At 42.2% G+C, this 57685-nt stretch overlaps 1 protein-coding gene across 5 annotated transcripts; it reads left to right on the plus strand.

The window, feature by feature from the left end:
- Positions 1 to 4141: 4141 nt before the first annotated feature.
- Positions 4142 to 23472, plus strand: tle3a (TLE family member 3, transcriptional corepressor a). 5 transcript variants are annotated; one of them, XM_035951415.2, is made up of 22 exons: positions 4142 to 4696; positions 5259 to 5426; positions 5959 to 6059; positions 6261 to 6324; positions 7642 to 7686; positions 11872 to 11934; positions 12177 to 12281; positions 13957 to 13986; positions 15779 to 15983; positions 16405 to 16412; positions 17923 to 18045; positions 18489 to 18539; positions 18636 to 18788; positions 19259 to 19391; positions 19501 to 19676; positions 19798 to 19871; positions 19962 to 20211; positions 20725 to 20972; positions 21097 to 21244; positions 21352 to 21502; positions 21724 to 21800; positions 22097 to 23472. In XM_035951415.2, exons 2-22 carry the CDS (start codon positions 5403 to 5405, stop codon positions 22202 to 22204), a joined length of 2337 nt encoding a protein of 778 aa, XP_035807308.2. In that variant the 5' UTR covers positions 4142 to 4696; positions 5259 to 5402; the 3' UTR covers positions 22205 to 23472. The 5 variants fall into 5 exon arrangements, with proteins under 5 accessions (XP_035807308.2, XP_054865288.1, XP_054865289.1 ...); XM_055009313.1 differs by having other exon boundaries at positions 12177 to 12251; XM_055009314.1 differs by having other exon boundaries at positions 12177 to 12251; positions 13960 to 13986.
- The last annotated feature ends 34213 nt before the right edge of the window (positions 23473 to 57685 follow it).

Genomic DNA, 57685 nt, shown 5'->3' on the forward strand with positions numbered 1-57685 from the left:
CGGAGGAATAATTCAATGCACAGACTAGCTGCCTACAACTAGCTGTAATCTGCAGTAAGTTATGAAAATAGAAATGATGCATCTACAAATTTCCTGAGCTAAGAGTCTGTTGAACAAGCACTCGCTACAGCAATCCTGATTCTTGATTATACAGTGTGAAGAGTGTGAGTGAAAAAATGAGTTTAGAAGGGCTACTGTCTGCCACCATCACCCCTCTGTAAATAGGCTGCTGAATTTAAGTGGATATAGCTGGCAGCCCTCCAGCTCTGCTGCGTGTGGTGGACACACAACAATAATAAAACAGTATTACGTCCGTGAATGAGGCTGTGAGAGGAAGAGAAGTTCATGTATCAGCTGCTTGTTCAGTACAGAGACGGGGTACAGATTGCAGAACTTCTAGAGGCTTTAGCTGCAGTGTGTTTAACTCAGTGGACTCGGGTCATGTGCAGATATGAATGACTTTGTGATTTATATGACTAAAGTGAAACATGAGAGCTGCTGCTAATATGAACAGATTAGCAAAAAGCAGTAAATGTTTAAGACAGTTTCACTGCTACCCTCAGCCCTTTCTGAAATTACCATGTGGGCTTTCTGGGTGTTAACAGCATGCTATCAGTTCAGTCAGCTAGTTTTCCCACAGTCTCACAGTCAAATGAATACAGAAAGTTGTGGTTTGCTTTCACTTATCATCATCGTTGTTGTATATTTAGTATGTACGTTAGCAAGTTAAAGGACAGACAGAGGCGTTTTTCTAGAAACCGAATGTTTTCACTGAATAAAATTTGAATGTGACACTAAAACTCAGAGCTTATACTTTCATAGAATAATCCTAGCAGATGAACTGCATACAAATGGTTTAATAATAATAATAATCATCATCATTTTCAAGACTCAGCAGTATATCTAATTTTAAAGTGTTATGATCTGGCAGAATGTAATCAACTGTGAATTTTAAACATGATTAGCATTGAGTTGTGGAAAGAAAAAACTTTCCAACTGTGAAATATTTTGGCAGCTTCCTTTGAGCCGTAATATAATTTTCTGCTATAATAAGAAATGAAGCTGATCCACCAGGAAAAGATCGGTTGTGTTGATGCTGTTTGAGAAGTGGTTTGATTGACTTAAATGTTGGGAAAATGGAAAAAAAGTGAATAATTTGCATCTATATTTAACAGCTAACTTCATTTTGTTGTTTGTTGTTTCCAGATTTTAGGTTAAATGTTGTTTTTTTTTTTATAAGAGTCTGTTCTTTGTGTAGATGTTTCAATAAGAGTGGATCCACAGGTTAAAAGATCTGCACAGAGAATTGATTTTTTTTAAACTAACACTTGTTCGTGTATTGTTATTTCTGTCTGTACCTATCAGTGGGAGTTGCTGATTGCGGCAAATAATAATATCAGAGTTGGCAGTGTCCTCCTCAGCCGAGGGCTACACAACTCCAGTTTCCTGCCAAAGGCCTCTTTTTGTTTAGAGACACTCTTCATGTCTGCATTTTTCTCCTTTGATAAGGACTTCATCCTGTTTTCATTGATTACTGTCCGATGAGTCATCCTGATAATACAGTACTGGCAATTCATCTCCCCATCGCACACTGTGGGCCCTTTGTTGCAAGGAATGTGTGTGTGCATGTTGTTGTGAATTTCTGCCTTCTGCCTGTGAATGACGTGTCTGCGACACACAGCGTGTTTGTTTGTGAATGTGCGGTATGTAAGTCTGCGTATCTCCATACAAACAGCATGCCAGCACCCTGAAGTGTAAGTCGTCGCAATATCAACCCAGGCTTTGCAGTAACAGGGCCCTCATTTTCTGCTTCATGAACAGGAAAGCAAGCCTGCACCAGAGAGAAAAATGGCCGAGCCATTTATTAACTGCAAGTCACATTAATGAGCCAGCACTGTGTAATCTACAAATACATCCAACATGATAAATAGCGCCACCATATCGTTGATCTTAGCCTCGTTCTGGGGCTGCAAAAGCCTGATTTCAGACTGGATACTCACATATTTTTCCACGCGCAGACTGTGACAGTCATACCTACCTTTGAACATCGTGACCCCGAGGTAATTGTTCTGTGCAAGAAGCAAAATATTTGCTCACTTGCTATATCTGAGCTATGTGGAAAGTGAGTTGCTAGTCAGTTCAAAGAGGCAGCAGTGAGGACAATCCCTGCTCTGTCAAGAATTAGAGCCACCTCTGCAAACAGGCCTGTGTGTAATGCCTGAGGGTGGGAGTTTCACTGAGGCTGGGGTTTCTGTGTAAATAAACAGTGTGGGGGTCTCAGTGGGTGGAGGGCCCCCTTCTCCCTGGGGTTTGGCCCAGCCTTTTGTTGCCTTTAATCCAAGCACTCTCTATTGAAAAGCATGAGGGGGTGCCTGGCTGAGATTAGCCCGCCAGCTCTTCTGTGTGCTTGAGTTTCTCACAGACTGCCTCCATACTTTTGGAAATAACACAGTTATCCCACATCCTCGAGGTGGCTGACGAGAATGGCAAGTAAGACGACTGCTGGGCAATCTCAGACCTTAACGTGACATAATGACCTTAGCATTCCCCAAAAGCTTCTGCTACAGCCAGTGTGAAACAAGGCTACTTGTTTTTGCACTGAAGTTACTTTACAGAGCCTCAAACGGACAATGTTTAGCATTGTGCATGATTAATGCAAATATTAATAACTTTATTTGGATAGTACTTTTATAATGAAGGGTTTACCATGTGCTTGACAGACAAAGCATAAGCAGCACACCCAGAGAGCAAAATAACAACAGTAAGGCCAAACAAAAGCAAGGTATAATTAAGATAAAGACAAAAAAAACATGCAAAAATACAAAAAGAATTACATGTTACACATGAATCCCCATGTGTCTCTTGCTAATTTAGCAGCTCCGAATGAGTGTTACACATTAAAAGGCTGGAGATAATATAATTAATCTGCATCTTTATGCATGTGCTGTTGTCTTTTCATGCTTGTTATCGCAGCTGATAAATAACACACAACCGGTAGCCGCTTTTGTGTCACACACACAAGAGTTGTTATTTTGGGTCTTTTGTTTGTATAACATTAATGTGACGTTTAATGCTAGAAACATTGGCCTTTGTGATGAAAGCAAACAGGATCCTTTTTGTGTGGCTGGTTACATAGGGCCCATATGTAAAGGAAAACTACAGGTTGTAATGTTACAACTGTTTGCATGCTTCCTTTCTTCCTTTGTTTAATGTAGGCTCTCATTACCACGTGGTGGTAACAGATTGTTTGAACTGGAGAGAAAAGCCATTGGAAGCTAATTAAGCAGCCATTCCAGGCTCTATTCACAGGCAGAGGACCGAGGAGCGCAGGCATTTGTCAGCGCTTGACCCCGCGTGGTATTGATTGACAACAAGACTCGGTGAATGACAGGCTCGGCGGCGTCGGGCCAATGGGAGGCCGGCGAGTAAGTACGCCGCGTCGCCATTGGACGAGAGGCCTTAAAGCCGCAGCGGAGTCCCACGTGGGGGGGAGGAAGCCGGAGCCTTTGAAAACAAGGCGCAGAGGCAGCAGCGCTCAGACATGGCTGATGTTCATATCACACAAAGGCAATCATCTCCGCTCCCCCCGCCGAGCCACCGGCGGCCCCGACAGGCAGCGGCGGAGCCAGGAGCGGCCGCAGGAATCACGAGACACTTAAAACTCCAAATTTGTGTCCCTTCAATTTGGTGGATGTCGCCGATCGATTGGTCATTATTGTGCCCTTCACGGTGCATGTGTGTGTGCTGGAGGAGGGGAAGAGGGGGGGAGTTGAAGCAGAGCTTTGTATTTTTGCACTTGCTTCGTATTACTACAGCTTCAAACTCACCTTCCCTTTTCTTTTTTTGTTGCCTTGTATGGGGATAAAAAAAAATGAAGTATGCTTGTTGCACCGCTACACACCGCACACCTCCCTCCCTCCCAACCTCTCTCCCTCCCCCGTCCCGCTGGTGGTCTCACCCAAAAAAAAAAAAAAAAAAAAAGAAAAGAAATCATCAAGCAAACCCTGCTAATGAGGCGCGGATGTGGAATTTGTGCTGTCTCTGTCAATTTTGGGTTATGATCGTCGGCACATCACTGCCGCTGCTGTTGTTGTTGTTGTTGTTGTTGTACACGGTGGGACGGACGGATGATGCCTTGTGGATCCGCGAAGATGATGTCATGTATCGCTGCACCCCCACGTGGGGGCCGTCGCTCTCCGATAGGCAGATGTGGCCGTATTCCTTCCGCGTAATGCGATTGGACAGATAGGCGCTTTCACAGCAGTTCAGCCCTGCTGCCTGTGTGTGGCAACCGGGGTAAAGCTGGACAACTGGGGGAAATGCGAGCTTGTGGAGAGTACCATGTTACGCTTTTAAAGAATCTCTTCGAGTCCAGATTTTGGAAGCATATTTTATTTTTTTCTCCCACTCTCGTTCTCTTTTTTTTTACGTCGGTTGGGGAGGATTAACCAGCCACAGAAGGTTCCTCGGAGGTTCGCGGCTGAAGAATAAAGTAGTTTAATCGAGCCCGACCGCACCAAATTTTCTCCCAACTGCTCCCCCAGTCTGGCTGGGTGCGTTCTGGAGAGAGAGAGGATGCTTGTCGGGAGCTGCGTCCACCACGCTGACATTACGAGGGATTAAACGCTCGAATTGGAGCCTTCTCTGTTTTATTTTTCTTCAGGGGCACAAGTCGGGCGTTAGGACGCACGCACGGGTATGTATTCCCCGGAGCTGTTGATTTCTTTTTCAGGATTTCTTATTTATTTTTTATTAATTTTTTTAAATTTTTGGGCGTACGCTCCAAACAGCGCACCGCTTCCACACGGCTCAGCGCGGAGTCAAACAGTAGGTGGAAGCCAGCTGCTTGTCGGCCTGAACGTAGACGTCCTACAGAGAGGGAGTTTTTGTTTATTTTTTTAAAATTATTATTTATTTTTGGCTGTTTTGACAAACGTCAGTAAAGATTGGATTCGCAAACAAACAAAAAAAAAAACTCAATTTGGCGTTAAAATTGCGCAGCGTAAAAGTGGCGTCTCCACTCCCTCCTTCAGTTTAAATTATGAATTGAGATATTTTTTTGTGTGTCGCTGACCACTGACCGAATAAGGTCATCAAGAAGACAGAAGACTCCGGTGCTGCTTCTTGACATGGCTGCAAAAAAACTGGGACTAGTTTGTTGTTCTGGCTACTTATTAGCAAACTGTACTGAGTTTTTTTTTCTTATTTTATTTATTTATTTTTTAAATATAATTAAACCGCGTCATTTTTCAACACAGGATTTCCACGACCTCCTCCTCCTCCCCCCTACCCCCCACCACCACCACCCACGTCTGCTGAGACTGGTGTGGCTGTGAGCAATTTTCAACCGTTTTGCCAAAGGACCTGCACACTGGAGAGATAAACAAAGGATACATTTCAAGATGTATCCACAAGGCCGCCATCCGGTAAGACGCGCTTCCTTTCCATGCTCACGTATTTATCTCATTGAGTCCCTCTGAAATCTGTCCTGCAAAGCGTTTCCCACAGCAGACAATCAAATATTTCTATATGCATTTTTCTTATGCTGCATCAGAATGTGCACTTAATGGTAAAATGGGTGCAGATGGTTTCTGCATGCCTGGAGATATTTCCAGACATTCACATATGACCCTGCTGAACATGAGGACAGGTGGTGGAAGTGGTGTTTTGATTTATTAAAAAAAATAAAAAATTGATTTCATATTCAGTGTGAAAGTCTATTCATGTAGTGTTATTAGCTTCTGGAGGTGTGAAGTAGACCCACCTCTGGTGTGGTGATGTCTTACTGCAGAGGAGATATTATCCTGAAAGTAATATGAGGACTATTCAGCTCCTCTCAGCAGCAGCAGCAGCATGAGGCACAATGCAGAAAATGATGAATAAAACTTTCTTCTGTGTGACTGAACTGTTGTGATTTTTTTTTTTCTCCTCCCTTTCACAACCCTTCTTTTTTTTCAGGCACCACATCAGCCCGGCCAGCCTGGCTTCAAATTCACCGTAGCAGAGTCTTGTGACAGGATTAAAGATGAATTCCAGTTCCTGCAAGCCCAGTATCACAGGTAATGATTATTACCAAAGTATGACTGAGTCAACATTTGGCTCCGTTGGATTGTAAAAAGGTTTAGGCTAATATTTTGGTTGTTGACTTGTGCAGGAATGAAAAAAGACCATTTCTATCCTCTGCTGTCAAGTGGTTAAGTGTGAGGTAATTATTGAGGCGATAGAGACGCTTGAAAATGACACCTTGTCTTCTATTTTAGTCTTAAGGTGGAGTATGACAAACTGGCCAATGAGAAGACGGAGATGCAGCGCCACTATGTCATGGTAAGATTATGTTACAATAGGGAGCAATTATGGTTCCAAATTGCAAGGCTTGTTGGAGATCTAGTTGAGGTGGAGTGAGACAGGCTATTGTGATCACCTATGTGGTGGTTAGGGCGGGCTGAGTGTCAGGTACAGGCCTGTGAAAGCCCTCAGGGGGGTTCGGTGCAGTCGGTTGTTACGGAGGAGCTCTTCCTGACAGGCAGTGGGCCGAGGCTCCATTATAGCACGCCCCTGATCTCCAAGGGTCGACTGCAGTGTTGCCCTCTGTGTGTGCTGATCTGATTATTCTCCTAGGAGACTCCACGCTCAGACATATGCATGGCCATAAATTAGGTGTGAGCTGACGGTGGAGGCCCAGAGCTGCGTGTGGGAAAATGCGCCACAGTAAACAAAATGGAGGACGTGCTGCAGTTTGTTTTCTCTAATAATTTGCAAACCTTAATTGTTAGCTTTTATTTTAGCAGCCTTTTAGGAAAACATAGGTGTGCCCCTGATGCAAGAAATTAGCTCAGACATGACGCAATCACAGGCTTCTTCTGTGACAGTGTGCTCTGTTGGCCCAGGTAAACACAGCGGGATTTAAACCAATACATGCAGGTTTAAATTGAACTTCTTTTTTTTCTTCATGGGAAAACAACATGTCAGCCTGACAAGGAGGAGGTTAGGTAAACATGTAGGGAAGTATCCCACAGCCAGGACTGGGTGTCAAGTTACGCTATGGCTGCGGGGCTCTGATCTCAGACAGAATGGCTCTCTTGTTTGAGAGTAATTTTCGAAGAAGCTAATGGACTGAATAATGCATTGGCCTCATCAAATAGACGCTGACTGGAAAGCCATTTCTGCCCCGGCTGCCACTTGTGGGCTTCACGGATTACATTTCAGCCAGACAGACTGACCTGGCTGGAAATATCAAGAGTGTTGAGCAATCACGTTACACTAAGTAAACAGACATCATGGAGATCTGAGGGCTTAAGATGGTGATCAATAAATCTAACCCTCTCTTCCCTGCACGCACTACAAACAACCAAATATCGATTTATTGACTGTTCACTGTCAGCTGCTCCCTTCTTTTTTTGTCTGATCTCAGTTTATCACCTTTGCCCGTGGAAGCTGGATTGGATCTGGGTTTTAATCATACTGTTCAAAACATGTAATGATGTAGTTAGTGCAGTGATCAATAGCATTGCTTTGTGGCAGTTTAAACTATGTTAGTTGCACTGAAATCATGACTTTGAGTATAAGGACAGTTGTGCATGTTTTCTAAGTGTAACTTCACTGATGTCTTTAACCACAATGAAGTCTTTGCTTTGATTTCAGTATTACGAGATGTCCTACGGGTTGAACATAGAGATGCACAAACAGGTATGTATCATGTTCCTCATACTTTTCAGCTCACTGGTTTTCCACAGTGTCAGGGGATGTCAGATCCAGGAGGAGCCGCTTACAGGCTGTGAACTGAACTGAGCGCCAGTAATAGGTTGTAAACACAGATCTGCTGCACACACACAAGACAATGCAATTGCAAAGTTGTACAACTGCTTGTACAATTGTTGTGATCCATTTTTTTGGGGGGGGGAAATTTGCAAGTATAGTGTAAAGCCTGGATTTGACTCAGCCTTTTGATAAGATTAAAGGTAGACTTTGGCAAGCTTCGCCTTTGACTTAATGATTAAAAAGAGAGGACTGCTGATAGGTCAGTGTTTCTTTAAGACGAACAGTAATTACAAGAGCGGAGCAAAAGTCCTTTAGTCTCTTATTGTGCTCTTATCTCTATCAAAAGATCCTATCTTGTATTGCTCCACAGATCAATCACTCTGATGCCTGAAGCGATAGGGACTGTATGAATGAGTAATCCTGAGATTCCACCGCATGCAGCTCTTAAACCAGTGAGGTTGTCTGTTCCCCTGTGGCTGCCTGGCTTGGTTAATGACAGCGTGGCAGCATGGCGGATTGGCGTGGTAGGGTGATCCATCAGTGTCTGGGCCGAGTGTCACACTGCCACATGTCTGTCAGGGCTCGGGCCGCTCTGATAGCTTCTGTCAGGCACTTATCGCCAACCAGAGGAGAGAGAGAAGAGGAGGGGATGGGAGCCGGAGACAAGTTGGAGAATAGAGCTGGGGGAAGGGCAACAGCCCAGCTCTGTGTAAACAGGTTAATCGACTGATCCATTTTAGCGCCTGACTTTTATCAGGAACCTCAACAGAGCTGATGGAAGTGCTTGAATAATTCATCAGTGGGGCCCTAACCTGCTGAACGGCATGTTTGTGAGCAAACAGTGCGGGCCCCATCCATGCAGCTCCCCCAGCTTACTGCTCAGGCAGGGGAGGAGGAGAAGATGGGGAGTGGTTAACAGGCAGGGTTGGGATGGATTATTGGATGCACACAGGCATATTATTTTCCTGCCAGGAGATTTATTCCATAGTGAGGAAATTCATTCCTCTAACTGTGCCTTTTTCATTACTGTGCAGGGGCATAATTCAGATTTCAGAATGCGCACAACGGCAGGGATAAGATGGACTGATGTGGCGCTGTTATCTGATTCCTCTATCAGCCGTGACTGTATGTAGATATGAATGGCTAATTTCTGCTGCATGATGTCAGCCAGTAATTACCGTCATCTGGTGCGTGTTTCCAAGAGCAGCTTGGGGTTTGGTCTCTGGATGTTGGTGAGGTTCAGTCAGATTTGGCTGTTACCTGTAATTGTAACACGGACATGAGACCCATGCCTGCAGGAATCATTCGCTAAGTAGCAAAGTATCTGCCATAACCAGTGCCAAAGCAAACTTGGTCAGCCAGCGGTCTGTCTGCAGTGTTCATACAAAAGAGGCATGCAGTGAAAAGTGGTTGGAGAAACTGTGGCTCTCCAAACCATCAGTGCTTCCAGATCCCCCAATCTGTCATGTGGGACTGGACTGCAGTTTAATAATTCCAAGGTGTGAACTGTTGGGTGTCAGGTCCACTTACATAAACAGAGAGTTACTGTATTGTTTTTAAGACGTGGCATAGCAAAGCAGGTTATGGTCTTGTTTTTGTTAGCATAAGTTTATTGTTTTAAGACTGAGTCGCCCTTTGGACAGGAAAACACAACGGTCTGCTGCAGCTGACAAGGTTAATCAACATAATGACTCATGTATCTATTTAGGCAGGCTTTTGGCTTTACTCAGATCAATACAGATAACTTTAAATGCCAATTAGAAATTTATTCTGGCCTTCTTCACACTAACAAAGACCCTGAGGCTTTGTGCAACATCTCAGTTAAGTGGAAACATCATTTTCTGACTTAGACAAGCGGCTGGTGCTAGTTGGATTTTCTATTTTCGAGAAAAATCAGGAGTCAGTCAGTGCTGTCATCTTGGACAAATTGCCAGTCCTCTGAATATGACTTGTGAAGTATTGTTTATAGATGGATCATGTGACCAGAGCCACCAGTTGTTTTCCCTCTGCATTTAATCCTCATCAGTGTCTCGAGTCCATTTCCCCATTGCTGATAGCAACAGGCGAATACCTCTCTGCACACCATTGACAAGCCAGCCTGAGAGTGCTCTTAAAGTGGTGCTACACAGGTCCGAGTACCTGTAATTGTGTAGCAGCAGTGCAAAGCTGGCCTCTCAAGGACCAAGCTGTCATCTACTTAAAGTGACAACAGCCCCATTTTTATCTGCCAGCAGAACAAAAAAAACCAAACCTGCCAGCAATGCACTGTATCTGTTTTGACAGTGGCAGCGGGCGAGTCGATGCCTTTTCCATGTATTTGCATGTTGCACTGCGAGAGTGTAGAGAGTGCCAGTTGTTTAGGGCACAGTGGATCAGTCACCTCCTGACCTCTCCCAGCCAGCTGTCACCATGACACTAAGCTACAGAGGAATGGACTGTGCGCTCAAGGCCTTTTCACAAATCCTGTCAAATGTTCGACTGCTATTTACATGGCTTATCTCAACAAACATGGATTATGCAGGCCCTGTAGCTTTTCAACCATTTCTGAGGGTCTTCTTCAGCTCTTTCCAGAGCACTTACTATGGCGCATTAATACTAATGCCCATAAAACCTTTATCTAACCCTTTCAGTGCTTTATTAGTTGTAGGTTACATTTATTGTATCACAGGAGACCGCCGTTCAGTCTCCTTGTCTAAAAGCAATAATCAAGTTTTAATCAGTGTTATCTTATGGACTCTTGCACTCTCTCCAACACACGCTACCATATATTATTGCTTCTGATCCCCGGCTTCATTTTGTTTTTAACCTGATATTTCATCATCAGTTTGTTGTTTGTCCTGCTGGCTTGCCTGGCTAAGTGGCTATCCATGTTGCAGCTTGGGTCAGCAGGTCTTGTTCTGTTGGACATTACTCTCCAATCTCTCTGGCTCTGCTCGGAGGTAATATGTCTGGCTGCCAAAACTGCCTGGCATTTCTGCCATGTGTAATAAATAAGCTGGCGGTCTGCAAAGTACATTGTGTGTGCTGCTCCAAATGAAAAATCTGAGAAAATCCCTGTGATGTGTTTGTGTTCCGCAGTGGCCCTGGGTTGAACTGCAGCTCATAAATTCCATAGATGATGTAGCTTTGGCACTGTTATTTTTCTGCTCCCTGTGCAGAGTTTGAACCTGAGAGTCTCATCTCCCATCCCTGGAAGGAGAAGGAGGCAGAACAAGCCGGCTGTGCAGTGTTTTTACAGGAGAGGGGGTGGATCACACCCCCCTCTGCACACCTCCTCCCATTGCTCTTTTTATCCACCATTCATTTGGTACGTTCATGTGATCGACAGGCTGAAAATTCAATTTAATGACCTGCCTCCAAGCACGTAATATGATTTTAAAGCCTGTTACGGTCAAGCAGAGGTGCCATTTGCATAATGATCCCAGCAAGATAGGGCTGCAGCCGTTGCCATGGCAGTTGGTAGACAAGCAGAAGAATGGAGGCAGGAGGCTAGGAGGGTGGTGAGCTGGGCACTTGATTGCAGAAAGAAATGGCTTGGGCTTCATTCTTGGAAAGGCAGAGCCTTAGCAAACTGCACTCTTAACGCAGACTGGTCGTTGTCTTTTAATGGTATTGATTCTAAGTGTGAGGTGTGTTGCCCTCAAGGTTGTTATGGTTCATCGTCTTTGCTCTGTCTGCAGTTACAATTGTTAATGTAAATTGCCTACACTGTCACATGTAAGTAAACAGGGAAGTCTAGTTAGTGGGCCTCCCTTCCTGGGGTGTGGTTGTGTGGTTTAACTCTGAGGTTAACTGCAGGACAGAGCAGTTGCAGATGAGGGGAAGGAGGGCAGAGTGAGAGAGGATCCTCTCAACACAGCAGCACTCTGCCTGCTCATATCCGTTTAGCATGGAGTGCACTCTCAGCACAGCTGTGCTCCATCCCCCTGGGCTCTCCTAATGTTTTAAATATTTCAAATGTCAATATCACGCTGTTTAGAGGATGTTGAGTCAAGCAGTTCTGATTGCCGCAGTAATTGACTTAATCGGTGTAAACATTAAAGGCGGGGTTATATGAAGTCACTGTTTGTTTCATACTTTACCATCTCATTTTCCTCCCCTTTTGTTTTCCAGACGGAGATTGCCAAACGGCTCAACGCAATTTTAGCTCAAATTATGCCTTTCCTGTCACAAGAGGTGAGTTCTGAATGTGACTTCCAAACAGTGTCACAGTTTAGTACTAAGATAAAGTCATTTGTTTTTGTGTATATGTGGGGGAAAAAACTGGGATAGCAGTTTTTGAGTAATTGTATGTGATGGCACTTTCAGAATTCCAGTAATAGTATGAAAATTAAGTGTGAAATTCACAGATAAGTAAGTGTGGGTGTATGATAGATGCTGGCAAATCCCAATAATCTTTTGTAATTGTCTTCCCACAGCACCAACAGCAGGTTGCTCAGGCAGTGGAGAGGGCTAAGCAGGTTACTATGACAGAGCTGAATGCTATCATCGGGGTACGTGGACTTCCCAATCTGCCTCTCACCGTGTGTATACTCCCTTTTTTTTCCTTTATTTGACCTTGGGTTGGGACAAATCTGCACATAAAATGCTTTGAATAGTACTTGTTCATGCACCAAGTAGTCTTACCTGTTAAGTGTACAGAATGTGAAACAGTTATTGTGCAGATTTGCTTCTTCTTGAATCATATGTGCTAATATTAATATTTTTTTCCAACTTCCTACCATATTCTGCACCAATAAATTCTAACTATATATATATAATAAGTGTAGCTCTCCAGAGCCGGTCTGTTGCTTCAGCTTTGGTCTCAGTGGCATCTTCACTGCCTTGTTGTGTGTTTATAAATGCGAGTCTGAGAGCTCTTGAGATCCCCTTTGCAGCCCATATTGCTTTAATTGGCTAAGGTTTTAACGAGGAGCCTCATCCCTCACTGTTGACCTGGATAGCTATGGGAATTAAAAGGCTGAGGGTGAACAGAAGACAGCCAGCGCTGCGAGCTAGCAGAGACAATACAGACAGCAGTCAGCCATCACGGCTCTGCTGCACAGTTCTTTGCACACCACAGCAGTGAGGAGTAATGTATGGTGTTCATCACTGCTTCAAAGCACCATCTGCTCCTCATTGATCAGCCGTACTCACCCTGCCCTCCTCAAACAGAAGTGATTGCCTTCACCTACGGTACAAAGCTGTGGCTATCACTGATCTTATTACTACAGTTGAATGTTCAGCATGCATGAGAGGCAGGCCCAAAAGGCTGACTTGATGACTGGGGACACAGATTGGAATTCAATTAATGCCCCCTTGGTGACCTTTTGTTACGAGATAATTGCTCCCTGGAATTTGTCTGAGTCTGTGTCTTGAGGTGATGGAGAACTGTTTGTTTTTTTTCTGACGAACTGAAGCAGATGCTTTATTACACTTTCACCAAAGCAGAGCAGCTGCAAGCAGCAGTTGTTCCTAAGAATAGCAAATTTGATTTGTGGCTCCTTCCTGCGCAGGTGATTTTCCTATTTAGAACGATATAATACTGGCATATTGCCGTATGTTTGAATTTGTAGCTGTGATCCTGTCACTTTGGATCCTTGTTGGTGTATAATTTAAAATTGGCAGCATTAAAAATCTATGTTCTATAAAATATTGACAAGCCCATTCATGATTTTAGTGTACTGTCCTGTGTGGCATCAGGACTGTTTTATGAAACAGTGAGGCCTCATGTCAGAGGAGGTGGAAATGTAGCTACTGTATGTTTTACGAATACCTTTCCATTAGTTATTCATTAGGGAGAAGCTCTGTAGGCATGCCAAAACCCTCATGTATATTGTAAAGTAAGGTGGGGTGAAAGAGCGTGCCAGGCAGACAGGCAGCATCCAGGAGCCAGCTGCATGTCTTATTGATGGAACTGAGGGCCATTAATAGAATGCAACTAGGGCAGCTGCTTGCATTGAGATGAACCTGACTAGTGGTGCTTCCTGTCCACAAAATATTAAAGTCTACAAGAAGTAGTTCAGATAAGCCCCTGTTCCTCACTCTAAGTAGATACCCGGAGAATCCTTCACTCTTTGTTTTCAAAGGGTGTTCAGTGATAAAAGATTTTTTTTTTTTTTTAAATCTTCTAGACCATTAACTGCAGTGTATAGTAGTAATGGATGGAGGGCATACATAGCAGCTCTAGTCCTTACTAGTCTCTGTTCTCCCTTTCAGCAGCAGCAGGCTGCCTACCCTGCTCTCATGGTCAGTGGCATCCACAAATGTCTGTCTGTGCCAGGTTGTTGTTAATGGACTTGGTGTGTGCACACATCTGGGCTTGAAGTGGTTGTGCATGTTGCATGGCACTTTTCCTGCCCAAGTGCTACACTTCACTATAGTTGGTGTTTTAGCACACCCAAGACTACTATAATACATTTGCTCAATTTTGCTGGTGTGTTTTTTATTCTCAGGCTGCACTCAGTCTGAGGGAAAAAAAGAGGCAAAGAGCAGGTCTTTATCTTGGAATATTAAATTAGAGGAAATGGCCCAGACTCCTTTCTTTATTTATTATTGTCTTCATTTATGGCCCTCTAATGAGGGATCTTGCTGATCAGCCATGCTTATTACCCATCAGTGCCTCATTAAACACAATGAGCAAGGATGGCTCTCCCCTGCCAATGAACTGGCTCCTTAATTTCCCTCATGGACACAATATTATAACACACTCACTCTCTCTTGGGCTCTCTGTTCTTTCTCTCTGTCCTGGGTACATTTTGTAATTGGATTGACATCTGCCCCATGGAACAAAGGGCAAGGTTGCAAGTTAAAAACTATTTTCTAATCTAGTCCTGTCTGCTTCCAGGGCAGATCATACAAAAGGCAAGAAGCAATTAAAAAGACCCTCCTGATATTATTTTTGAGGACATTTGAAAGCCACTTCAAACTGAGTTAATGTATTTTTTACTACAGTATGTGTTAGGCCTGCACACCACCTTATTATGTGTGTTGTACCTCCTTTTTAGTCATTACAAAGCTTCTAATATTCCTGAAATGGCCATAAATGGCCACTGATTGAAGTCCGTCTTGTAAAAGAGAGGTGCATGCTGTAACAGCAGCTGAATTATTCAGCTGGCTCGTAGACGGGTAATAAATTGCTGATGTTTTTATTGGTGTCTCAGCTAAGTATTATTTAACCTTGCTTTAAACTGCTTACTTCCATACTGAGTGCCTTTTAACTCCCATCTATTTCCCTGTGCCTTTCAAATATTGATGGTGAATATTGGAGGGTTGACTGAGTGCCAGCATGGGACCCCTGGTCCTGGTTCCCAGAGCAGCCTTCCAGACGCACACTCAAAGACTCAGTGAGAGGGAAGGAGTGCCAGCTTCTGGCACTTAGCGTTCCCTCAGTCTCTTAAAGTTTGGGTGTGCAAATGATTCATGTTCTGTCAATCCAGGAATGTGAATATGTGAGTGGTTAACAGGCACTGGTTGTGTTTCTGAAGCATTTAAAAAGCAGGTATTGTTTAGCCCACAGGCTGACAGCTTCCTGTACAGCTTCATGTTCTGTAATGCTCAAATCACTGATGGCACAGGGAGTTGTGAAGCACTGCAGTATGAAATGCACCAGTTTACCTGATGTATAAGGAGCTTTCTCTGTATTAAGCTGTGGTTGAATCAAACTTGGCTTTGCTGTGTTTTGTTAATGTAGAGCTAGTTTTTTTTTTTAGAATTTTGTCTTCATTTCACTGTGCACTACTAACACCGTGTGACTGAAAGTCTCTAGCCCCTGCATCTCATACGTTAGATGTGTTGAGAAGATTGTTAGTCATAATTTCTACTCCCCTCAGCACAGATCTCGGGCTTATGCCACCCTGGTCTGGTATGGAAATAGCACTGAGGGGGTTTGCTGTCTGGTCCTGACAGTAATAGATGTGTGAATGCGCTAATATCATCTGGGGTTTAACTGATCAGCCTCGTGTTTAGTATGTGGTTTCTCCTTGCTTTTTCCCTCCGACCCACTTGGTGTCTGTCTGTCTATTTCCCTGTCAACTTACAGCAGCAGCAGCTCCAGGCACAGCACCTCTCCCATGCTGCTCACGGGCCTCCAGTCCAGCTGCCACCTCACCCCTCAGGCCTGCAGCCGCCCGGCATCCCCCCTGTGACAGGCTCTGGATCAGGCCTGCTGGCACTTGGCGCTCTGGGCAGCCAAGCCCACCTCCCCGTGAAGGATGAGAAGAACCACCATGATCTGGAACACAGAGGTGAGGAGTCAACATCCGTCACGTTACTGTCCAATTGGGCTTTAACTGACCTGTTTATTTGGAACAATTGAAATGTATATTAATTTGAACACTATTGGAAAGATATTAAACAGGCAAAAACCAATTTAGTGTGGAGTGCGTCTCACTCCCTAGAGCAGAATCGTAGGGCCCTTAGGTGAGGAGCACATCCTGTCTGTTCACATTCTGTCTGGGTAATGAGCTGGTACATTCCCAGCCCATGACTGCATAAGCTATTCACCAGCTCCAATACATGGCGATAAGAGGGGCCTTGTGCCCTGCAGTTGATTCTCACACATTCAGCCAGAAGCATCTGTTATGACGCGCTAACTGACTTGTTTTTCCCTTTGCTCCACTTGCTTTCATCATCTCACGGATCGCCATTGTGATGTCTGCGACACAGAGAGCACGGTGAGTGTCTAAAACTGCAACTGCTTTTGTTGCAGCATTTGTTGTTTTCATAATTCATCACTTTTTTTATATCTCCGCTCCAAATGTTCGGTAAAAGATTCTTGCTAACTGCATGCTATCGCTGATTTCATACGCTGTTGTAATCTGCTTTCAATAAAATGATTAATGGAAAATGAGGTTTGGAATATAAATCCTGTGTGTTTAATCCAGAAGGGAAATGACTGGTATCATGCTGGAGAGATTAGAAGCCTTGTAATTTCATCACAATTAAAGAAGGACTTGGACTTCCCCTTCTTAAAGGATTTATTTGATCCCTTCTACTGTCTCCCTTGTTTACCAGCTCACTCTTTCTTCTTCTTTGGCAAGTGATGAATATTTATGAACACAAATGCAGAGTTGTTTTGTTTTCTTTTTCTCCACCCCATCTGGCTGGACCTGCTAAAGCGTTTTATTTGAAATGCTGCGATCTCTGATGGCTTGTGATGGGCCCGTGAGATTGTGTTTCTGTAGACTGGGCCAGCTGAATGGGTGCAGTCATGTCTGAAGAAATGGAACTCCTGGGGCGATTAGCAGGCCTGTTTTGTTTCTGTGCTCTCGTCCCAGGTCATCTGATAGTAGAGTGGCGACTTTGGTTAATGAGTCACACTAAGCATCTCTTTAAAGGTCAGCCATTATGCAGACAGTGGCCCTTTGCCCAGACTGCTAGTCCATCAGCCATTGTTCATGTTTCTGGGTTGCCGCTGACTTAGTCCATGTTGTTGCTTTGCTCCCCAAATGAGGGACAGAGGGAATCAGGAGAACTTGGCAGTTTACAGGCAAATGGCAAACTCCTGTGAAAGCTGCTGGACACCTGCCTAGTGCCTCCCATTCTGTTGGCATTTTGAGTGAGCTGTCCCAGCTTGTGTGGGCAGGCTCCATGAAGAAGCACCAGTCAGTCCCACGCTGCCGTGCCCACTGGCAGGATATAGATTCTCTTTCTTTATCAGAGCTCAAAGCCTGAGCTGACATGGTGCCCAAGCGCGCTGCGGCAATCAATGCCCAGTGCCCACAACATATAGTTTCTTTCTCTCTCTTTCTCTCTGGGTCTCTCCTCCCCTCTCCCTCTCACGCTTAGCCTGACTGACTCTGGAGAAAAGGCCCTCTGTTCAGCCACAACACACTGCTCATGTCCCTGTGAGGCTGTTTGTTGTCCAGTTATGAGGAGGAGGGAGCCCAGCTCAGAAAACAAGCCCTCCTCCTTTCAGTTCAGATAACAGCCCATTCTGTTGTGTGGCCAGGGACAGGCTTGTGTGTGAGATTGGGTTTGGCTGGTATCAGGGTACTGTGTGGAGCTGGCCTACAGCTGCATTTTAAGAGTCTGCTGTATCCATCGTTGTGTGAATAAGGCATTTTTTTAGTGTTTGGATTGGCACTGTGTGATCTCTGTGAATTTGTAATGGATGAATGACTTGCTCTCTTTTATGAAAGAAGACAAAATGGTAATAAAGCGTGTTTGGTTTTCCCTTTGCAGAATAACTCTATATCCCCATCAGAAAGCTTACGCACAGCCAGCGAGAAACATCGCAGCTCCTCCGACTACAGTTTGGACTCAAAGAAACGCAAGGTGGAGGAGAAGGACAGCATGAGTAGATATGTAAGTCATTAAAGAAATAGTTAAACATGTTGGGAAGTGTGCTTACTTGCCAAGAGTTGAATGAAAAAGTCTGTCAATTATGAAGCCACAGTGCAAAGACTAGAAAAATTGTACCTCTTAAGCTCACCTTTGATATTGTCCATACAAAAACCAAAATGAAAAATTGACAAGTCGTGGTTTTACACTTGGGGTTACGCGCAGGGCAATCTTTGGCAGATAATCGGGGCTTCTTGGAGTCTCTGCTGGTTGCCTGGCAACCTCATAGTGGCAACAGGACTCCAGGAAGTTAGTACCCCTGTCTCCAGACTCATCCAACTCTCAGCAAGAAAGCAAATAAGCTTATTTCCCAAAATGTCAAAGTGCTCCCTAGGCTCCCCGCTGTGGCCTGAGATGTATTTTGAATATGTCTGCTAAGTTGACTGATTTGGTTGTTATCTTTACAGGACAGTGATGGAGAGAAAAGTGATGACTTGGTGGTAGATGTGTCTAATGAGGTGAGCAGCATAGCATGTAATTGCAAATGGCATATTGACATGCTCTGAGATGTGACTGTTACATAAACATGAAAATCTATTGCTGTGTTTCTCCAGGATCCTGCCACTCCACGGGCAAGTCCGGCCCACTCGCCACCTGAAAACGGCATTGATAAGCCCCGCCCTCCCAAGAAGGACACCCCCAACAGCCCTGCATCAGTGGCGTCCTCTGGAAGCACCCCATCCTCTAAGGCCAAGGAGCTCAGTCATGTAAGACATCAAGGGAGTTGTGGACAAACTAGGACAGAAAGGGTTTTAACTGAGAATTGCAGAGAGAGCAAAGGGATATATGCAAATAGATCTAGGACGTTTTCTGTAGTGGATTAGGAATGGCTGTCGGGGCTTTAAGTGCATGACTAAACGTCAGGGATAATATTGTCCCGCATCAGGATCAGTCAGGTCTTCTCTGTTAATAGCTCAATGTATTTAACTATTCCAGGATTTTTTTTCCCTCTGCCTCACTAAAAGATTAAAGCCAAAGCAGTAAGGGGATAAAAACGGCCCCATCTCCATTGTGACCATAATAGGTTTTAGAATAAATAGCAGTTTATGGCTCTGCAGGACTATGAGGGTTGTCAGAATTAGATTGGATTAAGTTCAGTTTGCTCTCAAATTGTCAGTCTGCACAGTGCCTGGTTTCCGGGATTGTGAATGTGCTTGCTCTTTCGTTCCCTTGACAGAATGACAAATCCTCCACGCCTGGTCTCAAATCCAACACCCCCACCCCCCGCAACGATGCCCCCACCCCTGGCACCAGCTCCACTCCTGGGCTCAGACCCATCCTGGGCAAACCACCAGGCATGGAGGCTCTTGGTTGGTTGCATTCTCTTTCCTCTCTAGAAATGGAGATAATCTTTTTCTATTCTCTCCCAGTGTACAGTTATGTCACATACTGATGTCTGTCTACTGTTTTTGTTTGTAGCAGCTCCAGCTTTGCGTACCCCGCTGTCCATCGCAGGCTCCTATCCTACCCCCTTTGCCATGATGGGCCATCACGAAATGAATGGAGGCCTGACTAGTCCTGGGGTGTATGCTGGTCTTCACATCTCCCCTCAGATGAGCGCTGCAGCAGCTGCAGCCTATGGACGCTCCCCCATGGTAACTACTTTTCTTGCCCCTTTAAATGTATTTGAGATCACCTACTAGCACTGCATATACTAAGTGTGCCATGTGAAAAACGGATCTGTTGTTTAAACATTTCCATCTTGTCGTTTTGTAGGGGTTTGATCCTCATACCCACATGAGAGCCCCAGGCCTTCCAGCCAGTCTCACATCCATTTCTGGTGGCAAACCGTAAGTATCTCACCAAATGTGTTGGACTCGCACATTTTTAAAAACAGCAGTGGTATCAAACACTTACAGGTTTCTGTCTTTTTCTTCAAGAGCGTACTCCTTCCACGTCAGCGCAGATGGCCAGATGCAGCCTGTGCCCTTCCCACCCGACGCCCTGATCGGCCCCGGTATTCCACGCCATGCCCGTCAGATCAACACACTGAGCCACGGCGAGGTGGTTTGTGCTGTTACCATTAGCAACCCCACACGTCATGTCTACACTGGCGGCAAAGGCTGTGTCAAAATCTGGGACATCAGCCAACCCGGCAGCAAGAGCCCCGTCTCCCAACTGGACTGCCTGGTAAGGATCAGTCTTTATTCACGTTTCACTCATCAGAACCTTTTTTGTCACACTTTGTTCTTTTGTGCAGTTGTTTCAGAAGATGTAAACAGTTTATACATAATCTCATTCCATTAACAATAGAATAATCCTTTGTTATACATGAGGGCCACATCCCACTTGACAGTTTGACAGCAAATGCATTGGTATACAAATGCAGCTGATGCTTTTACTCAGCGTTTGTATAAAATAGATGAAAGTCATTCTGGCAACAACCAATGAAAAGATAAACATCACAAAACATTTCCCGATAATTCATAGTTGGCTTGTAATGCGAACATCATCGAATAAATATGTAAATTCAGCATGCTGAAAACTTGTCCACTCAGTGCGGATTAGGTTTGAGAACACCCTTTAGTTGATTTATTATGACGGCAGGACTTTCATCCTGTTTTCCCACGATTTGTTCCTAAATCTCTCTCTGGCTCTACTGCCCTGAACATGTATTGATTCGCTTTGTCCTCTGTGCAACAGAACAGGGATAACTACATCCGCTCCTGTAAGCTGCTGCCTGATGGTCGCACATTGATTGTTGGAGGCGAGGCCAGCACATTGACCATCTGGGATCTGGCCTCTCAGACACCCCGCATCAAGGCTGAGCTCACCTCCTCAGCCCCGGCATGCTACGCCTTGGCCATCAGCCCTGACGCCAAAGTCTGCTTCTCCTGCTGCAGTGATGGAAACATTGCCGTTTGGGACCTGCACAACCAGACTCTCGTTAGGTTAGGAGAAAAAAACTTATTCACACTGTTTGGGCTTTGGCCCTACAGCAGAATCGCTCGTGTGTGAGTCCTTTTAAAAATGGATGTCAATAAATGTTTGTATGCCGTCTGACTTTGTTTGTAGGCAGTTCCAGGGTCATACGGATGGTGCTAGTTGTATTGACATATCCCATGATGGCACTAAGCTGTGGACAGGCGGTCTCGATAACACTGTTCGCTCTTGGGATCTGAGGGAGGGTCGACAGCTGCAGCAGCATGACTTCACTTCACAGGTACAGCCTTGTAACACAGAGGAAACCTACACTCAACTACAGACTTATTGTTTAGAGTTGTTTCCTTTTTAGCTCTAGAACTAATTACTGCTCTGTCCCATCTCCAGATCTTCTCCTTGGGCTACTGTCCGACCGGAGAGTGGCTCGCTGTTGGTATGGAGAGTAGCAACGTGGAGGTGCTCCACCATTCAAAACCTGACAAGTATCAGCTCCACCTGCACGAGAGCTGTGTCCTCTCCCTCAAGTTCGCCTACTGTGGTATGAACAAGCACACAGAGAAGAGATAATGCTGACTATACATAACTTGGAAGGGGCCTTAGACTGTCCTGTTTTATGCAGGGCTAAAACTGTAAAACTGCACTGTGTCTTTTACAGTCATTATGTTCCTTAAAGATGCAGATGTAATAACTCTTCTTTTGTGGTTGTTTCTCCTACCACTTCTTAGTCCAAACTGGCCTGATGTTAGTGTTTTCTTGCAGGTAAATGGTTTGTAAGCACTGGGAAGGACAATCTGTTGAACGCTTGGAGGACTCCTTATGGCGCCAGCATATTCCAGGTATGCAGATCAATACACTGTGTCTGCTGCCAGGCCAAAAGTATGCACAGTAGTCTCTGAGAGGAAGGGCACAGCGACCGCTGTCTGACAGGACTATCCTATCAGTGAAAACTGAACCTGAAATATTGACCTGACAAAGAAGTCTTTTTGAGGGCCGACAGGCCAGAACCTGATGTCGCTGCAATCTAATCTTACTCTGCAGTCAGCTAATCTTCTCCACTTAACTTTAAATGTAGCTGAGTATATTATCTGCATCCAAGACTAAAATGTTTATCTTCTTTTTTTTCTCCAAACAGTCCAAGGAATCTTCATCTGTCCTGAGCTGTGACATCTCGACAGACGACAAGTATATTGTGACAGGCTCTGGTGACAAGAAGGCCACTGTATATGAAGTGATCTATTAAAACAGACTGCTTCGGATCGGAGCATGTTCATGCTCAGGAGCAGTAGACTCTTCCTCCATCTACCTTCCCTCACACAGACAGCATGGATGTTGCGTGCAGCCCCGGGTGGATGGGCAGGAAGTTTGGCAGTGCCAGACTGTAATGGATGATGGTGCTGTTGAGGCCCTGGATGTTTTGTCCTTCGGCTCTGCCCTTCCTCACTCATAAAACTAACACTTGTACAGCGAGTGCAGTTTCCCAAGGCACTAAGAAGAAAATAATGTCTTGCTGTTTTTCTGTTTGTTGGATATTTCTTTTTTATTCGTCCTTTTTAATGTGGAGATAAAGTTCCATGGCACAACTAGAAGCGGCGCTTCGCTCTGGAGCTTCTCCTTGGAGGTCCTGTGAAAAGTGTACATAATGGAGTAATAAAAGGCCTTTTATAGATTTATATTTTGGTGTCCAGTTACGCTTGTGATGGTTCTTTCTTGTTCTCTCCGTGATTTTCTGTCCCTTCTGGGGATGGAAATTAGATTAGGACTTTGTAAGAGGATATTCTATTTCAGTTTTTTTCCCTCCTTGGCTTTTTTTCATGTTCGTTGTCCAGAATGACCTTTTCGGAAATCTAATTTGGATTTTTTTCTCCCTGACAACCCCCCCCCCCCTCGCTATTTGCTGTAACACAGACATTTGTCCCATGGATTTTAGCAGTAGAGAATCTGGAAATGCCCTTTTTTCAGACCGGAGGAAGGAGAAAATCATGGTTTCCAGTTACGTCTAACCTTTGGCCCAGGCCAGCAGAAATTCAACTTTTAAATGAAGGCCTATCACCTGAGCACTGGCTGCTTTCTATAACATGGAAATGGATATCTATCAACTGGAGGACTGATGGGTTTTACGTGTAAGCAGCTGTGACTTCAGCTCAGTCTGTTGACTCAACTATTGTACGAAAATTCATGACTCCACTCAGCAAAGTTCAGTCATCAGTCCAGGAGAGTTAATTATTATACTCTCGTTAGACGGCCTGTGACTGATATGCAAGACTTACAGGGTTACTCATAAAGGTGGCAGGCAAAGCCATTATCACATCTGACATTTTGGGTATACTGTTTGCCTTCTTCAGTATTTCATGATATTCCAGGATATTCCACTACAATCTTCTCATAGACAGGAATGGTCTCTGCATCAACACAAGTTAGACTGTGTAGCATACACGTGTCATCATCCATAAGGATTGTACAGCTGACAGTTGTTGATAAATCAATAAACTGTTTTTATATAAAAAAAAATCATCTTGACTGAATTTCTACAGAACTGTTGCCTTGCTGCTATTGGAGATTTTTAAGGAATAGTTTAACATACGGATCATATGCTATTTGCTTTCTTGTAGAGAGTGAAGTCAGAAGATGGATAACACCAGAATCCAGCATAGTATTAGGGCTGGAAACAAAGAAGCTCTGTTTTAATGCAACAAAATCTACCTACCAGCCAATTTAATGCTAATTAAATTTTACATTGTTTATATAATTGCAACTGGTTTATATGCCCAACTGTTATGACTATTATTTTTTGGCTGGGCTCTGTAATTTCCTGATTTTTATGTTGATTACCTGGCAAACATGACAGTGATGACTCCAGAACGTTAATGCATCCGTCCAAGAAACAGTCCAACACAAAAATCATGTGCCATTTTTATACTCTGGTTTTTGGACTAAACAAGCAAGGTGTAACATGTTAATTGGTAAGCTTTAAAGGAGCTGGTAGACGGACTCTGTCACAGCCGGGCAAAGAAAGTTTAGCTGTTTCTTGTCTTTGTGCTAAAATAAACCAACTGGTTGCTTGTTTTAGGCTAATGTTTACCAAACAGCCATCTAACTCTTGGCAAGAAAGCAAATAAGCTTTTTCCAAATTTTGAAACTATTCCTGTAAGTTAGGCAGTTTCAGATTTAATGCTACTGATTAATGTTTTTGTGCTGCAGCAAACAGTGGATAAGGGTGTAAACTGGCTATAGCAGTGACTACTGTTGATTACACCAGTGACTGAGCTATTTAGACTGCTGTGCATGCATGCATTGACATGCTGAATGTTTCTCAGCTCTATTTTTCTTGTCTGAAAACAAGAAATGTGTCCTCAAAGTCACTGTTGCCCTGTGTGTTGCTAGCGAGGGCTCTCCTTTGCTCTACTCTGCATCTAGAGTACATACAATCTTATTCACAGGCTCTCCTCTCCTTGACAGTAAATGGAAGTACATCAGCAAATGGCTGGAAATGCATTCAGATAGGAGCTGACAACTGTCTCAAGAGAACCACAGACACGAGAGGAAGACATTCTGGGTGCTGTTAGAGAGGCTGCTGGGGACGTCTGGCATCGGCTTAAACTTAGAAAATTACTGGGCTTGCATTAATATTTGAGAGATGTACTTGGTGGAGCTTACAAAGTCACAGTGTGCTGTACCAACTGTGGTCACTGTCAGCTACCACCTTCCTTTTTTTAATGTTAGTATCCATGTTTAGTAGCAGCTATGAAATCACACAGCCGGCTCACAGTGATACAATAAGACAGTTTTTATGCAGTGCCACTTCAGAAATATGACGCAAACACCGCTCTTCAGTTCTCTTGAGTGGTCTTTTGGTAGCTGAATGCTTTTGGTGGGGGGGGCAGCGTCGAGGTGAATGGTCCAGTCCTTCCACTCCACAGCAGCGCTCTTCTAGGACTCTGTGCTTGAAGCTGTGAGCCCTTCATATGGCTTCCTCTTCAGAGATGTTGTTGTTAGATTATAATAGCAGGGCCGGATGCTTTCAGCATGGGGCCAGCCGCCATGCTTCGCTCTCACGGGCTCATTTGTTAAAGGCTATAGTCTTTCTATTCCCACATTGCTGAAGTGTGTACTTCCTGTGTGCATTTGTAGCTTAAGCTCCTTGCTCAAGTACGATTTTCTTCCTCACTTAATCAAACAGTGGAATATCTGCAGATGAAAAGTTGTACCTCTGAGTGCCAATTGCTGGACATTGAGGGGGTCATTGTCTCGCCTTCCGCTGATCTACCACTCAATGGAAGGCTTTCAGCAGGTTCTCATGCAAAAGCCCACGCTGCCTTGCTCTATTTAGAGAAGGGCTACAGTGCAGAGTAAAAAGCTAGAGTGGCCTAAGTGTTTTACAACAGCTCTAAACATAAGAACATAGTCCAATTCCCTACTTCTGCGTCGATTGTTAGAGCCAAGACTCAAAGACCATACAGAAATTCAAGGGGGGTCTGTAATGCCAATATGTGGTCTGTGTGAATGTTTTTGAGCTTGTTTTAGCTCCCAGGCACTGATCACAGTCCACCAGAATTCTGGCTGGTTCTCCTGGCTGGCATTCTGTTTTCAACCCTCCCCCATCCATCACACAGAGAATCAGGGTTTTTCTTTTTTTTTTCTTTTTTTTTTCAACAGCGAGAGACTGGCACCATGCTGAAATGCAGAATAATAATCCCCTAATCACCTGAGTATTTCCAGTCCTAGGTTTTTATCTGCAATGGATGTGAAAGCCCCCAGTGCCTAGTGATTACAGCATTTGATCTGGGTAATAATGTCTTCACTGTTGCCCTGCCTAGGGCCCGAAGGCAGCACAGCTCTAATCCACAGTGCATTCTAGTGGAATCGCATTACACAAAGACCACCAGGGTTCTCCTCTAGAGGGGAGGAGTGGGGGGGGGGTTAAAGGAGGAGGTTGCCATGGAAACAAGCTTCTCTCTCTCTCTCTTTCTCTAATGCAGACACACATGCACACACACATAATGCACACGCTCACACATGCTCTCTCCTGGGATAGATAAGCAAAGGACAGGTTCTATGTTTACTTTCCACGGACCCTCCAATCCCTGAGTAGGCTGAGCCCTGATAACATGAGGCCTGTACAGCCACCGACCACTGACAGCAGATAAGCACTCCAGCAGAGCAGAGCAGTCATCACCCTCCACCAGGATGAACAAACCTGGGAGACCCGGATTCATTTGGATTAGGCCGGATTGCTGCTGCCACCGCCGCTGCCTTCACTGCTGCCACTTTTGCTGCTGCTGCTGTGTTCAGACTACTGATGTTCACAGGACTTCCTACATGAGAACTAGATGTTGCACTTCACCCCGTGGAGTCTCAGACTTTAGTCGAAGGACACAGCAGTGGACTGGATGCTATTTTAGATATTGAGGTCAAGAGACTGTCTGCACTGGGCAGGTTGGTGTCACCACAACTAGAGGGCCACGAAACTAGAAAAACTAAATTCCACCTAATGTTTCCTCAGGAGAGACACTGCATATTATCAGTATGCTGCTCATTGTTTTCTAATGCCTGCTCTTTTTGTAATGGCTCTTTTCCACCAGAAGGATGGAGAACTATCAGGACATTCCTTTGTATTTGTTTCAAGTATCCACTAATATCCAGTAATTCAATACTGGGAGTAATTAGATTTGTATGATACTAATGCCCCAAGAAGGAACCAACAAGCTCTTTGATGTCGAGATCAAGACATCTACAAGTACTTCTTTATTATGTGCATTATGCTAACATGCTAATTATTTTTCCACACACATTCTTTGATTAAAGCACAGCTGGAGGTGTATAAGCAACATGACTAATTACAGAGGAAATGGTGGTATCGGGCTAAAGTGGTGGGAGCTGGATTTCCCTTTGGCCCTCTCTTCTGCCTGTGTTTACTTCTAATATGTCCTTTATTTTTTTATAAAGCCGATTAAAATCTTGATCACACGCTCTGAATTAAAAGAGGGGGACTGTCCACAAATACCAGAGATTTGTAAGCTTACATTTCCTAAAATGAACTTATCCCAGTGTGTGTCAATAATTACTGTTCAGTTGATTCAACGCTGTATAATAAATACAGTCTGTGCCAAAACATTACTTATTGCACAGGGGACTCTCCCCTCCCTATTCTTTATAGTACCTCCTGTTTGTTGTTCTCCCCACAATTGCTGAATAAGATGGCATAATCATGTTTTCATATTTGCTGTCAGTGAGACTTAATCACAAAATGTTTTTTTTCATGTAATGCAGGGAATATTTATATAATTATTAAACAATATGGACTACTTAATCATATATATTTAGCGTCATAACTATAGCTCCATATTAGTCAGGTTAATCTCCATAATTAATACTGGAGGGTCTTATTCTTAATGTTTATTACAGTTAGGTAAAGCTGCATTTCATATTTATTTTAGTATAGTTAATATTACAATTGTTTTGGTAAATTCACAGCATAAATAACACTTGTTTAATTTGTAACACCAAGTTCTTTTTTTTTAACTTAAGCAAAACTACATTGCAATTTACCAATTACATTTTTGAAATGTGGCTTTCCAGCAAAAAATACATTACTTGCACTCCCATATGTGAGTAAATTCCATCTGAAAACTGTAATATTGAGAGATTAAAATGCCTTTAAACCTTTCAGATTAGTTTAAATTCAATATGACCACAGTCCTTGAGTTTAATAATGTTTCTGTGGTGTTTTGAAGACAGAGCCAGGCTTCATCCACTAATTCTGTAAATGCTACAGTTAATGCATCAGTTTTAATAATTATAAACATTGTACTACTGATAACAGCATCTTTTCAACGTCATTAATTAATAAGACACGTTTTTTTTCTAATTTGGGGTCATTTTAGTCCCATCCAGATAGCCACTTATACTTATCCAGCTTGCTTAAAACGAATAGCCTAAAAAAAGAGGGATATTTTTTATATAGTTTAGATTTTTCTTTCTTTTTCTATCAAATCCTACGCTTTATAGTAGCTGAGTTTACAGAATAGAGTTTAATTTACCTGACAACAATTTAAAATAATGTAATCAACCGGACGTACCTAATGCAACACACACCTAGCCGCCTAGCTAAACGTTAGCTGTAACGTCTGTAGCTGCATCCGCTCCTGCAAGCACAAGAGCAGGTTTGTTTAGCTCAGTGTCGGTGAAACTATGTCCGCTAGCTAAATGCCAATGATACGGTTGAACAGTGAATATGTCTATTTCAATGTGGGAATTGTTAGATTAATGTCTGTGGACGTTTGATGCATTTAATCCCCCGGAAAAATTCACCACTGCTATCCATCCATCTATCCACCCATAGGCATCCAGCCTCGCTACATAACCTCAAGCTAACCGCAGCTGCCCCACTAGAGATGAAATCAAGGAACTTTGAGGCCTGCACAGGGTGAGTATTTAATATCAGATGGTGTGGCAACAGCTCCCGATGCATTTAAAACTAAGCCCGAGGAGCTGAAAATATCCAGACCCATGTCATGACAACAATAAAACCAAGCTAACTCGTCTTGGCTGGAAGGCAAACCCTCATGACAAATTATGTTCAAATTAAAAGAGATTGCTGGGTTTGGTTGTAGACTGGTACTTTGCTGGATCACGACTTTAAACGTTACAGATTGGTTGAAGTCAGAACAATGAAGCAAGTTACTCGCTGCACACATCAAGTGTTAAATACTGGTCCTATTGGGCTGTCTTTTCTTGCTCAGAGGGAAAGTTAAAACTGTCATTTCTACTGTTATAGTTAGAAAAGGGTTCAATTAAACCAACTGTGCTCAGAAAGCTTTTGAACTGTTCATCTGGTGACAATTTCGAGAGTATTCAGTTAACACACATTCCTGTCAGGTGTCGCTTTAACCCTGGTGTTGTCCTGCGGGTCAAAACTGACCCGGTTTAAAGTTTGAAAATGTGGAAAAAATATATATATTTTCACAGTGAAACTTCTGATGTCCACATTTTCAACATGTTTGGGAAATTTTTGAACATTTTTTGGTGGAAAAAGGAAATATTAAAAATGTTTCTTAAGAAAATTCACAAAAAAAATCAACCAAAATCCAGCGAATTTTGCTGGATTTTTATGTGAATGTTCTTAAAGAAAATATTAGAAGTTTTACTGATATATATATATGCAATCATTGTAGATATTTTTAGGATTTTTTTGGAAGATTTTTCCTAATTTTTTGAAAATATTTACAAGAATCTTCTTGCCAAATTTTGGGGATTTTTTTAAAAAATAGAACTTTTAAAGGAAACTTTTAAGGAATTATTGGAATTTTCTTCCTGAAGGTTTTACAAATCTTCAGAAATTTAGGGAATTTTTTTGCTGAATTTTGGGATCTTTTTCAGACAAGGAAACAATATTTTTGGTGCCTGTAAATGAGGACAACGGGAGGGTTAAAAGAAAAAGATCAGATAGTGTGACCAGACGCTCCTTTAGCCAGGGACTATGAAAGGCCAGCTTAAAATGCAGCTTTATTCAAATTACACAATGCTAGATGATAAGATGAGAACAGCTGTTGACCAGACGGATGCTGGTATGTCACTACTCCTCAATTTATTGTCTAAGAAATAGTTTCAGACAGCGTTATATGACAGATAATGTGCCACATTATGCCCTGGATGTCCTGCAACATGATCCTGTTCCCTAAAATGTCTGACAACTTTACAGAGCCGTTCAGGAATAGCGTGATTTGTTACAAACTTGTGATTTCTGGTCTATGACCCGACTCTCAATCTGTCATTTATCATTTCCAATACACTTGGCTCTTTCGTGGCATCCTTTCTATTGTAGGAATGTCTTGCATTGAAACAAAAAATACTTATCCCTCTATGTTAAAAAGAATAGACAGAATTTAAGAACATAATGTATACTGCATTCATAGTTTTGTTCAGCATAGTTAAAGAACTCATCAGAAAATTGGGAGTGTATTCATGATTCCAGACACTTGTTACTTTCATTATAATCTCATCATAATCCCATACATTATGTATGTCTTTCTGCACTAAAGTACATTGCCAACTGCAGTTTACTGTAATCAGGGTCCTCTCCCGATGATGACGTCTCACAATATGTTTCTGGTAGCACAAACTGAAGGAAAGCAACAAAGGAAAGAAAAAAGAGCAGCGTGTTGTGCTGCAGACCAAACAGGTATCCTTCAATAAATGAATTTAAGGATTAAAATATGACTTAAAAAAATGTGAAACTTGAAAAGTTTATTTTGCCAGTAGGACTTTCCACAATAACCTTGATGTTATTCAATAAATTGTAAATAGTGATGAATTCACACTTATATATGCTTTATTTTCAAATAGAATCTTAAAATACTGGCTGCTGATTATCTGCTGTATTGGTAGACTACTTTCAATTGTTTGAACTGAAGAGTTATTAATTACTGCATGCCTTTTTAAGAGTAATGTCCAGCTCTACTGATGCAATAGATTGACTGAGCAGTGTGGGGAGATTATATATTTCCCCATTGTCTGAGCAATATAACTGTCTCATATGTCTTCTACTCTGTTAGGAAACACTGGACCTTTTGCTTCTCACACAGCGAATGCTCTCTTGTCAGTGTTGCTCTAGTGTGCAGTAGTCATCACTGGAGAGGTGCAGAGAGCGGCCTGCACTCTAAAAGGCATGTACTTTGATCACAAGATTGCCCACCATTGTCTCTTGGCTTTTTGGAAAGCCCTTACACATATAAGTAGTGAAGTGGCCACATGATGTCTATGCTAGAGAGCTCAGCCTTGTACAAATACTTGTAAAGCCCAAGTGTTGTTCTCAGTGACAAAGAGATGTGGCTCCTATCATATAGAGGTTTGGACAGACACACCTGCTGGGTCTCAGGAATTCAAACACACAAAGTTTTCAACTGAAGAAATATATTATGCAAAATCCTATGGTCAGTCAGTTTTCTCAGGGCTGCAAGTATTGATTATTTTAATGAAATTATTCTCTCGATTAATTGTATAGAAACTTGGTCCATAGACTGTCAGAGGATAGTGGAAATCCCTATTATAATGTCCCACAGACCAAAGAGATATTTACATCTTTTGTTATAATAAAAATATAAAATCCTCACATCTGAGAAGATGCAACTACAAAATGTTGCCTTTGTTTCTTAAAAAAATACCTCTAATGACTAAATAATTGTCAGAATTGATGCAAGTTGTTATTCTATAAATTATCAGTTCATGGACGTGGTTGCAGCGCTGATAATTTGTGGAGATGTATTTTTTTTATTATTTATAGTGACTTCATGTAAAATGTGCGAATAAAACACAGGCATGTTTGTGCAAATAAGACAGCTCAAATTAAATTCTCAACTCAAATTAAAGTTTGACACCAGACTAATGAGATTCATGTGATGAAATTGTTAGAGAAGCTGATTTTTCTTGCCCCTGCTTCCGGTCTCTGGTGATTTTTTTTTTTTTCTTGGTAAAACACTTTATTTTTATTCCTGTTTGCTTCATTGAAGCATCTGTCATTCCCAGTGCTCCCACTGTGCCTGACAAAAGCAGAGCCATGTTAGATTGAAAAGACAGAGGGGCAATCTTTCAAATGGATCTCTTTTTGAAAATATATTATGACATAATCATGTTTTCTCCCTAAAAGCCCAAGGGAGGCCTGTCTGTCAGATTGTAGTCATCTCTTGGCTGCCTGGCTTGAACAGAAACAGCAGTTGTGTGTTAATAGAACCCAGAGGCACTCTGAAACCTTACCCATTCTGCTTTACGCTCTCAGCCAGGAGATTAAAGTCAGGGAAACATTACAGGAGGCTGGATAATTGCCCCTGTGTCTCCAGCAGACAAAAGGCAACGCTCCGGCAATTCCCTCGGTAAATTGTCAAGAGAGGCTCAAGGATCCTTCAAGGCTGCAGCAAATTGTACAGTGCTGTCTAACAAACTACCAATCTCTGGATATTATGAGGCTTCCATATATCCTTGGCCATAATGACAACTTGCACTGCTGTAATAGAGTGCACGCACAAGATAGCTTTTGTGAGCACACTTCCAATCGAAAAATTACTACCTTGGTTCCCAGTCTATGCTTTTCATTTTTTCTTTTGTTCCCATTTGTGTTTTGATTTATTCTGCTATCATTTTTCGCTTTCCTTCCGAGCTGAGTGCTGGCTGCTGCCACCAACAGATGATTGCAACCTTTACTCCTGAGGGCCACTTGATCCCCTGACAGGAAAAAAAAAATCTGCAAGCAGTTAATGAGTTGCCATCTATGCCTAGTGTTAAGGGTGTCTACAAATTAACAGAGGCTTTTGTCAGGGCTCTCCTTCGCTCTCTCACTCTTTCCTTCTCTTGCCACCAGTCTCTCTCCCCCATTCTTGTGCCCTCCTCCTCCCCCCTCATCACGCCCTTCCTCCTGCTCTTCAATCTTCTCCCTCTACCTGCCTGCTTCACGCTCCAGTAGCTCCGTGGCGGGAGCAGTGCTGTCTGGCTTTGGCTCTGAGCACCATTCATTGTCAGCGCGGTTCATGTTTAGAATTAGCCATTTAATGAGAACAAAAGAAATTAATTGGTGGTTTAAGCCTAATGAGACGTCTGTGAAATTAACAGGCCTCATCAATAGAAACAAATAAAATCCTTCAGCTTGTTGTTGGGGAGCATTATTTTGACAAAGCTTTTGACACAATGATGAATAGCAGGTCAGGAGAGACCATCTGTGCTTTTTTAAACCCCTGCAGGAGGGGGATGGAATGTGGGCTGGCTCGAAGAGATGGTGATAAAAGAGAGAGGGAGAGGCAAAGGACGAGGGGGTGGAGGTAGGGATGGGTGAAAAGAGGAGAGGGGGAGAAAGAGAGAGGGGGAAAAAAAGCTGAGAAAAAAACAAATTCACCAGCTTTATTCATCGCCCTTTAGCATGATACCGCTGTCTAACCATGGTTACAAAGGAAATAAAAAACATGGGCATTAGCATGTGAAAGGCACTAGGTCTCTGACTATGCGTCCAGAAAGCCAAAGAGCTCTGATTTCGAGGGATATTTAACCTCCATTCAGACAGCAACAAAGGCCTGGCTGTCGCGCTGAGAGCAGTGGTTCAGCCTGATTGGGGCTCAGGGGGAGAGGGAGGGGGGAGAGGAGGGGACAGGCAGGATCACAGACCTCATTTGTTCCCCCTCTTTACTTTAGCCTGTCTCTATTCCCACTGAAGAGCAGCATTTCCTCTTCACTCCCCCCCCCCCCCCCCTTCTCCCTCCCGCCCTCCCTGCTCCCCCTTCCAGTCTCAAAGTTGTAAATGTATGACCTGAGGAATAAATTGGATGGGAAGGAGGCGAGGAGGCAGCACAGAGAGCGGTAATACGTCTCTATCATGTTCGGTGACCTTTATTTACCGCGCGCTGAGCAACATCGTCGTCCGTGTTATGTGTCTGCTGAGCTTCCTCTTCTTTTAATGGCTCGGTGTGGAAGTTGCGGACGTGATGGAGGCAGTTATCTGCATGTCTTCAACCCAGCCAGTGACTCAGCCCCAACCTCGCTCTCTCTGGCCACCCAGCAGGGCTAGCCCAGCCCCTGCCTGTTTGTGTATCATGGAGAAACTGTTTGCCTTCCTGCGCTGATCAAATAAACAGGCCATGTCTTTGGGGGCGGGAGGTTGGAGGAGTGGTGTTGTTTAGCTCTCTGGGTGAAGATAAGGAATTGTTTGATGGGGTAGAGAGAAACGAGAGCGATTTAGGTCAGCTAATCTGATTTACACAGAGATGGTCTGGCCATTGCAGGGAGCAGTAATTACATAGAGGGATTAGAAGCCCCCCCAACGCTCCCAACCTACAGAGAGGAGAGAGGGATGGAGGCTTAAAGGCCTGAGAACTGCTTGAGTATGTTGCTGCAACAACAACAGCTTGAGCAGTTCTTGGTGCAGATTAAAAATGGCTGCGATTGCGCTCAAAACAAAGGGGGCATTCGGCCAAACTAGTATTACTTAGCTTGTTTACATGCATTTACATCTGCTGCTTTTGATCCCACAATTATCAGAATTTGTTTTCGGTGGCCAAATATCACAGCTGTGTCTGCCAGGGATTCCGGCGGCTATCAGTTAGTCATTTCATCAGAACCTGGGAACAAGCATGGAACCTGTTCGCAAAGCACACAGCATGCAGTCACATGTTGTGTTCCACCTACGGGGGTTATCCTCTGTACTGATGCTGCTATTCTGCGCTTCGGTGTGCTTTGTATGATAAATCATTTGCAGATCGATCATTTTCAGCCTTGACATTTCTCTTCGTGTTTAGCTATTTTCCCATCTACACAGAGCAGATAGGCAGAGCCTCTCTCTCGTCGCTATTTGTCTGTGTATTTAAAATGCACAGCTGAATAATTGCACTGCCAGAGCCATCACTTCATCCACAGGAATGACTTGCACGCTTGGCTGCTGTTTCTAAAGTGTGCTTGGCTAATCCACTCATTGCTTTGTGCATTCAGTGCTGTGAACCATAGGGCACCCGCTTGGATGCCCGTGCATAAATTACTGCCATGGAACATAAAGTGCTGGGAGGATTTTCCTTAACGATCGCCAACGCTTTAAATGCTTCTGCTTCAACAGTCGATACTGCTCAGCCCATTCAATTATTCAGCGGTCCGTCCCTCATTAACAAAATCCTGACCTTGACATGTCTGCCCTATTTCTCTCCCCTGACAGACTCAGCTCTCCAAACGACTCTGTTTGCTCTGATATTGGCGGGGAAATCCATGCATATTGATAAGTTGTTTGCAGTGTAATTGAAAATGTCAGTTATGAGGCCCGTGCAGACAAAGGTCAACACCAAGAATAAAAGCTGACAGGCTGCTATGTATGGAGAATATATAGTGTAGAATTAGAGGAGAGTAGAATCACAGTAGAACATGTTTTGTGTTAGAAACTTGTAGAAATGTATACCTTACTACTTATATGCTCATTATGTGTGAAAAGCACTAGTTACAACCGAGAGAAGAACATTTTCTATTATTTTACACCTGAAATAATTACCGAACTCCATTCTCCATTTTGATATAGTTTTATAGATTGGTTTGTGGTCACTTGATTGAAATTCTAATCTGTTTCCAAAGGTCAAATTGTTCATCATTCATATCTCATGGTCCGGGTAAACATTCACAGTTCAAACATTCGATAGAACTTATGAATATGCTGATCAAATTGGTAACCCATCATGTTGTGAGGAGTAGCAGGTGTCCTGTGGGTGCTGTCTTAGCTCAGGGAAGTGTTGTACCTGGTGCATCGGTGATGTGTCAATCAAAAGCTGTCATGCGCTGCATCTCAAAGTGCTCCCCACTCACAATCTGACTGTCTTAATCTGCACCGCAGGAGCGGGATCTGAGGTTAAAGTGCTCGCCACTATTTCTACATAAACAAAGATTTGAACCTCAATCCCCAGGAGCCTCTGCTGGCCAACAGGCCCCCACCCCCGCCAGACCCTGTCCTCCCCGCAGGCAGAGTGGTGACTGCCTGCTGGTTCTTTAATCGATTGCTAATGGGTTCAATTCCATCGTTGAGGAGATGCTTGGAACCTGGCCCTGAGACTGAATGAAGTGGAAATACCATTTGCGGCTTCATGAGCCGTTATACTGCAGTGAGAGACCTCTATTCGGCATGCTTCATAGCACTGCAGAGAGTTTTGCACCACCGCTTGATGGTTTTTCTTATGCTGGCTCCTACTGCTTTCGTCTCAGTGCTTCCCATTTACACCGTGCCCTAAAGCATTTACATCCACTCAATCTACAACAAAATAGCTTTGCTTTGCTGCATTTTCACAAGGCTTGATGTGTAGGGTAATTACCATAGTATATCTCCCTTGTACACACGAGGGCTCAACGTATTCATTCCATCTCTAAGCTGTGATATCCATCAGTTTTTATCAGTAACCATAGCTCTGGTCTTGTGTAACGCACAGCCTTGTCACATCACTGTGTCTTACTACCCACAGCATTGCATGTGCAGTTCAGAAAGTACAAGTAGAGGACAACTTATGAAGCTGCAGTTGTTTCTTATTGCGGTAACATGCTTCCACCTTCTGTAGATGTTGCATTCTCCACCATCCCTGGTTTACAGATCTGCCCAGATTTCTGCAGTGCTCTTATGAGCTTGCTCTGGCTGAAATGCAAAGCTAAGCAGCCAACACTGTTCTACATTTCACAGCCAGTCCCAGCAGACATGTGCTCTTTGAAGCATTCTGGGCCAGGGATACAAGTCTTGTTTGTTCAGTACTTCTAGAGAGAGGGAAAAAAAGAGAAAAATGTGAGCTATTTTTTTCTTTCACTACAGCCGAGAGTAACATTCTTTGACGTCTCAACAGAAAGCCTTGTATTACAGCACTTGCTGCCAGATGCCTTGATAGAATCACCCATGTCAAACAGGAAGAGAAATAAATGCTTCATTGAACTACAGCTTAGCTTAGTGATGGTGGGAGGGAGGAATGACGAGGCAGAGAGAAAGAGAGGGAGGGAAGGGTGAGCAGGCTGCTATGTGGGTGTCTCTGGGTGTCAGTTCACTTGAGGAGGGTTATTCTCAACCCTCGGTATAAGCACTTTCTTAGATGTGGTGTGAATAATTAGTGTGCCTGGCCTAGATAGTCTCATCAATGGACATTTAATCTTCTGAAGAATAGGAAAAAGAAAGCTGTAATCAAGGAAGCCAATGATTTTGGTAGGCAACCTGGTGCCAGCAGTTGCAGCAGGATACAAAGCACATGTTTGTGTTTGTTCTTTCAGGCTCATCTTCCAGCGCCAAGTAGAGTATGACAGGATTTACATGCAGGCTCCTAATCTCTGTAAGCGAACCTGTTTCGGGATGTAATTCACATGGTATGTCTTTTGATTCGGATTAGTCTAGGCAATCCTCTTACCCGTGGCTCAGTATAACTTATCACTGACAAGGCCGTCTCGTGGAGCAGTGCAAATCCTCATATCCACCCCTCCCAGACTTCCAACTCGTAATTCTAATCTGTCCAAATCTGATCTGAGACTTTAACTTCCAAATACCTCTTGAAAGCCAGAGCTCAAACTGAAGTTCATGCAAGGGCTTTGGATTACATAAATTGAGGTTAGGGATTTCCAATATGGTCTTATGTTTGAGAATAGAGCAGGACTTGGCTGTAGTTTGTCGCAGCATTTCATAATTTTTCTTTTTCTCTTTGATGTTGAATCTTAATGTACAGGATCATTACTCGTGTTCTTCCTAGCATCCTTTGGTAATTGATATTTTACCTTTTGCATGATTTTACGTAAGAGAATCTGTACCCTGAAATATACTATATCAGTTCTTTTGTTACTGCAGATCACTTATATTTAGAAAAATAAATAGATAAATACAAATAAATAAAAAAATGGGTGGAAAAAGTTTTCTAACCATTGCATACTTTACTCCATGATGTGCTTTCATGTGAAAATACCATAAAATATTTAAATGTTCAAATCACATTCCTGATCCTTTAAGGTTCTTTATAATTCAATAAACAGGATTTAAAGTAAAGCATGCATGCTCCACTTTTTCTGCCTCAGCCGGAAGGCCACAAACGGGCTCTTATTAAACGTTGCAAGATTATGCCTTAATCTCACTGAACACATGTTGGGTGGAATAAAAGCAATTTTATTTCTGAAACAGTACTCCACACAGCTCTCTCCCTCTATAATCTTATCCCAACTTCTGCTACAGAATGAAAAGTCTTGTTGGCGTGCGAAAGCTGCTGTGTGTTTTGAGGAGCCAAAGAGATCAAGGTTCCTAATTAGGAGTTATAACCCATTAACATACCTGTGCCCAACTTGAACTGTACCTACAGCCCAAAGACAAAGTTGGTTCCCAGTCAGAGAGGATTTGGGGGCCGTGTACTCTGCTCTTGGTGAGACAGTGGTGTGAAGATGACGATAAGCCAAAGCTCTAAATCCCAGACTCAGCTGTCTTATCTGGAGCTGCTGGGCTGTGTGGCATGCTTTAATGGAGGCGGCTCACTGTCTGAGCTTTAGCTACAATCGCATTAAGATTCCCCTTCACCTCAACTAGGATTGTTTGTTGTCAGTTTTTGATTGAATCTTGTGAATTAAGGCTTCGTCTCACTTAAAGTAGTCACCCCCACAGTTTAATTCTCATGACTACTGTGTTCCCATGAAGGAACAGTCTAATTTAATATCTTATCGTGTGAGAAAATGACATTGATTCTGCAACTAATAATACAATAATACCCTGAAAAGTAATCAAACTTTTAATCTAGTGTAAGACAAAAGATTTGCCTTTTTGCTCTTTTTGTTAGCTGTAAAGGAGCAAAGCCTTAAGTACAAGAAGAACTACAAAGAAATTATCACACATTTATTCACATGAAATAAAATCAAGTTTTACTTCAAACTAAACATCATTTCTTTTGGTGTCTGATGGCAGAATAAAATGGCTTGTTAACAAAGCTTTCTGAGAATGATGCACTCAATTGAATATTTAGAAAAAAGCCAGTTGCTTCTTTGCTTTTTTTCCCATTTCACCTGCAAGTGAGACATTTTCTGATGATTGCACAGCCATGACCTGTTATATTTGTGTTGCATATACACCAAGTGCCAGAACAACTGTATTGTTCTTAACAAGGCATTGAAAAGCTTTCTTTGATTTGAGATATAAAAAAACCACATTTACAGGTACATATTAAATATGTGTAAATGGGAATGTGAACTATCACATAAAGCAAAGCTAGATGTCCTCAACTAGTTAAAACCAAAATAAAATGGGGAATAAGGCTGAAACAGTTGCTCATAGAAAATGTTTATATCCGGTTACCGTGTTAATGTCACTTATTGCAGTTGAATGGCATTCACTGACGTCAGTTCTGAGAATGTACTGCTCCTTTTCTTTGTTTTCAAAGACTGTAAAGTGAACATGTGGAACTGTCAGACATGCCACTTTTGACTCCTGGAGGAACTGTGATTGGCATTTTTCACCAGCTTCAGGATGTAGATGCTGTGCAGGGCAGGATGGGTTGACCTTGATTGTTACACAGTGATAGCCTGCTCTGGCAGCACCACTGGCATTGTTGTGCTCCCCTCTGTTTATCTCAGCCCCCCCACCTATCCACCCACAAACTCACACACACGTGCACGTGCACACAGCACACCCATACCCCCGGTGAGTCTCAGTCTGTTTACTCAGGTGCCTGCTCACTCGGTGCAGTGATGAACTCCTGTGCAGACTTTAACACTCCGCTGCCTCTCAGGCAAATGCCAAAACAAATCTTGTCATAATTAGCAGTAATCCTGCTCATTACCGTCTGCTTAATTATCCTATTAATAGCACTTCCTGGGAGAGCTTGTTTGCTACGCAGGCAAATGTTTGTTCCTAAATTAGCAGACAAGAAGACAGCTCCATTGTTCAAACAGCAGCTTTGACAAAGCAGAACAGGCAGGATTAACAGCAGACAGAACGGGCCACAAGCTCATCTCCGCTTGGAGCTGACAGGCAGGGAGGAGGCAGCATGGGCCAACAACAGCACTCTTATCCTGCAAGCTGCTGCATAATCTGCATAGTCAAGTACACACAATCAGCACAAGCAACTTGTCATATCAGAGCTGCAGCGTACTATGAAATAGGCATGAGTGACAAGAATAGAACAAGCCACAAGTGCATCAGGAATAATGATGATTGTGGCATTAACTGTTTTTGATGACTCTTATTAAGTTTGTTATTGCTGTGAATAGAGATAAAGCTGCTGCGTTGTTGTTTTTAGGATCCAGATTCCTCCGACCTGAGAGCCAAGAGCGTTGCTGGAGCACCCTGCAGACAACCACTCGACTAACCTCATTACACTGCAGGTAACAAGACACTAATGTGGACTTACAAGGCTGTGTGACTTTCAAAGGAAGAGTTGTGCCTACTCCCAGTCTTGTAAGGCGATAGGCTCATCATTGTAAAAATGAATTGGATCTGTCTTATTCATCAAGCCTCCCAAGTTTCCAAACAAGACTCCAGAGGGAAGCTTTTAAAGTAAATAAGGCAAGAGCTCAGAGCGAGGTGAAGACCTGCTACATAGAGCTATGCACACTAACCTAAGCAGACCCAACACCTTATGCTCCAGCAGGCCTATACATTATAAATGACCCTCTCTCTTCCCCTCATGCACGAATCCCCTATACATACACAGTGTGCCATAGCTGGAGTAAGCAGAGCCCGGTCTGTGGAGCCTGCAGCACTGTCAGCCCATTGATGTACAACACTCTGCCCTTTGTTCCTTGTACACAAACACACTTTCCACATTAATATTTCACAGGAAATGTACTCCGTGCTTGTGATTTAAAGCCTTTTCTTGTTAACAATGCTGTTTTCTCTATTCTGTTGCACTGAATTATGAAGGCAACTTGTCAGAAAGAAGACATGCCCATTAGATTATAATACTACTGGAGATAAATGATTTCTGGCAAGGCACATGTGACTTTATCCACTGTGTCTCGCTGTGTTCCAGTTCAAACATTTTCCCTGAGGTGGCACTTGCAGCTATTAGTTAAGAGCATGGAGATGTGTTTAATGTGGTGTGCATACAGTATGTGTGAGTGAGCATTTGTAATGTGTGTGTGCACATTATGCACATATGCATATTATGCATTGCCTTATTGCAGATGCATTCTTCTCAGATCTGTCTGTCAGGGAGTTAGAAAATGTACAGCCATGTGATGTCGCTTTTTTATTCTTGTTGTCAGAGAAAAGGCAAGGATCAATGGATTTTCCTTGCAAGAGTGAAACATGACAGACATAACGAAAGCCTTTCATGAGAAATGAATGAATAATTCATAGGCGCTCTCTCGCTGTGCTTTGTTGTGTCTCATACAGATGGGATTACAGAAGGCTAGATCTTGGAAACATATGAAAGATTAATTTGTGATCTGGGACACTGCTTGCTTACAAAAGGACTAAATAATGATTTTACTGAGAGTGGCAGGGATCTGGGGATGGGTGTGATGTGCACAGGGGGCTGGACACAAAGAGCCTGCAGAGAACAGAACACATAGCACTCGGAATAATGTGACCTGACAGATATTCAAAAACTTTGTGCGAAAAGTGAACTTCAGGTCTCAAACATTTCTCTCGTGACTGAGTGATTTATGTCGTGATGCAACTCGGTGAGAACTAAAAGACGAGTTAGTGTTGGAAAAGCATTGTTAATCATTTTTTTGTGCGGATCTCCGTAGAGTGAAATCTGTTTGCTTTACCCTCCTTTCACTGGCAGGTCAGACACTTAGCAGTTAGAAAACATCTCCAGCAGCTGTCAGGGATTTGCTGTCTTGCTCAAGGACACTTCCACTGTGCAGATGCTGACTTTCTCTTAAATCCAGGCCCTCCGGCTGAAGAGCTGACTTCAAATTAGCAGCCTGCTGCCTAAAATTTAACAGCGGTAGACTAGGTGCTCCTGGTATCAGAGTTGCTGAGTATGGCATTAAGGGGATGCCTGAAAATAACTCATATCTTATCAAAAGAGTCCTCCAATAATTCACCGGGGATTCACGGGAAGCTGTTGTCTGGTCTCCCACAGATGGCATAGACTCTCGGGTGATGCTGCTTGTTGTTTTTGATGAGCTGTGCATATACAAAAGCAAAACATCTGGAGCTGCCATGTGGCCTCTCCATTTGGCCAACCCCATACCTCCCCGAGCCAGATGCACCCAAACAACTGTGAGCTAAACAGCATGAATGATTCATAGAGGAGTGAGAGGCACAGCTCACACCAGAGACCTGCCAGCCACTTTGATTGGAAATCTGAAAAAGCTATGAATATGCAAGAACCGTAAGCCTGCTAGAGGGGATGATTTGTCAAATGATCTGTATTTGACCAATATGGAGAAAGCTCGTGTGGTTTTTCCTGATTAGAAAATAAGAAATTTAATGTTCAATTGCCAGCATCATTAAATTATTAAACGTGTAAATGGTTCGCAAGGTGTTACGTAAATGCGACTGTGGCTTGGTGCTGGATAACACTGCAAGTTAATTAGATCCTAAACTGGAAACACTTTGCATTGGATATCAACCCATTTATGCAGGAATCTGTCTGTGGAAATAAAATCAGTGTGAAAGAACAGACGGTTGCGGTGAAAATACATGCGGCCATTAGACTCAGTGCTTAAGTCACTGAGTAAGTGAAAAATTCTCATTTGCAATTTTCTCCTTTAGTTCCTGTGAAAACATTTTTTTTATAACCAATGAAAAGTGACTGTTTTTTTATTTTTTATTTTACATACCAATAATTTTCACAGCTGTTTGGTTCAATTGCAGGTGGTTCCCTAGGTTAGTTATGTTAATACAGGAAACAATGAGGTTTTTTGTTTTGTGTTGCCACATGTAAAAATATATTGACTCTTTGCAACATGCAGGTTATTATGTTGCACGAGACACAACCTAACACAAAAAACAGCACATTTCCTCTGAGATCAGACTCCAGTTTAATGTGTTACATAAGGAAACAGTAGCTCACAAAATGCAAGAAGGCATGTTCGCAAGTCACTGCAAGTGCATAATATAGTAGTTATTTGTTATTTAATGTTGTTAGAATCAACAGTAGACAAACCCCAACAGAGGTGCAGGATTCTGATTAAACTGAGAAACAAGAAATATTTTAGTCCTGTTATTGCCTCTTAAATGAAAATAAAAACGTTTCTATATGTTGTTAAATAGGTATGTGTTAAAATAAGCAACATTGCACTGCAGAGTAAAAAGGAGACAGCAGAACTGGCTCATTTATTAATTCCATTTAAAGCCGTGTTAACCTTTTAATTCACAGAGTCGGACTTAAAATGCGCGTAGTGACAGCCAGACATTCATACTGAGATTTGAGCTATTTACTGTGCAGAGAAGATTTCAGGCTCACCTTCCCTTGAGGTAAAAAGCTTTATTCAATGCTGTGGCTATTTTGTCCTTGCATAAGTGTAGCGTCGAGCTGTGGATGTTTTCATGTATTCCTGCTGAGTCGTGACCTATAAAGACTGTACACCTCTGATTCACTTTTGCTTAGCTGGAAACATTTAGACACATGGTCATTAATCTGTGTTAAACAAAAGCTGGACTTTACAGATGAGAGAGAATCTAGATTTTTCCGACACTCTGTACCTTTTTCATATGACTCATTGTGTGATGTACAATGAACCACTGACAACTTAAATGTAAAGCTTGAACCTGTGACCCCCACAGCGAGAGGATCTGGTGACTCTGTTCCCTTTAGGGCTGGCCCGAATAGCAATTTCTGTGCTCTGGATATTTGGCCCTGATTAATGATGAATATCATCAGATCGTAACGTCCGAATATTTGTGAACACCTATAGGAGATTTTGACTAACATGCTAGATAGTGTTCTCTACCACCACAGTCCAACCACCAAATGAGGCAATATATTTAACAAAAATGTTGTTCCATCTCTCAAATAAATTTCCAGAGATTTGGAGAATCAGTGCCATGGTGCATTGAACCTGTTCTGATTGCTCATAGTTACCCAATACCTTTCTGAGACATTTTATGTTGGTTTTCCTTTAATTTGTCACTTATTTACATGTGCAAAGCAGCAGAAATGCTCTTTGAGGTATGAACCTTCCCCAGCAATGTTTTTTTAATTTAAGACACACCACATCAACCTAATGTAAATCACACAACACAGTCACAGTGTCCTGTATCACAGATACAGGCCTTTTACTGGTGGCTCTGTTCCAGACACTGTAGATTGCACTCATTCCCCTGCACACAGTGAGCCGTACATCTGTAACTGCAGACAGTTGCAGATGTTCAGCATCAAAGCTAATTATAGACAAATGAGGCTGAAAATCAATGAAGTCTTCCCCTTGAAATACATGAATTATGCCTGGATATATGCGATGTTGTATTTCATAATGTAATGTGATTTACAGAAAATTAAGAAAATCACTTATCCATTACTAGTTTTATTTGTGGTTACTTTTGGGGAAACTGAACTACATCTCTGGATACTAACTAAATGTAACTGAGTACTAAAACAGTAAGGTTTTCCACAAAAATATTTACTTCTCTTGTCCATTACATGCATTTCTTGCATCAGGATTATTTCCTGAAAAGCAAAATGAGTCTTGGAAGTAAGTAAGTTGACTAAATATTACCATCAGGAACGTACAGATATTCGGATGAAGTGACAAAAGTGTCACATCAAGTCATTTTGTAAGTTTAGATTTGGAATAGTGTAGTGTGATCGAGGCAGGGATGTAATGATGTGTGTCACTGTCTATAAACAGACCAGTAAACACGGAGAGCTGCTGAAGCAGCTCTGTGGAGGAATGTGTTATCAGAGCTCCGACAGCATGTTGTAGACTCAGCACTGATGTCATTCACTGTCTAATGAGATGAGCTCTTACTGCTAATTAACCCATCCATAACTCCCAGCTGCATTCATCACCACACAAAAGCTGAGTGAAAACAGATACAGATAAGGGCAACAGAATGTTTAGAACTACTTACTGACTCACAGAGGTTTGGGACATATTTCAAATTATTTACACTGAAATGAGGTTACAAAAAACAAAATAGTTTATACTGTTTTTTAAAAGATGAGTCATTACTATTTCAAAGACAGTTCATACTCGGCACAGAAAAATAGTTCAGGGCGTTCTCATCACAGTGGAGCAGTTTTCAATTGTGGTGTAATTGCATCCAAAGCACATTTGGGACACATTTGGTTCTAGTTGCTCAAGTCACATCTGGAAGTGGCCTTCTGTCAAAGGTAGATTAACAGCAGCATCTTCTACCTACAGTTTATGTATGGTCGACAGAATACTGCGTATAATGCAGTGCCGTACAGCAGCCTTGCAATAAATATCTTGTTAGTCAAGCTGTCACTCAAAGCCTCTGATGTTAAGTGTGGGCTCAAGTCTATGGAGAAGACACTGAGTGACTGGCTGTTTGCCTTGTCAGCAGGAAAGTTCCCATTTAAGTGGTCATTCAAGACACGTGAGACACTGAAGTGTTGTGTGAGCTGCAGTTTGCTTCAATGGCAGAAGACAATAGGTCAGTAGTATTTTAAAGATTCTTTCTGTTTATTTTCAAGGCCTCAAGGCTTTTTTATTTATGAAGACAGGAAATAACTTTGTGGGTGTCTTCAGTCTTGCTTATACTCTGTTGCAGATACACATGGAGAACTGCAGACACATAGTTGTACTATTTTTTAGTCCACCTGGAGTCTGCAATTAACACTGTATTCCAAACGTGTGGTGAGGCGGCATGTATATATTTTGTGCATGCATACTTTAGTTGCAAATTTTGGACTGCACTTGGACATCCACAGAGGAGACGTAGTCTCCTGGACTTGGTAAGATGACAAGATTTAGGTCTCGGTGCGTACTCGCCTCACAGAAGCAGAAAATATTACACTGACCTTATACCACTTTCAGACAGTAAACTAGCCTCTACCTAATGTGCAGTCGACCCATGTTGGACCCATTCATTGGGACAGCTGAACTACACAGCAGTCTCCAGTCTGCAGTGTAGTTCCATACATGTGACTGACAAAATTACAGTTACAATTCAATTCAATTATAGTTTGTCAGATGATTCTCTGATGTAATTCAGCTACACAAAATTACAGTGAGCAAATACCTGACAAAATTTAGGTTTCAGTTTAATCTCTTCCATCTGTCCAGATGCACATTCATTCTACCTTTATTACCCATGAGAGCCAATTCAGTGTGTTTCCCTCTCTTTCTCTCTCTCTCTCTGTCCCTCAATCGTTTGTCCTATTGTTATTGATATGTTTATTTCCATCCCTGAAAGCAGCACTGGCTAACATCTGACCCACATCTGAACCTGGTGAAGAGGAGGATCATGAATGAGATCCATACCAATATATGTGGGTTTGACATGTCACTGTGCTGTTCTCAGTGGGGCATCACTGTGCCATGAATGGGTCGAACGTACAGTGTATGAAAAGCAACAGTCTAACCCTCTGTCAGCTGTGTTACTTTTAAACATAATCCAGTTGGTAAGACCTGACACCAATGTTTTGCCTCTCTGTGACTTTCTTCGCTTTACAAAGCCCACTCACTGCTGTCCTATCACCACAAAAGATAAGCCTTTCTCAAAACAGACAACCGCCTTAGAGAGCAGAGCTGGATGTTTTCTGATCCTGACCACCTGATACTCTATTGTCTGCAGGGTAGCAACAACAATATGTGTCATTGGATACATGATCATTGGATACGGTGACAGCAGCAACAGCTAGCATATCCAATGACCCTGCACTCGTTCGTTTATACATTAACATCCACATAAATGATTTGCTTACTGTGAATATTCAGGTTAAAGTAACAATCTGGTTAAGATGGACATGATTATAGAAATTAGGGATGTCTGGACAAATTTTAACTAATTGGCATCAGCACATTTATAAGCTTGATGCTTTGTTTATTATCGCTGTCACAGAGGTGCCTTACATTTAAATAATAGTCAAATTAAATGTGGCATTATCAAACAATAATTGATCAATTTATACTGCATATTACACATACTGTATGTTTGGCCTGTACTAATGTTGTAAGCCATGGTCACGATACAGACAATATACACAGCCAGTATATAGTGAACTGTCTTTTTTGATCTGAAGCTAGATTCAAACAAATGCACTGGCTTGAGGTCATTAACCATCACGAAAGACTTTGTCGTGGTGCCCCATTACTAGCTAAAGTCCCACAAATCTCACTGCTTCCCGATATGGAATTGCCTGCCTCCTCCAATTGTTGTAGTATTAAACAAGAAAAGCATTCGGAGAGCGCAGTACTCTCCTCAGTCATATCATTTCCAACAGCTGAAATCTTGAAAAAAAATATGTGGCAGAAATCACGGCAATATAGAATGTGACCATTTAATATAGATGTACCCACAAACAAAACCACCTTGCACTGAGCACAGGCGCGTGTTATGCATGTGTAAGTTATGTACATGCGTGACCTAAATATGTAGCAGGTGAAGGGAATTATTGAGACTCGGAAACACCTCCACAATTGAATCAACTGTTCGTTGTATAATTTTGGATGGCTAAGTCCCGATAAGTCCGCATCGGTTGCTTTATAGGAGGATCGCAATCATATGATCGTCAGCAGGCAGCTGACGTAGTATTCACTTGTAGTCAAAGTTACAGTGACGCTGTGACACTATCTCGCAATGATACAGAAATCTTTAACAGATCTGTGGACCCAGACTAGAAGCCGCATCACTGCCAAAATGTAATCAGTTTGTCCTTATGTCATTTCTGACCTTTCCTGAAAATTTCATCCAGATCCGTTTTTTAGCAGTGTTGCTACCAAACAGATAAACAGACAGACAAACCATCATCACATAACTCCCCCAAGTCTCCGCCTCCTTGATGGAGTAACAATAAATGACTGTGCAAGGTGGTGCAACCAGTATACAACGAATCTACAATACTTGAAATGTATATTAGCTATGAAAATGGCATTTGGTTTTAGCAGATACAAAGCATTGAATAACTTGACTCGTGTCAGAGCAAAATAAACTTGATCAGAACATCCATAATAGAATCAGACTTTCTGAGTTGATGTCAAGAAGGTTGTGAGGTAGCCAGCAGACTAATGGAGTGACATGGCAATAGTCAGTGATTCAGTTAGGATAAGATAAGACTGTTTTCACTGCCAGCATTTTATTTTACATCCAGTGCCATTGTTGCTAAAATTCTCAAATCCTGTGCTCTGTTTCGGGACGGATTCTCTTTTTAGTAAATATAAACTGGTTGACTTCAGCAGCAAAAGTGGCTGCTTTGTTAGAGACAGGGAAAGATTGGGATTACAGTACCTGTAACAATATGCGGTCACTTGAACGAAAGCTGTGTGTGTGCTACAGCCCCATCTATCACACCAGCCTCTACACATTTCACTTTCTGTCTCACTGCATGTGAGACACACTGCTTCATACACTGGCCCTAAATGTCAGCATCTGATGTAAACCATAAGGAGCACAGTCATTCAGTGAAAATACAATTCCTTGGAATACTGGGTCAAATGGAGAGACTATTTTGGCATTTGGTGTTTTTGTTATCTTAGAACTTCTTTGACTCAGGCTCTGTTACTGTCACACAAAATTATTTTTCCTCAGTGTTAAATTCAGTTAAATAATCCAGCTGTCTTAATCAAATGATACTCATACAGCAGACTGTATACAACTATCTGGTTGAAGCATTGACATGACACTTGCCTTACTCTTGTAGGAATTTAATCATACTATTATAGTGTAAAGAAACAAACTGTATGATGCAATAAGATCTGGTACAGTAGTTTAATGCAATAAAAGGAAAATCTGGACAGTGAACTAAATGAAACCAATGAAAACTAAAAGGTGAAAATATAATGACCTCTTATTGGAGATTTTTATTGTTTGTGTTGTGTTGGTTTGATTCTTGCATTATTCAGAATTCTACAGAATCTACTTTTGTAGATTGTGGATTGTGTTTTTCAGCTTGTGGAACAATATGTTGCAGTGTTGCAGTGAGGGACAAAGATGAACAGCATTAGTGCCCTTGTATGAGAATTAGATTGTGCCCTTCTGCCTGTATTTGATTCTGCTTTATTGCATTGATGGCAGCTTTCAATTTCCCCCCTGTTCCCTTTGGTTTCAGAACTAAGCTGCGTAAAAAAGGATTAAGATTATGCTTTGAATGAGTCATCACTTTAAACTACAGATGGAATTTACAGTTCAAAAGGGATTATAAATATTAAAGAGGGCATTTTTTTTCTTTTCAAATGATTGGGTTTTGCTCCAGTGCATTGCTGAATCACACAGCATACACAAATTCAAAGGATTAACCAAACATAAATCTTCAAGGTCTCTCTTATGACTTGGCCTGCATTTGAATTACCTCTGAATAATATCCAATTAAATAATGCATTGTTTTTCAAGACAAGGGCTGTCACAGAGGCTGAGTGAAAGCACCGGAGGTGGAAGTCCACAGACGATTGCTTTGCAGGAGACATTGTGATCAAACAGCTCAAGAGCTTTTTGCTGACTTTTCAAAGACAGCAGAACTCACAAAGTCTTGTTTTCTCAAGCAGTTTTTAGTTTATTTTACTTGACTTTTCCTCCACTTCTAGATAATGACTGTTTCACAACTCCAGTCTTAACTAAAGTGATTTTTAAGTGACCATCTTAGTTCTATGCGTGTGTGGGTAAACCTGTATATATACACAATTAAACAATTAAGTGGGTAACAAATTAGTTGATAACAGACTTTTAATTATACAATGTCTTCTTCTGCAATAGGCCTTTTCTATGGCAGACATTGTTTACATGTTTTGATGGAGAAAGCATAGGTGTAATTGAAAATTATTAAGCACAAGTGTAACATCTAGTTTGGCCATTTTCAGAGCCCTGTTTATGTGTATTGTGTATGGCTTTCTGGGACACTGAAATGCATTGAGAACATTATTCTTTTCTATTGTTTTGCCCTGGGTTTTCCTGCTGCCATAAAATGCTGTATCATATGCTTTAACATGTAGTCAGCTATAGATGTGAAGGAAGGCTTTTTAGTCCGGACTGAGCCAGAGTGTTTTCAGTTTTTATGCTTAGGTAAGGTATTTAAATGCTGGTTTGTAGCTGCATGTTTCGTGTATAGTTTCCAAAAATTCAAACTACTCTTTTGACTATTTTGTTAGTAATAATCTATTTGTGCAGAGTTGTGGCGTTTGTGTATGGCTTATTTTTGTTGGTATGTCAGCTAAGGTTCCTTGTTCACTGACAGTGACAAAAATATTTCTTCTAACTGCAAAAAAGTAACAGTTTTATAGAAAAATGAAGGTAAATCAAGGCCAGAAAAAGCAACTACTGAATAGTGAGGCTCAGAGTTCATTACTCATATTGAAAACCAGTCAATAAAACTGCCTCATCACCACATTTAGTAACTGTTGACCAGTGAATGGAGTTTGTGCTTTTTTCTGCATAATTGTAGATATCAATTTGTAAGTTGGTCATTTTGATGATTTTTGTGAAATGTAAAAAAAGTATAAAATATACAATGTGCAGTTCCATCACACCTAATCTGAAGGTAATCTGTGCTAGGCTGAGGAAGTTTATATGATTTGACTGTGTGATATGCTGAGAGCAACTACAAACACCTCATGGCAACAGTGTTTTCTCAGCAAATAGTGAGTTACTCATAAAGAAACATGTCATGCCAAAGCTGCATTATTTTTTTCTTATGACGATGACTTCCGACTTAAATTGTACTGCATCACTGAAGCCATTTCAGTGTGTGAGCCTTATAGCTCTTTGTGTGTAACAGAGATACAGGCCATCACAGCATAGAAACCTCATATCTCAAATCTGTTTGGCAGCAAATTGCTCGCTGAGGTCGATGACCAGTAAGCACATGAATGGATCAATATCTTCACTTTGAGGGAACAATCTTCACTTATAATGACAATGTATTGACTTTCTAATAACCGCTCATGTTTCAGCAATGCTAATCATTTTGCTTCTCCCCGAAAATGGATCCTTAACTGTGTGTGTGAATTTGTTTGTCTATGAAAGTTTATGCACGCATAACAGACTGCATGTAACACATGTGCGTGCTGTTTACAGCATGAAACATAAAAGTATATGTGCCATCATGTCTCTGGATCCCACTAACAGAATTAAGTTAAAACTAAATTACAAACAACTAATTGTTTCAGTCTTTGTCAAAAACCTCACCAGTTCCTTACATTAAAACATTTTTTTGTGATTGTAAAATGACATAATTTGGCCACTGAGAGACACCTGAAGGGTTAATTTGACTCTTCAGATCATATGACCCTTTAAATCTTCAGCTGTTTGCCGGTCCTAAGCTGCAGCTTTGGAGGTGCAGTGGCCGACATGAGCCCTCCGTTCTGACACACTGTCCCCTATGAATAAATGATGGACTGTGTGCGCAACGGTCAATGACTGGAATAGCTGTGCTGCTGCATTCATCTCTCCCTGCTTCCAACAGCTGGGCGGGGAAGGCATCTCACATAATGTGACTTAAACAGCATCATTTGTTGGAAGTTTGCCTCAAAATCTATACAGCAGTTTATGTAAGTAGAAGAATATATGATGTAGGCTATGAAATTAAATTGTGAAGTAATTTTTTAACTTACCTATCTATGGCAATGTTTATGTAAAAAACATTTTTGATGAATTGCATCTTTTTCCAGCTGGCTTTCAGCTCTAAGTCATTTGAGCCCATCTCACTGTAATATTCTGTGCTTCTGTCACTCCAACATGGTAGAACGGACTGAAATATTAACAACTGGATGGATTTATATGAAATTTTTCAGGTACCATGACACCCTAAGGAACAATCTTAATGATGTTAGAGACTAGACTCTTTATCTAGTACCACCAGTAGGTCAAACTTTTCTACTTGTAGGTGAAATATATCCACATCAACTAGTTGGATTAGCAGATTCTTACAGACATTCATAGTCCCTGATGATGAAGCCTACAAATTTTGTGGTTCAGTCACTGATGCCACTCTCAGGATAAATTATAAAAAAATGATTCCTTCATTCTTCCTGTACTGTCATCACAAGGGTAAAATTGTAATTAATCTAACACTTGCATATATTTTGTTTCTTGACCAAACACCTGAGAAACTATGATACTCTCACTTGCCTCAGCTGCACTTTACATTGAGTGCTAATTAGCAAGTGTATGATGTATGCTAATACTGTGATTACAAGTAATGTTAGCATGTTATTAGCATGATATTAGCATTTAGCTTAAAGTACAAATGTGCTTGAGAACAATCTGATATTGTGTCTAATGTGATCTTGTTTGAGTTCACAGCTTTGAGTTTGGTTTTGATTAGTCTATAGGAAAGTTTCAAATGTCCACTGTACACAATACACAGACTGACTGTGCACAGACATTTTTGTACATGAACCTAATTTGATATTTTTACTGTAATTTATGAAGTTTCAGTTTTTAGTTGGTGCAGCATTAGTCGGACTGCACCATTTGTCAGTACTACTGGCTCGGTTCTTCTACACACAAAAAAGTTGTGGCATCAAAATTATTGCAAAGATGCAGTATTCACAAAAAATCCACCCTCTGTTGCGTGGATTTCTGCAACTCCTGAACAAAGCTGTGGCTTATGTGGCCATAGACAAAAGCACAGTTCGGCTGATGATGTGTCATTATTGCAGGAGGAGAGCTTGTGTCCTGAGGCAGTGGTTTTATATTTGCATGTAAATCAAAACATTTAAATTTTGAATGAGATACATTGGTGGTTCTGCTCTGTTAATTACGAGAGCTATCCACCTGTCATTACCAGTGTTGTCTCACCTTTGAGGACTGGCACTATGACCACACAACACAAGTCATATCGGTTACAGCAGTGACAAGTCTTCATATTATAACGTAACAGCAGCTAAGTCTGGTTCAGGCGTTGGGCTGAGAAGCTCTGAATTTTCTAGACGCAGAAACCAAATGTTGGCATAAAAATTCTGCGTGGGATTGAAAATACACCGCCTAATCTCACTTGCAAATTTGGACCGTGTTTTTTTTCTGAATTTGCTCCTTAAACCTTATTTCTTTCGCCTTGTTTATGCATACAGAAGGCACACAACCTTTTCTAATATAGAAAGTGTTATACCACTCTACATATTATCTTCTAAATGTCACCTGAATGACAGACAGATTTGTACATATAGCTGGAAAGCAAATATAACCCTGAGTGTAATTTTCCCTCAGCTACTTGTCTACCTCATTGCAATATTCAGAGAGAGGAGAGGAGCAAGAGGCCCTGTGTTAAGTGTCTTATTAGTGGGAAATGACTGCAGTGTCAGACGAGCCCTAGCTGTCACAGTGTAGCCATCATTAGAATAAGCATGAGAAGCTCTTGTCGTGGATGGAATCACATTTTAATCCCCACCACATTATTACTGTGGTGAGGAAGGTCAGCACTCAGGCACATTTAAGCAGGAATAAACCCCCTTGAGAGCTTATGATAATGTCTTCCCTCAATGGGAGATATTGGTCATATTTTAGTTTCAAGCTTTTTGTAGAATACGGCGCAGCTAATGAAGAGCCTAATGTAATGCAGCTGTGCGGGCCGCCATGGTAACCATGAATAATTCAGCCTACTTGTTCTTTGGTTTCCTGGTCTCAGGAGGGTTCTGCCTATATTGTCCATTATGACAGGCCATTATCCAGCCTTCAGCCTGCTAGCTCTCAGATGGTGCGCAGAGCCCATTTGTTACCCCTCTTGCCCCTGGTAACCTTCAACCAGCTGGAGAGAATGATTGAGACTATACTGTTATATAAACATGAGAGCAAGAGGTGCAAGAGGCAAGAAAACGAAGAGACCCCTCCACACCGGGGAATTCAAGGAGGCCCTTCCATTTCATTACAAGTGCATATTACATTTCTCTCCAAAGCCACCAGTTACTCTTTGAATACAAATTGCACCAACAGACCGCTGTGATATATTAATGTGCAGCGTGCATGTCCCGTTTTGAGCAGTTGGAGACGTATACAGATGCTTTACATAAATATAAAGATGCTCTGTACAGGCAAAAGTCCAGCAATCAAAGTGTTGCTTTAGTATGCAAGTCGTGTTATAAGAAAAATGTACTTTAAGCATCAAAAGTATTCAAATTATTCTCGATATATAATAATGCAATTTTGAAAAAAGAAGTAATACTATCACTCAAATTCAACATTGGGTTGGTTTACTGTGTGTTTTGTGCAAATGAATGACACTCAAAGGGTAGTTATAGGGAGAGTCTTTAGTGTATGTTGTTCCTATGTTAAAATGTTAACCAGATAGTTACTGGTGCTATATTATTTAAAGTAGTATTTGTAAAATTCTCCTAATATCAACAGTTATTTTAAAAAACACCTCTAATATATATAATTGGAGGTGATCATTGAGTTTTTTTAAGGGTTGATACTACTACATTCAAATCTTGGCTTTGAAATTTAGAATAGCACAAACTCCAAAACAAAATTTCCTTGAAATGCAATTCATTTAACATATGCAAATCATAAATAAACAATATTTACAATTTGCAAATGTTTAATGAGAGGAGACTATTCAGCATTTATCCATCAGTTTTAATAGGCTATTACTTGTGACACGTAACCATCAGGTTGTGTTTTTGGCAGGCGATTGCTTGAGACAACAAAATGACTACAGATAAAGAGAAGCAGCTGCATCAGAGCCAAAGTGGCACATTTTTTTAAATAATATTTTTCATCGTTCGAAAAAATAATAGTGGTCATGGAAAAACACTGAATAACGATAATCGGCCAGGCCAACAGTCAGGTCTGGAGATGTGTTACTGCATGTGTGAAACAGTTGTATAAATTTGTGGCTTTGGATGGAGCTGTGCAAAGTCTGGTAAATTCCCTCAAGTGATGTCATTTAGGTCAATGTCACTGGGGCTGAACAAAATCTGGAGCCGTGGAGTTAGAGTGAAGTGAGTTAGCAGACCTCTATGGGCCATGTCTCATCTGTGCTTGAGGCTAGTGGCTGCAGGCTACATTAGCTGCTACTAGCATAGCACACAGTGGGTGGTCAGGTTGCATTTTGGGTTATGTAGGCACCATATTGTGATGAGAAATAAAATGCCTAGAATACAAAAAAAGATGTTCTCCGTTCTCTGCTTTTGCTGCATGTTTTTCTATCCTTTATTTTCATTGTGACATCGATTGTAGCACAAATCTAAATCAATAGAGTGTAAATAATAATTTAAATGTGATTCTTAGTAGCAGCACAAAAGTGCAATATTCATCTACATCGCATTCAAGACAAATTATCAATCAAATCACTTCCTTTGGATTAAAGTAAAGAAGGGGCAAGGAATAAATTTGAGCCTCTAAAAGGGAATTAGTTGTGTGATTGTATTTGGTCTGGAATGTAGTTAGTATTGGACTGGCCGGTTGAGGAGGTGTGATGCATTTGATCTAGTCATTAGGACGGGCAGGATGCTCTGCACCCTGGTACCTCAGCCATTTCAAATCAATGCCTGTGGCGGGTCTTAAATCAATGAGCGTGTTGCATCTCAGAGACTCATCAGTGGACAGTCCCCCGAGAGCCTGGAGAGCAACAAAGATGGAGAGGAAGGCCGAGAGAGGGAGATAGACTTTGGGACAGACAAGGAGGGAGGGGGCACACTCTTAGCTACTGACCTCCATAATTACCCTGTGCTACTGCCTGAATCCAATGTGATCCGAATGAGATAATTGCCTATCGCCAACACCATTGAACCTTACTCCAGTCACAGCTCTGGGTGATCTCAGCCTGGACAATCCTGAACCTGAGTTAGACTGTGGCTGAGCTGCTGCTGCTGCTGCTGTGCGAGAGTCTGATATTTAGCAGAAAAGTGAATTGAGACTGATGTTTGTGTTCTTGTGATTCCAGGCCAGCTATTGTCCCAAGGGCAGGGCAGTGTAATCAGGGCTGTGATAGCATCTCTTGGGGTGGGGGGGGGAGAAGGAAGCAGGGCCTGTGGGCTGATCCAGAGGGCAGATATATTTATCTAGGTAATGAGAGCCCAAACACTATGGCTCTGTGGGGAGGGCTGGGGACATGGCCTAGTGCGCCGAGAGACCCGCCGGTGCCATGGCAGCGCGGTCCCCGTGCTGCTCATTAAACTTCCATCAGCGTGTGGTCACCATGTTCCTGCCAGGCCTCCAAAGTGCCCGTTATTAATTCATGAAAGCACACCGCACATGTGATTGAGTCTAGTGAGCAGTGAAGCATTGAGGCACGAGAGATGGGGGAAATATTGTCTGTGTCTGAACACCCAGCCCTCCACCAAACCCCTCCCACACTTTCCCTCTGGCAGTGTGCCCTTGAAAAAAAAAACTGAGACAGAGACACAGATACACTATGTTGTGAAACATTAATAGCCACTGCTGCAGTTTGCCTACAGCTGGAAAGAGAGCAATGCAGGTCATGTGAGTGTGTATGCCTATGTGGGTGTGTGAGCACATTTACGGATGTATATGCATCAGGATGTGCATGCCTGCTTTGAGCCCATTTGCTTTAGTGTTTTATAAATGTAGAGGAGGCGGTTGTGTATTGTCAAGACATTCTGTGTGAATATATTACCAACATACGCGGCGTTGTTTAGGGATTGGATGCTTGTATATATGGTGAGCCAGCCACTTTTATCTTCACTCCACAGACGTGCTCTCTAAAGCTTGTGTTGGGAGGGCCGCCTTTAAAAAGGAGACAGTAAATTGGCCTGGATATGGATTGTTGCAATTGAATTTAAAACATTAGCTTCAGGATAATAAGGGTTGCTATAGAGAAAATCTAGGAAATGCATTTGGTCATTAGAGCATAGAGGGATGGGACTAATGGTGTACGGGGGTGGGCTGGGGTGGAGGCAAAAAAACGATGAAAACCATTTTTAGGATGAATGGGTTATTTCAGGGAGTGAGCGCGAGCGAGAGAGCGAGGAAGTGAAATAGAAAGAGGGAGGCGAGGGAGACGGCAAGAGAGAGGAGTGCTACATGATTTCAAATTAACCATTATTGTAGGCTGTGACATGTATTATGTCTCCTGAGGCTCCGAATCTTGAGCTCATTTTCACGGAGATGAGGGGAATAGTCCACTGTCACAGTCTGAACGTGTACAGCTGGCTTGAGCTCCTCATCTTAGGGCCAATTATAACTCCTCTTCTTCCAAATCCTTACCCCAGCTCTCCAAAGCAAATCTCACCATGCATAGCTTATTGTTAGGCTCACTCGATGTCCAATTAACAGAATGTTCCTCTCACTTCCTTCCCTCCCCCTGCAGTGGGAAAAAAAGACATTGACCAGTAAAACTGTGTTAAGCTGCAGCGCGCTTTATCAATGTAATGATAAGATAATAGCTGTGGGAATATTTAGGAAGAGGATACCATTATAATACTATAATCATTTCCCTATGTACTATGCAGCTACCACAAGTGGGAAGTTATTAGCATGCTCCTGCCACTGTGTTTGTATTATAATTAAAACTGTAGATCAGGTGCAATAAATCTTGAGCAATCTATGAGTGAAACATTACTTTTATGCGAGTTCCCATAAATAATCACTTTATATCAGCAAGAAATGAGCTGTACTCTGAGGTGTGAGCCTCAAGTTATGATTGTACTTTTCATGCTAATCTCATAATTGGAAAAGATTAGACGAAAAATGAAATTGACCTTGTAGACAAGAAAGACAAAAAGAGATACCTCTTCTTCAGCCGGCCTTCCACAGCTCGTCTTGTAGAGAGGACAAAATGGCAACTGTTAAGAGAGAGAGATGAGGCCTCCCTACACTATATTAGCTCGTGTTTACTGTCTTGAAATATGAAAGGCAGTGGTAATAATGTGCTGCAGCCCAGCCCAGGAGCATCTCTGTCAGATTTCATCAGTGTGTAATTAATAAGACAGGCTGAAGGAGCTCCTCTCATATTAATAGCCACATTAAACTGCAGTGTTTATGATATCATTTGGTCAGTATGTAGTGTCACTGTGAGATGGGGGGAAAATGTAGCAGTAAAATAATACAGAGCGCTATAAGTGTGGTGTGAAACAAGCTACAATTATCACATGAATTTCATTATAATCAGCTATTCTATTCTTGGTTGTTTTTGCTGTCATATTAATTAAACTGGGGTATTGTTTCTTCTTCTATGTAAGTACATCAGTACCATACTGAAGGCCTCGATCTTTTGCTGTCTACACTGGTTAGCCCTTGATAAGGTGCAAA

Source organism: Amphiprion ocellaris, chromosome 3 (genome assembly GCF_022539595.1).
Source record: "Amphiprion ocellaris isolate individual 3 ecotype Okinawa chromosome 3, ASM2253959v1, whole genome shotgun sequence".
NCBI classification, from domain to species: domain Eukaryota; kingdom Metazoa; phylum Chordata; class Actinopteri; family Pomacentridae; genus Amphiprion; species Amphiprion ocellaris.

Coding starts and splice junctions, on each gene's coding strand:
- tle3a (XM_035951415.2), top strand. CDS start 5,403: ATGTATCCACAAGGCCGCCATCCG. Junction 19,392..19,500: donor ACCAGGCATGGAGGCTCTTG/GTTGGTTGCATT, acceptor TTTTGTTTGTAG/CAGCTCCAGCTTTGCGTACC. Junction 21,801..22,096: donor ATGGCGCCAGCATATTCCAG/GTATGCAGATCA, acceptor TTCTCCAAACAG/TCCAAGGAATCTTCATCTGT.